At 42.4% G+C, this 72,089-nt stretch overlaps 1 protein-coding gene across 1 annotated transcript; it reads left to right on the plus strand.

The window, feature by feature from the left end:
* The first annotated feature begins 1,429 nt into the window (after nt 1-1,429).
* col12a1a (collagen, type XII, alpha 1a) lies at nt 1,430-54,011 on the plus strand. Its single transcript, XM_061082550.1, has 64 exons — nt 1,430-1,499; nt 4,878-4,994; nt 5,102-5,245; nt 5,675-5,728; nt 7,096-7,359; nt 7,663-7,827; nt 8,073-8,246; nt 8,356-8,646; nt 8,795-9,397; nt 10,118-10,396; nt 10,486-10,761; nt 10,863-11,135; nt 16,291-16,560; nt 18,033-18,299; nt 18,481-18,673; nt 18,768-18,892; nt 20,688-20,837; nt 20,919-21,038; nt 21,135-21,299; nt 21,405-21,551; nt 22,198-22,334; nt 23,054-23,183; nt 23,827-23,972; nt 24,426-24,555; nt 25,038-25,174; nt 26,291-26,420; nt 26,642-26,781; nt 26,989-27,128; nt 28,041-28,200; nt 31,491-31,620; nt 31,715-31,854; nt 31,944-32,073; nt 33,875-34,017; nt 35,201-35,330; nt 35,453-35,595; nt 35,704-35,833; nt 36,433-36,552; nt 36,650-36,796; nt 36,904-37,026; nt 37,147-37,287; nt 37,448-37,522; nt 37,616-37,755; nt 37,858-37,981; nt 38,080-38,223; nt 38,417-38,581; nt 38,776-38,814; nt 38,951-39,089; nt 39,849-39,991; nt 40,396-40,505; nt 45,169-45,327; nt 45,588-45,665; nt 46,449-46,535; nt 47,064-47,117; nt 47,561-47,656; nt 48,045-48,098; nt 49,002-49,055; nt 49,348-49,401; nt 49,600-49,671; nt 49,794-49,829; nt 49,927-49,993; nt 50,114-50,296; nt 50,455-50,532; nt 51,594-51,764; nt 53,074-54,011. The coding sequence occupies exons 1-64, from the start codon at nt 1,430-1,432 to the stop codon at nt 53,082-53,084; spliced, it is 9,207 nt and encodes a 3,068-aa protein (XP_060938533.1). The 3' UTR covers nt 53,085-54,011.
* The last annotated feature ends 18,078 nt before the right edge of the window (nt 54,012-72,089 follow it).

Consider the following 72,089-nt stretch of genomic DNA (forward strand, 5'->3'; position numbering starts at 1 on the left):
GACTAACTTTTCATTCACTGAAATCTGTTAGTTACTGTGGCATTGTATAGAAAATACATTTTATATTTTTTAATTTTTTTTAAAAACTTTTGTGACGATTTGGTGCCACAGTGCACTTGTGGGCTTTAAATGGGTAATTTGAAATCAACTAAATTACTTTTTCGTTTTCATTTCAAAGAAATGAATTTAATGAAAATCATAGAGAAGCCATTGGTTTATAAATACACTTCAGAAATAATTTAGAATCATTGTAAGTTATGTATTAGCATTTATTATTATTTATTATTAATTCTGGGTAATTGAGTCATTTTAAAAAAAAGTTAACGATTTCTTTAGGCTCTTGCATCTGCAGTTTTCTTGCCTGTGCACCAGGCGGGGCGCAAAGCCTGTGGTTAAAGGTTAGAGAAGCTGGGATCAGACTCGAGTCTACTGTGTGGGTGAACGGGTTTAATTTAAAATGTATAGCTAAAAGACCCCCTCTAATTATTACAAAAAAATATTATTAATCAACTAAGTCTGCTTATAGCGTTAGATGAGTACATGTGAAAAAAAGTAAAAAATAATTACATAGACAATAGAAATATATGTAGAGTTTAGAGTGTTTATGCTATAATGGCACACAGTTGTATGCCTTTTTACTTAAGAGGCTGCGGTGAGGGCAATACATTTTTTACATTCAGACGCATGAAAAAAAACATTAAGTGACCTCTAATATCACAGTATTTCATGCAGACCCCATCCCTGCAGGGGCGAAAGAGACTGTGAACCATAGATAACACGAAAGCGAGCTTAAGTGTGAAAATAAATTTGTGCCTAAAAAGAGTAAAAATGGATGTTAAAAAAGTATACAGGTAACAAAACGATAATAAGTTGTTAAAACAGATGGGATCAAACAGATTAAATACAGTATGTGTCAAACATTCATAAATGCTTTGCGTTCAAAGACAGCTAGAAAGCAGTGGGGCTCCGGTTAAGTCAAAGCAGATGAAAGAGTTTTTTTTCCTCCCTATTTAAGTCCTACAGCTGTTAGTACAAGCGTCTACCTTTGGGTGTGTGCGTCAGCTGGAGGCAACAAGGTGTGGCACTAGTTGTGTAAGCGAGTCTAGATGGTTCTTGCACTTCTTGTTATCATGATGGAACAAAGATGAAATAATGAGAGCCGTCAATCTGGATTAATCATTAAAAAGACATTTCAGGAGAGCGTTTATCTCCACTGTGCATTTTGCATTTGAATGCAATGGAATCTAAGTCCAAGGCAAACTGTCCGTCCTGTGTGGATCTGACCTACTGGACGCTGCGGTGCATACATGTGGTCGAGCGGCGGCCCTGGCCCCCCCCCGCTGAGGTGCGTGCGGATCTGCAGCTCGAACTCATTGTATCTCTTTGTCCTCAGAGTGATTGATGAGCTGCTGAACCTCAGAAGCCAAACATGAAGATAGGGCTGTCACTGGCCACTGCGGCCTTCCTCGCAGCCTTGTTATCCTCCATAGATGCTCAAGGTAAATGAAACCACCTGGCCTCCGCCTACATACCTATATACTACATCACCCTGTCTGTACATCTCTTCCCTCTCTTCTTTCACCTATTACCTCCACTGGTTGATTGCATTATGATTAGTTTGTTACTTTACGTTGAAACATTTGTATTAATACGCTGAATAAAGTTATTCTTTTGTCATGTGTATGGTATTTGACAATGTGACTTTTGAACTGTTTGATTGTTTGATGACTGTCATGACTTTATCCCTCATTTGTAGCGTCAGATTGATCTCATCACAGGCTTTGCTGTAAACTCCAAATCCACTTTACACGTATTCAAGCTGCAATTCAAATCGTTTAAACCAATTATCCGGCTGCAATTATCTCATTCACATTTGGCGCATATAGAAGAGACCAAGCTCACTTATGGTTGTTGCGTTTCAATTATCTGATTAAATGTATAAAGCACACTAATAGCTGAAGAAAACTTATTTCATGCTGTAATGTTTCCCTCAGAAATGTTTTAACAGGCCTGTTGAGCTTATAGTAGATTCTTGGTTTCAGCACCAAGTAAAAACTGTGTTTCAAGTCATTAAATCCCTTTAGAAATAGCACTATAATGGAATTGGAGCGCAGTGATTTAAATAATTTACTCAACAGGCTGTCAAAAAAATATTTAATTTGATGTCAGTAACAAAAGTGAAAGTCAAAGCTTCAAGTTCAGATTTGTCCCTTTCTTATAGTGTCTCATTATGGGTCCAGTGTTTTATCTATAATTCAACGTTGGATCCATAATGTAACTTTATTGGTAGAACAAATGGAAACGTCTGAGGAAAATCCATTAACTTAAAAAAGACATTTACTTGCATAACTCTGTTACTTTCCAGCTCTGATCTGTGCTCATACGTTTTAGTGGTAATTAAATACATTTCTGTGCATGTCACAGCAGCCATCAGCGCACTGTTAACAATCTGTCACTAGATTTGACAGAAAGTGACTCAAAGTAATTTCATATTCAAACATTTCAGTCCGGATAATGACAATTATGGAAATATTGCATGGAAAACTTCTGATCCCCCCCCCCCCCCCCTCCTACCCTTTGAAAGCTCCCTGGCCGGGGCGAGAGGAGCCAAACGTCAATTCTCACATATCTCCGCTAACGGAATGGAAAGATGAAATGCGAGAAGAGCAAATTAATCCTCAGACAGCCCAAAGACAAAGAGCCTTTCTCGGGCTTCTTTGCGGGCACCCACCAAAACGCTGAGTTGCAACCCATATGGAAAGTTAATCTGTAGTAATGTTTAATGTCAGCACATGTTGTGGAATTACTTTGGCGTCTGTCCTGCCTCTTTTGGGAGAGTGGGAGCTCTTTCCTCCTCCGTTCTGGTCTCTCCTCCTGGCAGGAGCTGCAGGCCAGGAGAGCTGGCTGGATGAAGACAGAGGTTACTAACAGAACAGTAGCCAGAGTCTGGCCCCTCGGAGCCAGGAGGGACCTTTATTAGGTCCTGATGGGACAGACATTCGTATAACAATAGCAACCACAAGATCCAAATAACAAACCAGAGATTTCTATATTTAAATATATATATATATTTTTTTTTTTGACAAAAAACTCCTTTGTTCCTCGAAAAATATTTGAAAACCAGAAACACATGTGGTCAAAGAAATGATAACAAATTGAAACAGAAGTGGAAGGTGCAGACATAACGTTCAAGGTGGAACCGGTCGAAACTTTTTCCACCACCCAATTTGCTGCAAGTCTATGCTGCGACCCCCCACCCCCCCCACACATACGCACACACACACACACACACACCTTACCATTTGGTGTTGAAGATGAATACTCATGGAGAGTTCAGTGGGAACACGGCCCCTCAAGTTGATATGCCAGGTTGGTGATCCTCCAAATCCCAGTGTTTTTAAATTATTCAGTGGGCTCCTGTCTGTCATCTGCCTGTGCATTCAGTGTGTCCCAAGCTGTGGCTTCATCCTCCGAAGTGTATTTTACAATGATATTCTTGCCCTCCCACTGCCCTTCTTCTTCTACTTTACACTTTGCCACTTGGCAAAGCTCTGTGCTCACACCTCACCTATCTCCTGCATGGACTGCTAATCCTGGTGCCAGATTAACCTCCTAGTGCTTAAATTAGTGCAGATAACATCAAGCTAATTTCATTCAAGGCTATAACATTCGTACTAAACTTAATTAATTTACTGCTTCCAAACAAATTTTGTCTTCAAACACCAATTTTGAAAATTAGTGTTTCTCACTACATATATGACAGATATTTGCGCTTTTAGAGTCAGCTCTGATGTGACTTTCATGCATGTAAATGTAGTGTAAATATAGTGCTAAATACTAACACACTTTCCGCTACCTAACAATAGCTCCCAGCTGCTGAAGCTGCGAGACAGAAAGAATATCATTTTAAAATATGTTTGTCATCTCTGTCTGTGTGGTCCCAACTGTACATGGAAACTACTGTCCAGTCAATCAAAGTTGTTGATCCAAGCAACTTTCTCATGTACATGATGCATGACGCTGCGATCACGTCAGCTCGGCGTGAAGCCGTGTGGTCTTGTCACACCGTTTATGTTCTTCCTGTGTTTATCGTAAGGTACACACTTCCTCTATTATTGCACATCTGGAGAAATACTGATCTCTCATGCCTTCTCATGCAGTATGCTGCCAATGAAAAAGTACACAAGAGTCTCCAGTGACAAATTGTGTATTCTTTTTAAAAGGTTTGCAATGGATGTGTGCCACTCAGTGTCTCAGCCAAATAAGCTTCGAAACTACTTATTTTGTCTCCGAAATATGTTTATATACAACGTATATATAACATATGGTGTTCAATTATGTCAAGTGTTACTTCAACAACTTCATGGCAACCTCGATTCCATTGTATAATCAGTAACTGAAGAATGAAGTCTGTTGTGTTTTTTAGCGGTTTAGTGTGTGTGGTCAGGGCATGCGTTGTAATGACTGCACTCAGCATGTGTTGGATGGTTCACTCAGTGTTTGCACTTTGGTTAGTTTGTATGGAGTTGTGCACATGTCGGCATACACACACACACAACGTGTATGCCGGTGCTTGAGTTGCTGGCCAATCTTGGTCGGGCAACTCAAACAAATGTCATTTTGCTCCAAAATGGCTTCTCACGTAGTTTTTATTTCATTTTTTGTGTTGTTACGTGTTTTCTACTTTGTCACCACGGTGCTGTGTGTCTGTCCCCAACAACGAACAAAATCCACTTCAGTCCTGAAGTGTTTGTCGTTGGGATCAATGTGAATGCTTGATTAAAAACTGTTTGATCTGATCACTACATATAGAACCATCACTATACACAACCATCACGTTTGTTGTGATATAATGCTGTTTCGTCTCTTCCTTGCAGTGGAACCTCCCTCAGACTTGAAATTTAAAATTCTAAATGAAAACACGGTGGAAATGTCATGGGTGAAACCCTCATCAACGATACAGGGCTTCAGAATACAAGTTGTGTCAGATGCAGGTCAGTATGGAGTTAATGTACACTGTATAAATATACACATATATGCATATAGATAATACACATGCTGCTACCCCAGAGCTGATGTACCACTTGATTTCTTCCCCCAGATGAACCATCAAGAGATTTAACCCTCGATGCCTATTCAACTAAAACCTCAATCACTGACCTGACCCCTGATCTGGACTACTCTGTGTCCATTAACTCATTCTATGGGTCAGAGGAGAGTATTCCCATATTTGGGCAACTGACCAGTAAGTATCCCACATTTCCCCATCTGCATGCCGAAGTGTCCTTGGCAAGATACTGAACCCCTAAATGGCCCCTCATAAATGCTGAGTGTACTAAAAATGTAAGTCGCTTTGGACAAAAGCGTCAGCTAAAATGAAATGTAATGTAATGTAAATGTAAGTACAAACTTTGCACTAGGTCCGTGAAAAATATAACAATATGCAATTGTAAGTTATTTTCTTTGGGAGGAAAGAGTCTGTTTACTGACTTTTCAATTGCTCACTGTTGAAAGCTAATGCAGCATAAAGATGTGTGTTGTTGTGTGCATGTGGTTTTGATCCCTTTTATGAAGTGTTAATTTTCTCTCCCCTTTTTTTCCGCTGTGAAAAAGCACACAGTGAGCGTCAATGTGCTGCAATGTGCAAACTCACAAAGTGTTTCCTGTGTTTCAGTCCAGTCCAGTAACACCAGCACACGAGTCAGGAAGCCACCGTCCGATGCCCTCAGTGAGTATGGTTACTGTGGTCTCAACCCTAATCTGAACAGAGATGGCTTTCCTATTTTTTTAAAAATATGTTTCTTTCCCCTCATCCATCATCATAGTATTTCTTTCCCTATGGAACAATTTGTTTCAGGCGGATATTTTACCTTCTGTCAGGGTTGTCACAGGGTGAGCAGGCAGGGTTGTGACAGTGACTGGGAGGTCACACATCAGGCTCTTTTAATCGAAACCACCCGGCAATTGAACCCCTGTCTCCATTTAAAAAAAATGGAGACAGGGGTTCTGTTATGTGTCACAGAGAGGAGGGGAAGATGAGGAGGGGGTTGTCAGGCAATGACGTCTTCATTGTGCCACCTTTAGTTGCAAGTTCTGTCTCTTAAACCAGAGGTTCTCAATTTGTATCTGAGCCAATAACTCCCGACAAGAGATAAAACATTCCTGGGACCCCCTCATGTATGTCCCTTGGGATACTTTGGCATAGCCTACTGCCTTTAAACGTCTACTTAGTTACAACATGAGACTTAGAAAGACATGAGACTGAAGATGCAGATTACTTTTATCCTGATAGTTTTAATAGATCAATTTTCTCTAGGACCCCCTGGCAGTGCGCCATGGACCCCTGGGGGTCCATGGACCTTAATCTGTCAAAAGTTCATAATCAGACGTCTCCTTTTCAAACTGTCTTCAGCTCATATCATGAGACTTATCTGTGGTCATTGACAGGAGGACATGGTCACTCATAGGACCCTGGAACCTCCCTTCCTCTGCATTGAGGCCATTATTTTCAACATTAGACCAGGGAACTTTAAGAAAGAAAGACTCCTTTTCAAGGCTAAGATGTTAATAATTGACACCTACTGGAAAGAGGATTTGAGTACCTCTGCATAGGCCCAGCCAATTTATTTCAGCAAAGTTAGAATCTTTAATGTTTTAATGAATTCCATCTGTGATTTAAAGCTCTATAGGATTTGAAAGTATAACAACTTTGAACTTTACGGGTCTATAAAGCCACATTTTTGACTGCTGGAATGGGTTTACAGCCCGATTTCTTTGGCACTGGTTGATATTATCTTTGATGTCAGAATGGAATGCATATCAAACTATCTGTCAAGGTTCTAATTTCATTCACACAGACAGGAGAAGATATGGACCAGTTTGAAAATATTGTTCCAAGATCGAGCTATTGCTGCTATACCTTAACTGGCACATTTTTGGCTTGAAAGTCCATCTAACTTGATGTGCACGTTAGGAAAAAACCCAAACTGTTCCCAATCCAAATCAGTCAGAATGCGTTGCATAACTTCCAAATGCTTCTGTTGGCTTCTTCTGACTGACTGTCTAATTTCTCCAATATCAATATCTGTTTTGCAGGGTGTTCGGTCAGCGCAATAGCAGATTTGGTTTTTCTGGTGGACGGCTCATGGAGCGTTGGCAGGGAAAACTTTAAGCACATCCGCAGCTTCATCAGCGCCCTGGCCGGGGCCTTCGAAATTGGCGAGGACAAGACACGGGTGGCTGTGGTTCAGTACAGCACAGACACCCGCACAGAGTTCTCCCTCACCCGTTACACCAGGAGAGGGGACCTGCTGCAAGCCATCAGCTCCCTGCCCTACAAGGGAGGAAATACAATGACAGGTAAGGTGCTTGCACATTCTGATATTACCTTAAAGTTGTTTAAATATAAATATGTATAAATGTCATGACATCCTAAATAGTTGACTCTAAATGGTTGACGTCTTGAACCTTGGCTTGAAAAAACAACGTGGCGTGGTAAGCCATGTTAAACCCATAAATGTAGTTTTTTAATCATTTGGTAATAAATGATATATTAAAACCAACATTGATGTATTTTATCAGAAAACAGCCAATTTATTTTACAACTCAAAAAAATACATTTAAGTGTGCATTATCTCTTCAAATACACATTTCTGTCTTTAGGGGATGCCATAGATTTCCTGCTGAGGAACATCTTCACGGAGGCAGCTGGATCCAGAAAAGCTTTTCCGAAGGTAGCCATGATTATCACTGATGGAAAATCCCAGGACCCAGTGGAGGAGCATGCTAAAAGACTTAGGAACATCGGAGTGGAAATATTTGTCCTAGGTATGGTTTATTATTCAGGGTTTTCTTGAACTGTGTGAAAGTCAGACTGTCCTTGGCAACCATTTGATTTTCCACTGATTGTTCTTTGTTAGATATTTAAAAGTGAGGAACTTTTGTTTTATCTATCATACACAATGCTCTAAAACTGTCCGTCAATGGTCCTCCACATCTGTAATGCAGACGGTGAGATGAGAGTTGAATAAAAAGTGAGTTGACATTGTTGTACTTCACATTTTCCCACTCAGGTATCAAAGGAGCAGATGAGGATGAGCTCAGGGAAATTGCCTCCACACCTCACAACAAACACGTGTACAATGTTCCAAACTTTGACCTGATCCAAGAGGTGCAGAAAAAGATCATCACAGAGGTGTGCTCCGGCGTTGATGACCAGCTCAGTGCAGCTATCAGCGGAGAAGAAAGTGAGTCAAATGATCTTAGTTAAACGTGTGTTATAATACATGCAGTTTTTCTATTCCCTACTGTAGTTTTGACCTTATCCAACCCAACATTTTGTCATCTTCCTCTCAGTGGTCGAGCCAGCTGCGAACCTTCAAGTCACAGAAATCGCATCTAAGTCAATGAGAGTGACATGGGATCCCTCTATGGGTGACATCACAGGTTACAAGCTCACCCTGAGCCCAATGTTACCTGGACTGAAACGCCAGGAACTGTACATAGGATCGACTCAGACATCCATCAACGTCCGTGACCTTTCCGCAGACACTGAGTATGAGATCAACTTGTACGCCCTAAAAGGTCTGACTCCCAGTGAACCCATCATGGCGATGGAAAAGACCCAACCTGTCAAGGTGTCAACAGGTAAGATGAAGTGGATAGGCTTAACACATCATCATTTCTTGACGATTCTTAGGTTAGATTTACTTGAAGTACCTCACTCGTCACCTTGTTTCATTATGTAAGCTATACAAAGCCTTTAATTTACCCATGCTTTCTTCTATTTTTCAAGAGTGCTCCCTGGGAGTGGATGTGCAGGCCGATGTGGTCCTTCTTGTTGATGGTTCTTACAGTATTGGATTACAAAACTTTGCCAAAGTTCGTGGCTTCTTGGAGGTTCTGGTCAACTCCTTTGACATTGGCCCCAACAAGGTCCAGCTTAGCTTGGTCCAGTACAGTCGTGATCCACACACTGAGTTTGCCCTCAACACCCACCACCACATCAGCTCAGTTGTGAAAGCTGTGCGCGGCTTCCCCTACCGCGGAGGCTCCACTAACACTGGCAGGGCCATGAACTACGTCAGGGAGAAGATCTTTATCCCTGCCCGCGGCGCAAGGCTTAATGTTCCCCGTATCACGGTCCTGATCACAGACGGAAAGTCATCAGACTCATTTAAGGATGCGGCCACCAAACTGAGGAATATCGACGTGGAGATCTTTGCCGTCGGTGTGAAAGATGCAGTGAGGTCTGAGTTGGAAGCCATTGCTAATCCCCCATCCCAATCTCACGTCTTTGAGGTGGAGGACTTTGATGCCTTCCAGAGGATTTCCAAGGAGTTGACTCAGTCCATCTGTCTGAGGATTGAACAGGAGCTACTCAACATCAAAAAGAGAAGTAAGAATGAGGATGGAAAGTCTTTACATGCTAAGTGTGTCCAGCCACATGATATGCCAATAACTTTTTGACATGTGTTCTGGACGATTGCCATTTGCTAAATTTGTTTGTAGCTCCATGTTGGTCCATATTGTCTTTATTAGAGACTGCACCATTTGACTGTCTGTTGGTGGCGAAAAGCCAAAGCAAGAAAAAAGTAAAACACAGCATTATACAGTGTAAATTGCCTTCAGGCAAGGAACCAGCAAAATTAAATTCAACTGCCCCCACAAGTAAACATACCACAAAACCACATGCATGCTATAATGCCAAAAAAAAGCAGTGACTAGAACAACTTTTTCTTTTTACTTGACCATGCTTATGATTCAGAAGCCCCCCCTCAGCTCTGAGAGAGAATGGAGCTGTGGTTCCACACAGTGGTAACATTTCCTTACACTGCACAATTTGCTTATTGATGCTTGTAGTCTCAAAACACAGACCAATTACTGAGTGTACCATTCCATGCCCGATTAAAAATCTTTTTTTAAACTTTGCCATCTGCAACAATACTTTGCTTTTTTCCCCCCTTTAATTAAAGCTAATGCCCATGCCCAAGGCAATGGAAAGAGAGGAAAAAAAATAATAGTCAGCTACAGTAGCTGAAATATGATCATGGTAGAGTGACTTGCACAAGATTTGGGTCCATCACTGCATATTTCTCAAATAAGTTTCATTTTTCAGATTTGCTTCCACCCAGAGATTTGGGTTTCTCTGAAATCACCTCCAGAAGCTTCCGTGCTACTTGGATAGCCCCTACTACCACTGTCATGTCTTACCTGGTGCGTTTCCGTAAGGCTGAGGATGTCACTGGAGACTACATTTCCATGGCAGTGCCTGGTGACACCATCACAGCTGTTCTTCCCCACCTTTACCCTGTCACTGCCTACGAAGTCAACGTCTTCGCCCAGTATGACAAAGGAGACAGTTTTCCTTTGACTGGCGAAGAGACCACTCTTGAAGGTAAGAACAATTTACTCTGTTTGACCTGATACAGCTAAAATAATCAAAACAAGAAAATTTAGCAACCGTAATATGATTTTTCTTTTTAGAGCAAGGGACAGTACGGAATCTACGAGTTTCAGAAGAGACAACAAACAGTTTTAGGGTGTCTTGGATAAGTGCTCCGGGTTCAGTGATCAGGTATCGCCTCACCTACGTTCCCATGAGTGGTGGTGGGGAGTCTCTGCAAGCACAGACCAATGGACCAGAAACAGACATAGTCCTCCAGGAGCTTTCCCCCATCACCACCTACCGTGTGTCCGTGGCTGCTGAGTATGCTAATGTTGTAGGGGACGAGATGCAGGTCGATGGGACCACTAAGGAAGGTGAGTCAGATAAGCTTCTGGATTTTGAAATAATTTGTTTACAGCATGTGCTAAAATGTCCTGTGAAACTTGTGTCTGAATCCGTTTTGGTTTCCCCTCAGTCCGCGGCTCTCCTCGTGACCTCCGTGTTTTTAATGAGACCATATCTACAATGAGGCTGGCCTGGCAAGCTGCTCCAGGAAATGTCCTCCAGTACCGCATCGCCTTTAAACCTGCTGAGGGGGGCGAGAGGAAAGAGATATCTGTCAAAGGAGATACTACCCAGGCTCTGCTGAAGAACCTCCAACCGGCCACTGAATATGAGCTGTTCGTCAGCGCTCGCTATTCCTCTGGTTTGGGCGATCCTCTCCTGGGCACAGGAACCACCTTAGAAGGTAAGGGGGAAAGTCACAGTTCTAATGTCTAACTTGGAACCTTTGAAGCATGATGTGTGACAAAAGTGTAAAGCATGCTTTATGGCTGTGGACTCAGTAAGTTGAACTTCTGAAAAGACAAATGTATTATTGTGTTCAGCTTCTTTTCGAGCGCCAAGAAACCTCAGCGATTCAGGCATGCATGTTTAGGATAACTTTGTCCTTGATTAGTATTTATGAGTTTAAGTGCTGCATAGTGTAAAACTGCTGAAATTAGGTAATTTGTCTGCCACTAAGTCCGTTGAAGAATGTAGTATCTGGTATTTCTCACAGGCGACTCCATCAGAATTACTTTGCGAGCTTGGTCGAGTATATGGGATGTTGTTAGAAGGGAAAGACAGGAATGAGGCACTTAATGTGATGTTTTTTGGCAGAGACTGTAGATTAGGGTGGTTCTACTGCCCATGAAGGCAGTGAGGTGGAAATGGGTGGGGGATGCTTGTAAACCTAGAAAACTTATGGAATGGCTTGGAACAGATGTCTATATGCCTGCCTAGTAATAGCTTCACATATTGGCCTGCTTGGCACATATGGTTTGTAGTTTTACAGTGCTTTTTAAGAAATGTGGGTTACTGATTATTAATGTAATTAATTGTGAACTCCACTAAATTTTGTGTGAGATAAAAAGAGTTAATTTATGTGACCCAATACTATCCGCCCGCCTCTGCCTCTGAATCAGACTTCCCATTAAAATGGGGTCATTTGCTTGGTTTAAAGATAATAATTGTTGTCAGATAAGTCTTAAGAGGTAGAAACTCCAGTACATAAAACAACTTTATTGTTGGTCACACACTTTGGCATGTGGCCTCACCAGGGTCATCATGGTCAAATGTTTTTGGCTTGTGGCCCTTGTTATGGTCCAGGTGACCCTGAAGACAACCACAAGCCGAAACACGTCAGTCTAACAAGTGGTTCTATTTACTGAAAGTGTCGCTGAAGTTTTGACCTCTGCAGACTTTTTTCTTCTTCTCAGTGCACCTTGGAAGGAGGTGAAGTTGAGCCCGAAACCTCTACTCACATTCTATTATCAATTCAACTCTTCAAACTCTCAATCAATCTCAATTCATAAGCTTATATTTAACCAGGCTAGTCCCATCTGTCCTGGCAAAGAATAGCAGGAACACAGTTTCAACAGTGAAATAAAATAACAGACAAACATATAGATTAATAACATTAACATTAGTTCCACTCTACTAGGTTTTGAAGCTGAAAATCAGTCTGCATTAGGTGCCTAAAAGCAAAAAGCTTTCTTCCTCAATTCAGTCCCGAAGATGGGAACAACAAATCGCAAAATGTCCACAGAACGGAGTTTATGACATCTGTAATATCATTTTTAAAGAGAAGATAAACTGGAATTAAGGAATTTATATTCTTGGTTCTGTGGACATTTTGTGATTTGTTGTTCCCCAAATCTGTCCAGTCCACTTGCCAGTGAATCCAAAAGCAACAAGGACAGCTTAAGCTTGGAGGTTATTAGTTATGACTGCTCTATTGCCTTGTCTTCGAAATCAGTCAGTTCCTGTGTTTTATTCCTCTTTTTGTGCGCCAAGATAAAAACGGCCCAGTTACGCCTTGAATTGGACTCCCTTCTGAAAGCAGTTTGAAGCCACAGACCCATCCAAAGATTCTCTATTCATCATAATGTGTGTTGAGTAGAATGAGTAGAGACAGTGTGTTCCTATTCAACAAAGATATTTTGCAGACCACATGGACCTGTGCTCTAGGTTGCATAATAACACATATTGGCTCGTACTGTGTACTCTAGAATTGACTAAATTTCTACTCACAACCAGTACAATGGATCTTTGTTTACATTTTGATGAGTGTAAGAGTCCGAAAGAAAGGGATTTTCTTTTCCCACATTGACCAAATTGCTTTGGTTTGATTATACAGTTAATTTCCGCTGGTCATTTCTGTGCTGTCATCGGCAACACACCCCCGCAGGAAAAAAGCAGCTCCATGACAAAGCACTTGGTTTAGCCAGCTCTGTCAATCTGTCATTACATCAGCAGGCGTCAACACTGATCTCATTGTTTTGAGTGCCAATCATGTTGAGTGCCCTCCCCCCCCACCCCCCTGTGAAGTTCACGTAGGCGAGAACCAGGAGACAGGGGCTCACACAAAGCCATTCGTTGTGGCTATGACGCTGAATGGTCGCCAGTCCAGAAGCGCTGAGTGGGACAGAATTAAAACATCCTGAAATGACTCAAAAGGAGGAGGACAGAGAAGGTGTTTTGGGGAATGCTTGGATGAACGTCCCAATATTATACACAAACATGGCCAAAGTTATTTACTTAGGAAGAAGCCGTTTTATCCGACATGTGGAAGATGTTACCTACGAGGACCTTGAAAAGACGTGTGAGCTGTCTGTCTGGTCTCGGGGGAGAGCCGTCTGGTTGTCTTCCTCCAGGGTGGGGCAGAGGACAGGCAGAGGCAGAGAGAGGGTGAGGACGAATAGAAAAAAAAGGCTTTTTAGAAATGTCAACCAGGTTGCCTCAGGGCTTCACGAGTGAAGCGCAGCCCATAAATCGAGAGGTCACATGTTCAAACCCCCGAAGGAGTCATTGTACCCATCTCTCTAATAACTAATTACTTAAATTGCACTGCAAATGTTTTCCCATGTGCCTATGGCATAACATCATAACTCGCTGAGCAGCACGACACAACACCAGGTGAAAATGTAGCATCTTGCTTTGATTTCCTCTCAAAGTGATGCCCTTGCAAACTTTTAAGCTGTGCCAGGTTCCCTCAGTACTACTGCCGACTCCCTTTTTCTCCTTTGCTCTGAAGGTCTTTTGAGGTAAAAAGCCAGAGATGGGCAACCTTGGCACAGAGACACTGAAGGCTTCATGTTTGTGGCTCAGATGTACAGTATTAGAACCAAGAGCAATACAGTATGGGAAAACTGAAGTGGGATGCCAGTGCTGAGATGGCAGTTTTAGGGAACAGTGCATTTTCCGCAGTGATTTGGGGGTTTACATAATAAAGCCTGAATAATAAGCCAGGGTAAACCTCAGTTTTTAAATTCAGCTTTTTCATACTGAGATCCAAATAACTCCTGAGTCTTTTTTAAAAAATGTGGATATTGCTGAGAGGCTACCTTAACTGTGCAGTTTCTTCTGTCTGCTCACACTGATGTTACTTAACATGATCAGTCATTTCTACTTTGAAGCTTTAGGCGTCTTCGGCTGTAGATCCGTAGGTTATGTCAGCACATGCTCAGCACTAAATCTCCTTGATGATTTTCAGTCGTGTCATATGTGGTTTTCTAGAGACATGGGCGAGGCTTTCGTGTGAATTTGTGATGAGGCCTCGTCCAAGGTCTTAATTTGAGAGTGGCCTTCTCCTTGAAGGGCGGGATGCAGTTAGGAAGGCCTTGAGGAATAAACTTAGACAAGGAGATTCAGCATTTTTATTTTTGTAACTACAATATGGACCAACTACATGGGGGCAGCACGGTGGTTAAGTGGTTAACACTGTTGCCTCAAAGCAAGAAGGCTCCAGGTGCAGCCGGGGTCCCTCTGTGTGGACTTTGTTTGTTCTCCCTGTGGAGTTTCCGGCTTCCTCCCACAATCCAAAGCAATGCAGCTGTGGGGGTTAGGTTAATTTTAGACTCTATATTGAATGAGGGTGTGAATGTGAGTGTGAAAGTTGTTTGCACTGTGATACGCTGGCGGCCTGTCCAGGGTGTACACCGCCACTTCAAGGTCTGCTAGGATTGGGTCCAGTTCCCTCCACGACCCTTAAAGGATAAGAGGCTTAGATAATGGTAGAAGTATACTACATGCAAGAGTTTGTCTGCAGGTATCGATGAAAAGAGAGCCAAGAACCTTTTAGACAGAATGATCTGGGTATTTATTAGTGGTCTTCACTGTTTTCATGGTGCTCCAATATCTGGAACTCTTCATCAGTCTGATTTCGTGGCCATCACTCTTCCTATCTGGCCTTTGCTCTGAAGGATCAGTATGCTCTGCTTGGCCGGCTGCTGCTCTGGTTTCTGTTCAGATCCGTCTCCAGTTCCTCTGTGCTGGACCGATGCTGATGCGGACTCACATGGTGACAGATGGACACAGTGGCTGCCTTTTGTGCTCAGAGCTCTCTTAAATTTTCCAAATGACCATCTGTGGGACTTGTGGAAGATTTGTGATGCATCTCATTTTCTGCATTTGGCTTTCAAAAAAAAAATTAATTCTTCCTTATATCTGTCAAACCTCAGTCTGATGAATGGGGCTTGACAGAGACCACCCAGCGGCGCAGCTTCGCTCAGCCTGTGATTATTTTATCATTAGGTGCTGGCATGTAGGGCCTGAGGGCCTTGAGCGAGGATCACAATCTCAGTGGTTGTGTAGGAGGACACGTGCGGCGCAGCCCGTCCTCTATATGGAAGCCAGACGGTTGTGAGTCCATCTCAACATGGGCATCCCTCTCAGCCAAGCATGTGCTGGCTGCTCCATACGAAACACCACCGCAAACCCCCCCTCCACCCTATTTTTATGCCTGTCTCCTTTCATGACGATCTCTCAGGAAAAGTGAGGGAAGGAGGGAAAGGAGAGAGGGAGCACACCATCTGCATTTTTTAGCAACCCATTTTATTTCCGTGGCTCTGGTTTCCTCTGTTTCGATGGAAAAATAAAGTGCTACTGGGAGAGGCGCTGGGGTGGATATGGGATTTGTGATTGGTTTTGCAGATATTTTTCCAGCGGTCTCTGATTAAGAGAGGAGAGAATCAGGTTGTTCAAACAGATCCTGAGAGGTTACGGATGAGTAGCTGTTGGTGGCTTATCGCTGGGGTTCGTTCCATTGCCCTCGTTTATGTCACGCACCCTTCCTCCAACCTACAATATTTCTATATCTGCATTATAAATCACCACCACCTGGATAAAGCCCTAACTGAGCTGGAGAAGGGTTGGGGTATTTTTGTAGTTCGGCACTAACACCACCATCTTAGTTCAATTATTATTCATTGCAGTAAATCAAAACAAAGAAAATCCTGAGAAATTTGTTTGGGGAAACTAGATAAAAACCTGCAACACTACCAACTTTCCGTATCCAGTTTGCAAAGGCGTATTTAATACCTGTACCTCTGCTAATGTTTTTCCGTTTCATTTATCCACAGAGCTCGGTTCACCCAGAGACTTGGTGACCAAAGACGTCACAGAAACCAGTTTTGCCGCGTCTTGGGTGGCGGCTCCCGGCAACGTTCGTCATTACCGGATCAGGTGGAAGTCTCTGTTCAGCGAGGAGGCCGGGGAGAAGACAATAGCAGGGGACACCACCGCCACAGTTCTGGACGGCCTCACCCCGGAGACACGCTATCAGGTGTCCGTGTTTGCTGGCTATGGCCACGGAGAGGGCCAGCCCCTGGACGGAGAAGAAACCACGGATGGTAAGTCACTAAAGCTGCTGGAGTTCCTGCACCACAAACTGACTCCTTCACTTAATCGTCCCATTTTCATCTTTTCCCACTGCCTACATCTGCCTCGTGTCTCTTTATCAGTCTCTTCCTGAAGCGCCGCCTTCCTTGTTTCACCTTTCTCAAAGTCTCATTATGAAACTGTGAAGTTGGGTTCATGCGATTTCACTCTGTGACCCTGTGCCAATAAAGACCTCAATGACCACAAAGGGACAGCTAAACAGTTTTTCATGTGTAACTGTCGCAGTAATCGTTTTACAAGCCAAGAGTCCAGGTCTAGACTTTCTTGTCATTAACACGTCTTGTACCTTAAAGTTTTATTTGTCCGTTCCAGTCACAGATGGACTTTAGAGGGTCATCACCGAGGAATCTGGGGGACTGATGCAAATTAAAAAGCTCTTCATGAAATTCAATTTAGCTGTAGGAGACTTTTCTGGCTTTTATGTAGATCCGTCAGAGACACATATTCTGTTAACGCCTTGGCTGAGTCATCAAGACTTTTTGTGCACATCTTTAAAACAGTGCATGTGTATGTACAGAGGTGATGTAATGGCCAGCGCACCTGCACCCTGTTTTCCTGGGATATTCAGGACAGATAGACCCCGGCCTCTCCCCCTTGTTAGACTGAACTAGTGCTTGGATGAGAAAAGCACATTGAGCGGAAACTCTCAACATTTGGCTTGGGATATTGTCCACCACTTAGTGAGATGGAATGTGGTCAAGGGAAAAAAAATGATTTCCAACCATCGTTAGTGTTTATTGACTCTGGCAAACCAGAAAGGTGGCAAACACACCACACACAACCCCGAGGCGGCTTTGTAGGCTTAAATGTTCACTCGGCTCATTCCTTCCGTCACTCTGCGCCCGCTATCTGTTGCTCTCTCTTTTCATGTGCTCTTCACAGATCACAGGTCTCTGGGGACCCAGCCACACACGGCAAACTTGGATGCGCTGCTTTTTTCCGTTAATAAAAATGAGCGCTCAGAATATTTTCCTTTGCTCGTTTTGAATCCTTTGACGATACACACTTGCCCTCCCTGCTCCAAAAATAAAATTGAAAAAACACTGTAGACACACAATGGAAAAAAGGAAAACTATGGGGTTTGCTTAAAATTCACAGGGCATCTACGTCTGGCTCCCAAAAGCCACCAACTAAACACAATCAATCATGTAAATTTGGGCCTGTTTAATGTATCCCTCTGAAAATCTGAAATATTTGTGTTCACACGCATGTGGAAACTGAGCAGATATCCAGATGAAAGACTGCGAGGTAGCCAAGCGTGTCACTGTTTAGTTTACTTACCAGCAGGAAAGCCATGCTGCTTATATTTCCAAAGGTATATTGGAAATACATTCAGCACAGATTCCCATTTGAACGAGGCCCAAAGTCCACATTTTCCCTTTCCGCTTTAACCTTCATTCCCCCCCTCCTCTCTTCTATGCAGTATCCGCTGCCGGCAGAGTGATTGTAGTCTCGGAGGAGACGGAGAAGAGCATGAAGGTGACGTGGCAGGCGGCACCTGGAAATGTGCTCAACTACCGTGTTACCTACAAACCCCTGGTCGGAGGGCGCCAGCTTGCAGCTAAGGTGCAAGGTGGCACTACCACCACCGTGCTGCGACGCCTTACTGCCCTCACCACATACGACATCACTGTTCTGCCCGTCTACCGATTCGGAGAGGGCCGAGCGAGGCAAGGAGAGGGAACAACACGTACGTCTATCAATCATCAACACAATGTTGCTCTGTCTATTGCCTCAATCCTGTTCTTAACCCAATTATAACCATCTCACACTAAAAGACAATATTAAAGTGCATATTAGTATTTAGTTTATTTTTGAATATCCGTTGCTGCTCATGTAGTCATTCAACTAAGCTATCCTCTTCTCTCTAGTGTCACCATACAAAGGTCCTAGAAACCTCCAAACGTCTGAGCCTGCCAAGACCAGCTTCCGTGTCACCTGGGATCACGCTCCAGGAGACGTTAAGGGCTACAAGGTCATTTTCCACCCTTCAGGGGAGAACATCGACCTGGGAGAACTCCAGGTCGGCCCCTACGACAATACCGTGGTGCTGGAAGAGCTCAGGTGCGTACTCATTTCCATTCTCTTCGTATTATAAGCTTCAAAGAATGTTTTCTGGTATATCAAGTAAAACTTATTTGGTTTGTTTGGTCTGCAGAGCTGGTACCAAATACACAGTGAATGTGTTTGGTATGTTTGATGGAGGAGAGAGCATGCCGTTGGCTGGAGAGGAGAAAACCACTCTCAGTGACGCACCCGACCCTCCACCTTATGTGGCAACAGGTGAAGTTATCCATTGTTCATCAAAACCTACATTCCTATGATAAACAGAAAACAATGTTTTATCCTCAAACATGAACAAGTGTAATTTCTCCAGTCCTTGTTCTGCTGTTAGTTATTCAACTGCCATGCCTGTCGTTACCATTAAGGTAGTGTCTTCCGTCTGAATCACGTTGTAAAATATTGCTTTGGAAAACCTTGCTCTCTATAGACATGCCCCATAAAAGCTGAGGAGTTTCCCTGAATGCCTTTCCTCCAAGCTTTTTGTCTCACGAAAAAACAGATGTAATGGCAATTCCATCTGTCTGCCCCTCTGGCCCGTCCGCGCTGTGTCACTTTGGGCTTCCGCTTTTTATTTCCAGTCCGAGAGCAGCCAGTGTAGAATCGAGCCATACGCGTATAATCTGTTTGCAGTAATAAAAGGTTTTACTACCTAGTGAGTCGGTGGAGTCAGTGCAAGAGGAGGAAATTTGGTTGTGATTGCATGGGAGGAACTGGAAAAGGTCAGCTCGACCACTGCAGCTGCAGGCCTAGTCTTTATAGGGAGGCAGATGCATATTCAGTAACGTGCAAACAATTTAAAGGGTGAGAAAATCCCAGTCTTCTTCCTGTTCTGTCTATTGGCTACAGGTCTTTTCTCAGACAGTTAAGTAACGTTTAGTTCTTTGTTCTAATTTATAGATTCTAAATTTCACTAATCAAGTTTCCGTTCCAAACCATCTGAGCAAGTAAAGACTCAGTCTTCTGACCCCGAAGCTACGTCACTGCAGCTGGACAAATAGCTGTTCACCTCTTTGTTCAAGCTGTTGTCATGATCGACAAAGTCTCTAACGTTGCTACAGAGCGCTGGTGGCGTGTTTATTCAAAGTAAATTAATATTGAACATGTCACGTGTCCAGATCGCACAATATTTGACACTGCTCTTCCTTGGGTCCTTAACACCACACGTACAAAGTGTGAAGCTGATAAGATGAAAAACTTCTAGGGATATGAGAGGAACATTCAGACAGAGAGATATCTGGAATTAATAGATTGATAAGAAAACCCTCTTTTTACGACATTGCAACTTTGTGTAATTTGTCCCTTTTTTTATCATTTTAATCCAATCCAATGTATCTGTGCATGCTCTCTCTGTCTCTGTACGCTTGACAGCTCTTACACAGAGAATTGTCCTTGGATTTTCTGTGTGAGCAAACCAATGTGTAAATCATATAAATAACCTGTTTTCAGTTGCAGACAGTGGCAGTTAGTGCAACATCTGCCTATCCATGTTGCACATCTGCAGCTGTCTTTTAGGTGCCGAGGATCAGATGACTTCCATGTCGCCACCCAGCTGTGCGTTGGAATATTACCCTGCAGCTCTGGAGAACACACTCATCCACTCTCCAGTGGAGGCCCCTTTGATATGTCATGGGCGTATTATTCCTAAATCTGCCCTAAGGGATGAACTAATGGATCCAAGATAAAGAAATACCTTCTCCACATGCCACAAGACAAGAAGATAATAATCAAGACACCTGGAGAAAAGTTATCTGATATGAATTCCTCTGTGAAGGAGAATATTAGTTTCTAATGATTTACTGCTTATACCTGGAGATGTGTGTTTAGGATTGTAGACATTTTTCTGATGTTCTTGACCTTTTTGATGTAATGAACTTTTCTTTCACTCTGCTCTTATACTCTCACATTTCTTTGAACACCTTCCACACCACTGTAATGCAGAACACTAATGATAGTTGAACTGCCGTACATCTTTCCCGTCCGTCACATGATGACACATTCCCTTCTGCCCGCTCAGATGTGAGGTGTAAGACCAATGCACAGGCCGACATTGTGCTTCTGGTGGATGGTTCATGGAGTATTGGACGTCTCAACTTCAAGACCATTCGTGCCTTCATCGCCCGTATGGTGGGAGTCTTTGACATCAGCCCCGATAGGGTCCAAATTGGTGGGTGTATCGGTCAACCGCTTACCACCAATAATATGAAATGGTCTTTTTGAGTTGGTCTAACAGGCGTTGTGTCTTCAGGTCTCGCTCAGTACAGTGGAGACCCCAAGACTGAATGGCACTTGGATGCTCACAGAACTCGGGACTCCCTCCTGGAAGCTGTGGCTAACCTGCCCTACAAAGGCGGAAACACCTTAACTGGTACTTCAATCTATTAAGTTCTAAAAGAGGCGGCACCATAGCTTATCTCTCTCACTTTGAAATCAGCCTGATGAGCGCATGTTGTCTCCATTGCAGGTATGGCTTTGAACTACATCCTCCAGAACAATTTCAAAGAGAACGTCGGGATGCGACCCAACGCTCGAAAGATCGGCGTGTTGATCACTGATGGCAAATCCCAGGACGACGTCATCCTCAACTCTCAGAACTTGCGTGATGACAACATTGAGCTGTATGCAGTCGGTAATGAAAATTCACACCCCTTTTTTTCGCATATTCATTAAATGACCTAAGATTTCCATGTGTGTCAAGCTACTAATCGCTATCGACTTAATCACTGCGGACTAGGTGTGAAGAATGCTGACGAGAACGAGTTGAGGTCCATTGCCACTGATCCGGATGAAATTCACATGTACAACGTGGCTGACTTCTCCTTCCTGTTGGACATCGTGGACAATCTTACAGACAACCTCTGTAACAGTGTCAAGGGACCAGGTATGGATGGGATTAAATAGTGAATAATATCAATAATTTCACACTGGAATCGTCAACGCCAACTGCTCTGATCCCAGACAGTTTGGTATGCGGTGTAAACGTATATCATCCCAAACGCACAGACAGTTTAATGTCTGGCCCACCATGGTAGGCAACTCTAAAAGCTAAAAAGCAGCTGAGCTCTTAAAAATTATTGCAGATCTGTTATTTTCTTCTTCCACTGATATTCCTGCCTCTGTGGAATAGGAATTTGTCTGCTCCTTAATCAAATCAAATGATTAGTACTGGGGAACCTCTTGGAGGATGCGACTTTAGTCTCATTCCATAATGTCACTTTCCTCGGTCTGTCCATTGCTGCAGTTCATCCCCTCAGCCTCTGTGATGTCACATGATATCACAATGATGTGTAACTATTGGCTGGACTATTGAAGAGGTGTTTCTGATGCTTCAGGGACAGTGTTTTCTCTGGGGGAGAAGAGATCCTTTCCTTTAACATTTGTATAAAAGAAAGGAAACTGTAGTTTATGGGTATAAAGATGACTTTTGCATTAAAAGGAAGAAAGATCCAATATAACAAATGTATAATGATCACTCTGATGGCCCATACTTCAATTTCTCTCTTTCTGTACCAACACCTGAATAGGAGGAGCACCGGCTTCTCCTACTGATCTTGTGACGTCCGAGGTGACACACCAGTCCTTCAGAGCCTCCTGGACCGCTCCTGATGGCCCAGTGGAGAGTTACCGAGTGGAGTACATGACTGTGTCAGGACAGCCACTGCAGGTAAATCTTATTCCATAACGTGCTACAACTCCCAAACAACGTCTTCCATTCCATTTACAGAAAGATGAGCAGTATGCGTAGCTCATCTTCCTGTGTGGGTATTTATGGGAATCTCCATTGGGACGTCTATCCAGCCTCCTGTTTGTGTTGGCGTCTTGCTGCGTTGGTGTCTAATTACATTACGATCTGACTTGGGCCAAGGAAACAAAAACACACAGCTCTCAGTTGAGAAGATTAGAAAGCAAATAATGACATCATGAGTGATAGCGTTGTTGGCCAGCAGGGTCTTGGCTCCACAATGTGTGGCGAGATACGTTTTTGGTGTCTTAATTTCATTACAGTTGTTTGTTTTTGTCCAGCTCCCAGGGTTTTAAAAGTGAACACAGTTGATGAAGTTTTATTATTGTTTATGCATCTGGGATTGAAGCACATGTTGAGATTTAGCTCAGTAGAAATTGGTCAAAGGGCTTTCTGGTTTTAATCGGAACGCTCGTAGTGAATCCGGTAATCAGATAGAGCTTTTGATTATTTTGCTACTAAATGAATTATCGCTCCTCCAACAAAAACATTGGCTTTTATTTTGAGACAGTATCTGCAGACATGTTAACTTCATCAAAAAGGTTTAGACTCTTGATAGTTCTGTGCAGAAACACATCGCAGAGGAAAACTACAGCTCGCTACTGCAGCTACATTCATCTAACTCCTCCTTTTGTCAATAGGTGGTCGTGGACGGCACTGAGACCACGGTGGTCCTCCGCCAACTCAACCCTCTGACCCAGTACCTGGTCAATGTCTACGCCGTCTTCGGAGAGTATAGCAGCGAGCCTCTTAAAGGAACTGAGACCACATGTAAGTCTTCTCTTTTTGACTTACTTCTCAGCCATCGTTAATGGAATATAAACCGCCTAAAATAATGTCTTTAAAAATTACAATATCACATCCGCCAATGCCAAACTGTCCCCTTGAATTCAATCAAACAAGATTTTTTTCAACATCCCTGATTTTTACCAGGGAATTTCGTGAAAATCAAAAGATAATAAAAAAAAAAAAAAAAAAAAAAAACACGCCCTATTCACACAATGTTAAGAAAAAAAGTAGTTAAAATTCACGGATGCGCCCATCTATACCAATCTGTACCGAAATATCATGGGTTCTTTCTGGGCCCATGTCCCCTCCATACATCAAGTTTCGTGGAATGTGTTCCATGGTTTTGCGTAATGCTGCTGAAGTAAACAAGCTAACAAACCAACCCACCAAAAAACAAGAGCTGTTTCACCTTTGCTCTCTCAAATAACAGATACATAATAGTGTTACATAACAGCTATAAAATCACCAATAAAACAGCATTGATTTTAGAGTGTGATTGACAAAAATAAGCCTGAGAAACTGTCTGAAGTACAAGAAAACAAGGAAAAAGAAATCTGAACATCTACAGTTTGTATTCCTGTGAGCACATATGTGTGTGTTTAACATAATTGCCTGGTTTTTTCAGTGCCCCTGAGTGCCGTGAGGAGGATGGACATTTACAATGAACAGGTCACCACCATGCAGGTGAGGTGGGAGCGGGCAGCCGGCGCCACGGGCTACATGCTGCTCTACAGCGCCATCAACGCCACAGAGCCCACCCTCGAGCAGGAGGTAAGAGAGAGGCATGCAGCCAATCACCTGTGAATATGATGTGTTTACACGTGGAGGAAAAAGCACACGCATTCGTAAACACGCTGCTACATGGGACCAAACGCAACTTGCTGTCAGCGTTTTTTGGACAAAACGCAGATGTCACACACTGAAATACCACATTACAAAGCGGCCAGTGTATGCCTCACCATTCAGCAGACAAGGCAGGAGGGACAACACAGAGGAACACTGTTAGTCACAAAGTTGTAGGCGAGCCATGAGCTCACTCTGCAAAGGGAACATCATCATTTGTTCATGAGGTGTCAAACCCAGTGGGTCCCGACCGGATTCAGCAACAGATCGTTTGTCTCAATTTTCTTGTCCAAATGTTTCTCTCCATGACAGTGAGCGGTCCCTGTTGTCCGCCTCCCCTCTGACCTCATGTTGTCTGTTTGGTCTGCTTTCCCCTTGCAGATCCGAGTGGGAGGAGATACGACTGATGTCCAGCTGGTGAAGTTGCTCCCCAACACGGCCTACACGCTGTCCCTCTTCGCCATGCACGGAGAATCAGCCAGCGAACCACTGACCAAGCAGGGAGTCACGCGTATGTGCTCACTCAATCACAAGTTGATTTCATTGAATACAAGTTTTCAGAGGGGCTTTACGTGAGAATAGGAATGTCTTTTTTACTGACTCCTGCCAGTGAGTCTGGTAAGATGTACAGAAAATGTCCAGATCAGGCCATGTGAGGGTGCAGGAGGAAAATGATGATGAAAAAGAGGAGCTATACAGCTAGAACGTTTGATGCCTGTGTTCATATGCTTTAGACAAAAACATGTGATTTCCACGACAGAACTTATACATCATGTTCTGTATGGTCCACCCGGGCACCCCCCCTTGCCTGAAGTGGCAATATGTGAAAAGCAAACTTTTCGGAAAATGTGTCTGAAAGCAGCTTATATGTTTATCGGTGATGCCTGATGTGTCGGGGCCACTCTGACCTCAGGACTGTCTTCATTCATTCATTCGTTGATATAAATATCAACCTGTCCAGAGACTAACACTGACCTTCTGCTCCTCCTTCAGTGCCCCTACCACCTGCAGGCGAACTCAGGGTTCGTGATGTCACCCACAGCACCTTGTGGCTTTTCTGGGATGCTGCTCCTGGTCTTGTTCGCAAGTACATCATTACGTACAAGGCTGAGGACGGAGATCCTAAAGAGGTTAGTTCAGTTCCACTATTGTTGCTTTCCATTCCTCACGTCCCTAAACCCATTAAAACATATGTAACAGGCTGTTAGCAGCCAATGTTTTACCAATCCATTTCCTACATAATTACGACAATGAGACTGTTCTAATGTGTGTTTGAGCCATTTGGTTTGATAGCAATGAACTTCTATAGATATTCTTTTGATTATTCCTTCAAAGTTTTGGCCTGGACCACATAATGCAGACTGCAGCTGTCAGGGGGGGGCGGGGGCATCAGGGAATATTCTCGAGTCCAGAATAGATCATGAAACTATCAGAACTTGGTCCCTCATGGTGAGGGATTAAAGAGCGGTTTTGGTGGTTGTAGAGATTGAGGATTGGGCTACGGCAGCAAACTCTTAACATCTGTCGTTTGCCATTTCCTTAGCCATAAATCAGATTGAGGCGATCCTCAAAATTATTTTGGTGGAAACACACATGTGAAAGTGACTCATGTGCTGAGGATGTGATTGTCAGAAGTTGCCCATAGTTGTAGAACATCACGTCTGACCTTTATATTAAGTGATAGAGCCCAATAACTGACAGTATTACCCCCCAAAGCACAGGCTGAAGCCCTATGCATGCTTTTATGGTTCTGAGAGACAAATTAAGGGTCTGTTTATAATGAAAATAAGAGTGCAAACAATCACACAGGCATACAGCAGGTGGTATTGGTATTGAAAAAGATTCCCTCAAGTTTTATTTCTCGAGGATCAGCTAATAAAACCTAATGGAATCTAGAGCAGTAAAAGCAGTGTGGTATTTCCTGGTATTCAGTCAAGTTCTGCAGCTTGTTATTGTTTGTTGAGTATTTTATTTGTTTCCCAATTTCCTCTGGATCAAGCACATTTAATACCTTCTGGTCAAGTTTCCAACCAAGTCTTATTTGGTGAATATTATCGCCGTCGCCAAAGCTCCTGGAAACGCACACTGAGAACGGAATTAGAGTTTCACAAGACCTGGCAAACATCGGTCTGAGGAGGAAAACATATGGAGTCTTTTCTACTTTTAAATAGCATAAAGAACTCTGTGTATTTTTATATTGATTTGATAAAAAATGTATATAAAAAAACGTGTTGAATTGCTCACAGCTGGAAGTCGGAGGAGATGTGACCACCAGACAACTGGACAACCTGATGTCACAGACCGAGTATGGTTTGACTGTTACTCCGATCTATGACGAGGGCGCTGGACAGCCAATGCTGGGAGACGCAGTCACAGGTAAGAGCGAAAACTATTATAACTAGGGCAGTGTCCGTTCTGAACCTGCCTGTTTGGAATGGGCTGTTTGCTTAGGCTGTGTTAATGCTAGTTGCAGTTCTCTAGATATGTTAGCCACATACAGACAGACAGACAAAGATTTTTAGTGTTATACTACGATGGCAAAGTGGATGTGGAATCGCAGTGATCATAACTAACTCTCTCCCCCTCCTTCTCTGCAGATGTGGTTCCTGCCCCGAAGAATCTACGATTGTCAGAGGTTACCATGACAAGCTTCAGGGCCACCTGGGACCATGGAGCCCCCGATGTCGCTCTGTATCGCATCGGCTGGACCAAGAAGGGAGACCCCAACTTCCAATATGTAAGAGAAAAGCAGCTGTGCCCCAGATGTTTACATTTGCAATAAATCTAACATATAATAACAATAATTACAATAACAAAGAGTTTTATGATGAGTCCCACAGAAAAAACCCAGACTGCTGCACCAATCGAATTATGTTTTGTTTGCTTTGGATAAAGTTGTAGCCAAGCACCTTCCCACGTACTCTGTCTATGTTTTCTTCATCAGTCCATTCTCAACAACGACGAGACGACCCACGTCCTGGAGAACCTGGAGCCAGACACGCCCTATGATGTGACGGTCACCGCCATCTACCCAGACGAATCAGAGAGCGAGGATCTGATGGGCACTGAGAGAACATGTAAGATCTAGCAGCTCTGTGACGACTCTTATCCTGTTTTTGTCAGCTCTTTGACAGAATCAGTGTTGACTCCTGACCCAAGGCAATAACATGATTTAACTTTTGATTTTACCTTCTGTAAAAATGCTGAGTGACATGTTTAGTGAAGGGTACGACCATTATGCCTTTCTATTTCTGCCTCTTTAGTGCGCAGACGAGTTGGTCCCCCAAGTAAGTATGTTTGTGGTAAAGCAAGAAGATGCTTTTCCTTTCAAGCAAAGAAAGCATGTTTAATCGTGTTATGTATCATCCATGTGGTCATAAGCTATGCTGTTCATTGGACAAGCATCATTTCATCATCAACCCATCCACTGCTCCAATGGTTTTACAGCTGATACATCTGTTTCATCGTGTGTTTGTCTGTCCTCATCCGTTTGTCCCAATGTTCAACCCACGGCTGTTCATTACTGTGTTCTTACTCAGAACACTGGATTTCAATTGTGCATGCCTTGCAAAACAGAGATTTGAATCCCTGTTCTTGCAGCCCATTCCATCATCCATCATCTGTTCCACCATCCATCCATCAATCCATTCATTGCCTTCATTCATGCATTAATCAGTCCATTCATCCATCCATCAATCCATGGCTGTTCAACAGAATTCATCCCTTCAGAAAAGACAAAACCCCAGAGGTGGATTGTCTTTTCTTCTCTTAAAGCAACAGTCCTTGATACAAATGAGACAGACCTGCTGTGTTATAGGATGAGAAGTAAATGAAGTTATATTTCAATGAAGTGAATCATTCAAGACTAAGAATACACAGCTGAACACAGACTGACCAAAATATCAAGGACAGCGTCTTTAAGAGAATTTTTTATGGAAATCCATGGAGTGAGTGCGCTTATGACAGATTAACATGGTTGTAATTGCGATATGTGTGTGTGTGCGTGCATTTTCCAGCCCCCAATGCACCTCCCACCGACCTTGTTGTGTTCAACGAAACCACCACCAGTATGAACGCCAGGTGGAGTCCAGTTCCAGGTCGCGTCCAGAACTACAAGATCACGTATGTCCCCACAGCTGGAGGCAGGACCCAGACAGTAAGTCTCACAACAGACCAACAGAGAGACACCAGTACACAGCACATTGGTACTGCTTTGTGTAGAATTTTGAATAAATATCGTTCCCGCGTATGCATGTCATTGGACTGTGGGAGGAAGCCAGAGTACCACCTGGAGAGCATGCAAACTCCACATGACTTTTCATGCCGTTGATATAATCTGACTGTTTTTCAGTAAAGAGTGCAAATTAGCCACCTTGTGTTACTTTTCAAGTGGGGATCTTGAAAGCACTAGCAACAAAATCTCAATTGTATTATCTATCAAGAGAACTCCAGTTGGTTGGAAATACAGAATACCAGCTGAAGGAAGAGGATTAATGTCAATAAATGTCAAAGTATGGTATTGTAAACCTACTTTAATTCAAAAGGTCAGTAAATCTGATCGGGTAAATGCTGAAACATTTGCACATCTCGATTAAATATTTCCTTCATTAGCAACGCCAGTAAGCTTTAAGGCTACTTACTCCTGTGTCTTACTCCTTGTCCTCTTACCTGGACTTCACTCTCGCATTACTTGGCCAAACAAACGATGCTAACTCAGTCAGTGGATTTGTTCTTTCCTCCAGAGCAGCTTTGCCTCAGAGAAATATACACTTAGCTAAACATCTGCTACTGGTATTGCATTATTTTAGTTTATTCTAAGTCAAATCTCTTAATCTGTTGTTTGGAAATAGGGGCATTAATGTGGACAAAACCCCTTCCTAGTTTTTTCTCAGTATTTCCCGACGCTGCAGAAAGTCTCCTGCTGGTCATACATTTTTGGCTGGTCATACAAAAGTCTTTTTTGGAAAAGACAGCTGAATGTTTGGTTTCAATTTGCTGTCAGACATTTCTGATCGCTTCCACGCGCAAGACTTAAAAGCTGGACTCTAGAGAGTGCTGGAAGGCATTTTTGCACAAGCTCTTAAACAAGGTTGCGGCCTGATAGTCACACTGACCCCTTAAATCAATGTTGAATGTTCCATCCAACTTTAGCGGCTATATTTCACCCTCAATGTGAGGAGATGAGATAAAATGTTAGCGTCTGATAATTTGACAGCTTAGTTGGGAGACTGTGAACAGATACTTATGAGATCAAACCTTTCTCTGCACTGGGCTGTAATGGTCCACATGCAGCGTGTGCTATTTGATCAGCTGTGGAAAGCTGTGACATGGAATGCGTGTGCCAAGTCAGGTCAGTGTATTTTAATGAGGATTGTGTTTAGAGTGCTGCACAAAGCCACTGTGCTCACAAACCTCTTTCTTCAATGCTTATTTTTTAATAAAGCCCAGATGGCAGGTAACATATGTAATAGTGGAGAAGGCAGGTACAATTTATAGCACAGTAGGATACTTAGGGATCTATTAAAAAAGAACAGAGCCATGTAGTAACCAACAACATTCATGGATTCTAGATTGACTAATGAATCACCAACCTTGCAGGTAGAGAGAAAAAGAGGTGATACACATTGTGCGAAGTGTATCTGCTCTCCATTCATATGCAGATAGCTGGTAATAGAGATTAGCCAAACTGTTGTCTGGACCTAAAACAACAACAAAAAGCATCACTGCTTGTATTTTGTGTGGCGAAACCTTTGACTCCTGTGATAAAGAAGCTAGTCGGACTGGGTATGGCAAAGGGAGGAAGCTGTCTTCGCCCAGATATCCACAATCTACACAGGAAGCCCCAAAATATCGTCTGTTGCCCCCAGAGGCTAATTTGTCCTCAGACGTAAGTCGATGGGCTCAGAGATTGAGAACAGACAAACCAAACAGTGGCTCCAGCAAGGGCCATTACCAGATGGCCACCATAGGTTAGGGGAGGGCTACTCAGTTGGTTTGATTCATGCCAGAAAGTCGTACACACTGGCCCTTGGAGCTAATTTGATGTACTTATTCACTCAGTCGTTTTGTGCAATATTCAGCTTTAGTTCAGCTGGTGTTACGCGGCTCATTTGTTGGCCATTAGTTTCTCTTTTACCACAAGATGGAATTTTTTCCACTTCAGCTCTTGATGACATGTAAATGTGTTGATTGTAAGGCTGATATCAGAGTGAAAGGTTGATGGAAAACTGGAGGATAGCCAGCTAATACTAGCCAGATCTTTTTGCTTTACTGTCAGGATTCCAACAAGGGCAGCTAGCCCAGGCTGTTTTGCATTACTTTGTCTGTTTTGGGGAATTTCTGACGCACATGTTGCACATGTTTTGAACAAGAAGACTATCGGGCCAAAGGATCAAACGTCTGTCTTTGGGTTTTTTTTTAATTTCATTGTCGATAAAAATAATCAATCAGTTGATTGAGAAAGCTTAAGAGAACTGACTCATGCAAACGCACTCCCAAATCTCTTTTTTAATTCTATCTGCAGTCCTTATGGCTCAAGCCAAAAGCAATATTGTAAATTCATCACCAGTCATGGCTCCTAATGACAAGACATCCTGCTGTTTTAGCTATCAGCGTACACATTTACCTTGGCCAGTGTGCTGGCGACTCACCCTGTCCAAAAACAGTCAAAGCATTCCTCCTCTGATATGTTGACAGTCCGGTAGCTCTCCGGTAGAATTCTTTCCATCAAGTTAGTGTCATCAATTCAAGGAACACATGGAGAGTGGTTTAACTTTTTATCCCAGTCAAAACAAATCAAATATCTTTTCCTTGATAGCTGCAGATGGTTTGATGATGGAGGTATTGTACAGTCGATGATGGAAATGTAAAAAAGCTTGAGAAAGAAAAATTAACTGACTAACTAAACTAGTCAACTATTGTTTAAGTATCTAAATCCATTATGTATCCAAATTATCACCAAGTGTAAACATACACTTTACAGCATCGTTAACATTACCTCAACATAACTCAACAGTCCCCTTAGGAAACCACATTTAAATTCCCTATAGATCCAGATTTATATTTGGATCCTACACACATTAATAAATATCAGTTCCCTAAACATGTCTGATCATTTCTCAGACCATTTAGATCCATATATTACTCTGGGGGATTTCAATGAAAATGTAAAAAAAAAAAAAAAAGATTGAGTTGAGGAAAGTGATCAAACCTTCCTGGATCTGCTCCTTTGTCCAGATCCAATCCAAAATGTAATTACTTCTTCCTTGGCTGGTACCCGACCTTTCCATAAAGCTTTGTGAAAAATTGGTTCAATATTTTTTTGCCTTTATCCAGGTAAAAGTCAAATAAACAAACAAACAGCAATGAAAACACAACTTCCTTGGCATAGGTAATAATAGAGTTATGCAGCCAGTGAGGCTAACTTGTCCTCTCTTCACTAACTAGACCCAGGTTGGAGGAAAGAAGACCACTCTCCTGCTTCCCAAGCTGACCCCTGACACCGAATACGACATCACTGTGGTGGCTGTCTACGCCGGAGGAGTCAGCGAAGGGCTCAATGGTGTCGGAAAGACCAGTAAGTTCTCTTTCACCAAAGATCATCAAGTCATAAAAGCTTTGGTATCTTATGTCCCCAATGTTAAGTGTATCATACCTTTATCTTACCTCAGAACCTCTGGGTGGCGTTCGGAACCTGCAGGTCACTGACCCCACCACCAGCACATTGAATGTCAAGTGGGAGGCTGCTGAGGGCAACGTTCGTCAGTACCGGATCTTCTATGTTCCTGCAGCTGGGGGAGAGGAGGAGATGGTGAGCCGGAGAGGAGCTTTACACCAGGCATAGAGCGTCCCCTCTTCTCAAACACAAACTGATGCTCTCCTTGTTGTTACTCTATCCAGGTGCAGGTATCAGGCAGCACTTACAGCAATGTGCTGAAGAACCTGCAGTCCGATACTGTCTACACTGTCACTGTGGTTCCTGTCTACCCCGCTGGCGAGGGGAAACGCATGTCGGAGAACGGCAAAACATGTAAGCACTGCATGCATATGGTCAATGGATGAGTGGATGAGAAGTTAGTCAAGAGATCTATCCTGGGACGTTTAGATGCAGTGGAGACGACCTTAGAAGACAGATTTGAGGGGTTTAGGAGAGCGCACGCAGACTTTGAAGAGATTGACAGCAGCAATTTTTTCATTCATGTCTGTCCAGAATGAACCCACTGGCTTCAGCTGCTGGCTTTGCCGATTCCTCAGACACCTAAAAACAAAAGGCAGCCGGTCGTTTCTAATTTATTTCATTACATCATTCCAGGCGTTTTTGATTCTTTGACCAAACGCCGTCCATGCACACTCAATCAACACCTTGCATGTAAAACATAACTTAGAACATAATAACGACAGCGCTCAGCTCCGTCAGCTGCAGTGAGTTTAAAGAGCAGCAATTTTATTTGTCATTTTTCTCCCACCGATTCAAACCGCCAACCTCTGCCGGGAATGAGTCAGCATTTTGCGGGGGTGATTGCGCAGGAAGGAATTCCTCCGGGTTGGCCGAGCTATAATGGTGTCTCCTCTCTCTTTACCGAAATGTTCTCCATTTATAGGTTGGAGAGGAGGGTCGTGGTTGAGATAATGGGGGGAATCGGGGAGGGGGGGGACCCATTGAGTAATTGGCTCCCCTTTGGGAAAAAGAAACAAGGGGTGGGGGTGGGGGTTAGAAATGAATGAAGAGCATTATATGTTTTATGGCTCTCAACTTGCTTGGCTGGGGTCATGCTCCATGGCTGCTACTGTTACCCCCACTTTCCCTTCCGTGGCAATGATGCCTCATGTTAATCGGCCTTTTCCTGGACGCATTACCCAACAACTCTTGTACAGTATGTACAGTACATCAGAGCACACTGACCTCGTAGCATTGTTTCCTCGGTTGAAATTACATTTATCCTCATTTTACCCTCTTTGACGAAGGATCACACTCCCACCACTTGAGCTCTACCATCGAAAAGTCACCGATAGTTAATTGTTCCTCCAAGTTCAAAGCAGCTCCCTGGGCAACAGTGAAACTTTAACAGTACGGATGCTCGCTAACTGCGTTTGGCCCACTGCGTTTTTCTCCCCCTTTGCATTTATAGGTTTATAATGGGGAGCAGCACAAAGCCTCTAAACATCTGCTTTGGCTTTTTTAGAAGGCAAGCTTCACACGGGGCCACACAGATCCCTTGTGTATCCGTTTCATTAACCTGTAGGGCGTTGACAGGAAGTTTCCTGTTAATAGCTGTTGTGTTAAATAAAGCCTTTAACTGCTACGAGTATTGTTCGAGTGTTTTTATTGAAACATTCTCATGTATTCATTGGGCTACTGGCTGTCTGCACAACTAGACCATGTTTTTTCAGTTGAGACAAAGAACGGCAGCACTACTATTCAGGAGTTTCACAACAGTTACATGCAGAGTCTTGTAAGTGCTGAGAAGCTCCACAGGATAAAAAAGCCTCTATAATAGAGCGAAACTAAGAATACGTGTATTTGTATAGTGGTATTATGAGTGTTTTAGAGAACCTAACTGAAAAATCTCTCTCTGTTTCTGTCTCCTGTCTCTGATCTCATCCTTCCTCTCCATCTATCTGTCCAATCTGCACCAACCACTCATGTCCTCGACCTTTCACCTCACCTTGTCATCAACCTTTCCTCTCTGTCCACACTCCCTGTCATCACTCTTCTCACCACTTTGCACCCTTTATTTTTTACCTGTCACCCTACCTTGACCCTCACCCGGACCTTTCGCCTCCTCACCATTACTTCTGCCTCTAACCATCCGACATTCCTGGCTCGGCAGTGGAGCGAAGCCCCGTCAGAAACATCCAGGTTTTCAACCCCACCACCAACACTCTGAACGTTCGCTGGGAGGCTGCCACTGGCCCAGTCCTGCAGTACCGGGTGGTCTACGCACCTCTGACCGGCGCCAAACCCTCTGAGTCGGTGAGTTTCCATCGCTGCGTGGGCAGAAGTGTAGTTTAGCATATGTTGTATGCATGTAAAGAAAACACATTAAAAGCATACAATATGAAAACACAGACACTGAGGGATCCACGAGGAAAGAGGGTGGAGGTGTGAGCACATGTGGCACAAAGAGGAACCCACTTGGGCAGCTTTTACAGTTCACCATGTGTCATTAAGAATTAAAGAGCCTCATCCTGAACTATTAAAAGCAAATCATCAGTCTGTTCGCCAAATGGTGCATGTGTGCAGCGGAATTCTTTTCATTAACAGACGGATGAAGTTCCGAACGAAAGCATTAAACCATTAATTAGAGCGGATTCCTTAATTACAACTACTGTTCTCGACACGGTATGTGGCATCTGGCACCAGTGTGCCCACATCTTCACGTGTGAAGGACTTCTGGCTCGACAACTTTTGAAGTTTTGCCAGTGAGCCTGCACCGTTAGGAACAGTTTCTACATTGGGACCCTAATAACATGCTCTTTGAAGAGTGAGGCATTCTCCAGTTTATTGATAGAGACATGCTCTCTGCCTCTATCCCTATTGGTTCACACATTTATGGCAGACTCAAACCTTTTCCCTGCCAAGAGCCACCGATATGCATAATTGGCAATGTGGCATTTGTCAGTGGGCACCATCACATGTAACACCATATGGAGATCAGCAGCATGAATTACCCACTTAGTTTTATACTGAGACTCTCATGCACATCAGTATGTTTTTAATCAGGAAAGATGGCAGCAGATATAAAGTTACTCTATCAAAAGAGAACAGAAATAGACGGCCAGACATTGATCCATTTACATGAAAACATGGTGAACAGATTCATCCAACAGTCTGAAGGTCTGACACACATATGGCGCTACTCCTCACACGTAACCCCAATGCACAGGTTCTCCCTTTCTGTCGAAACCCCCAGCAGCAGCAGCACAAATCCAAACATCAAAAGAATTTCTGGCTCTTCCTTTCACTTTCTGCTGACAGCAAGAGGCTGCAGGGAAACAGGCAGCTGTTAGAGGGAGTGTGCAACACAAGCAGCTTTCAGAGGAAAAGGAATGGGGGATGTACCCACATTATCTTTGTCTAATTTGACTGATCTGAACGTGGTTTACATATACACACAGCTGTGTTAGTTCCTGACACGTTTAGTGCCTCTGTGCAGGTTTTGGTGCCAGGAACCACCACCACTGCCTTGCTGCAGCAGCTGATCCCAGACACAGACTACAATGTCGGGGTGGTCGCCCTGTACAGCGATGGCGAAGGACCCACCATCAGCGACAGTGGAAAGACAAGTAAGAACCTGGGATAGTACCATCTAAATGCCCTATGCATCATGCTTCCTATAGAGTATAAATCCAGAATAAATGTTTGGAATTCATCGAAAACGAACCTTTGTTCTTGCTCCCACACTCAGCGCCCCGCAGTGGCCCAAGGAACATGCTCGTGTTCGACCCCACCACCACGACCCTCTCTGTGAGCTGGGAACATGCCGATGGCCCTGTCACTCAATACCGCATCACCTACGCCCAGACCACAGGAGACCCCATCGAGGAATTTGTAAGCAGATGTATAATAAATGGTTTTGTGACCATAGTCCAAAGTGATGACTAACACTTACCCAGATATGCTCTGGATTCTTAACGTGGCCTGTCTTTTCTCTTTTAGACCACGGTGACAGGAAACAGAAACAACGTGGTCCTGCAGAACCTTGACCCAGACACGCCTTACAACATCAAAGTGACCGCCATCTATGCTGATGGACCAGGAGGAGAGCTGGAAGGAGATGGACGCACAGGTACAAACTGCTCCATCCTCACAACCACAAGAGTGTTGCATTTGTGCATCTTTTAAACTGATACAGATTCTAGTTAAATACATGAAATCAAGCATAAATGACTCATGCTTATTAAAGATATCACACACACACACACACACATGAACTTACAATAGTGCTGAATAAAATCTGAATAGACTGATCCACTGATTAGGATCTTAAGTCATTGCAGCTGAAATGGAATAAGTGAAATTCTTGATGTTTGCCAGAGAATCATAAAATGGCTGCATTCCACTCAGGGATAAATCATACTTGGAGTGCCGGCCAATGTCTTACTCAATTTTGCCTTTTTGAAGAAACAAAATCCTATTAAATATTGTAATGCTGCTCCCCGCCTTGAGGCGGCTTTTTTCCCCCCACCACAATATCTCTGATGTGTGTGAAGTGTTATTACCCTCTTGATCACACACTGATATATTGTACCCATAATTCAAAATCCATAAACAGGCTCTGATACAGTAATTACCCTGCTGACAGCTCAATAGCGGCAAATAAAATGAAATTAAAAAGGACCTGCAGCCATTCCAGTGAACTGAAGCTTTGTTAACTGTTTCTCACAGTCGGCATGCTCGGCCCCAGGAACCTTCGCGTGTCGGATGAGTGGTACACACGCTTCAGGGTGGCCTGGGACGCCGCCCCATCCAGGGTCACCGGATACAAGCTGATCTACCAGCCTGAGGGTACGCACTTGTTTTTAATTAATCATAATTTTTTGAGTGGGGAAGATGATTTATAAGCCGTTACATGTAATGATGACATTTTTATGCTTCTTCCCAGGCTCTGATGAGTCCATGGAGACGTTTGTTGGAGACGTGACCTCCTATCAACTGAACAGCCTGAAACCTGGAACCACCTACGACCTGAAAGTGCTGGCACAGTACAGCACAGGCCTCAGTGGACCTTTGATTGGTCAAGGCACCACTTGTAAGTTGATGATGCTAGGATCTATTCTCGTGTACATAAAGGTGTTTAATTGGCCAAAGGAGAAATACGTGTCTGTGCTAATGGCCACAATGCATGCTTCCTTTCAGTGTACCTGAACGTCACAGACCTGACCACTTACAACGTTGGCTACGACAATTTCTGCATCCGCTGGGCCCCCCACAGAGCAGCGACCTCCTACAGGCTCAAAGTCAATCCTTATGACGGTAAGCGTGGAACTCAATGACATCTTGAAGAGGCCGTGTCGAATCAGACGGTAAATATTTTGAAATACTCCAAGCTGGAGCTGTCTGACGTGGATTTTTTTTCCTCTCCTCCAGCCTCCAAGAAAGGAGCTCAGGAAATCACAGTACGAGGCTCTGAGAGCAGCTACTGCTTCGAAGGCTTGTCCCCCGACACCCTCTACAATGCCACGGTGTACACCCAAACCCCCAACCTGGAGGGACCCGGAGTGAGCGTCAAGGAGAGGACATGTAAGATCACATTTTCCAGTAACACTAATGTATGAGAGAATGGTAAAAAGTCCTGGAACTTAGGTTTTTTTTGGGGGGCACTATATGAATATCTCCTCACCTGTTACAGTATAATACATCCTAGTAAGTCTTTTGCATTTGTCTGTATTTTATTTTGCAGTGGTCAAACCCACAGAGGTGCCGACAGAGCCTCCCACTCCCCCTGCACCAGGAACGGTCCCCCCTGCGCTCGACGGTTAGTAGAACTTTGACATTTTGACAAAATAATAACTCGTACTTCTAAGTTGACATCATTTTTCATATTAACACCCTTGTATCTGTGCCACAGTGTGCAAAGGTGCCAAGGCAGACCTGGTCTTCCTCATCGACGGCTCCTGGAGTATTGGAGACGATAGCTTCAACAAGGTCATCCAGTTTGTCATGAGCATGACCGGAGCGTTTGACGTCATCAGCTCTTCTGGCATGCAGGTCAGCAGGAATCTCGTCTTTTTCTTTCCAGTGACATTTGTCTCTCCATAGATGTTTAAAAAGAAATAAAATGAATTCACCTATTGTTTGTCTTTTGAACAGGTCTCATTCGTGCAGTTCAGCGATGACGCCAAGACAGAGTTCAAACTGAATACCTACCAGGACAAGGGCGTGGCGCTCTCAGCTCTGCAGTCTGTCCGCTACCGAGGAGGAAACACCAAGACAGGTACGCCCTGAAGAGTTGGCACCTCTAACTCCACGTTTCCATCTCGATTGGTCTGTTCCCTGATGTCTCGCTCTCTCTGTTCCCTTTTCTTCACGCAGGCGTGGCTCTGAAGCATGTTTATGAGAAGGTGTTCACCTCGGACAGCGGCATGAGGAGGAACGTCCCCAAGGTGCTGGTGGTGGTCACAGACGGACGCTCCCAGGATGAGGTCAAGAAGAGCGCAGAGAAACTGCAGCATTCAGGTCTGTGTGGAGCTGTTTATCATTATCTTTATATGTGTTTATACATTACATATGTACAATATCACACATATGTCATGTTTCCTATAAGTTGTGGCAGATTTATTAAACTCTTGTTAAAAACAGCCAACGGTTATTGGAAGTAGTACAACGATATTAATTTTTTTCTGTGTGTGTGTGTGTGGTTCCCCCACAGGCTACAGTGTGTTTGTTGTGGGAGTTGCCGATGTCGACATCTCAGAGTTGAGACTTATCGGCAGCAAGCCCAGCGAGAGACATGTGTTTGTGGTGGACGATTACGACGCCTTTGCCAAGATCCAGGACAACCTGATCACCTTCATCTGTGAAACGGCCACTTCCAGTAAGACAGAGATCCATCTATTAAAACAACTCTGTGGTTTTCGTATATGTCTGCATGAGTGCGTCTGCAGATGTTACAAGAAGCTCAATAATTGATCCATTGCCAGAGAAAATGCCAAAAGTGAAATCAATCAAATTCCCTAAACTGTAATCGGTTCCAACTCCAAATAACATCTCTACATCTACCTGTTTCAGCTTGCCCTCTTATCTACATCAATGGATTCACCACACCTGGTAAGCATAAAACCTCTCCATGAAACATACACATTAACTTGTCCTGCACAGAGTCTGCTGGCATTACCAAACTATAATTATAATATTCTCTTCAGGGTCAACATGACTAATGTGTCTTTTTTTCGATCCCCTCCAGGCTTCAGGATGCTGGAGGCTTTCAACATCACAGACCGGTCGTTCGCCGGCATGAACGGCGTGTCCATGGAGCCGGGCTCCTTCAACAGCTACATCGCCTACAGGCTGCACAAGGATTCCTTCTTGAACCAGCCCACCAAGTAAGAGCTGGAGGCTGAATAATATATGTGTTTGGGTGTTTTTGTGTCTCTGTGTGTGTGTGTGTGTGTACAACAGAGGGAGTGTGAGTCTCACTCTACACATATCCCCAGCCTATTGGCCTCATCTCCTGTGCGCAATAATGGTGCTTGACCCACAGTAATTATTCATAATCATGTTCATTCGCCTCTGTAGTCAGAGGGGTTTCCCTTCTCCCCTTTGGCACTGAGCCGACAGCTATTTGTTGTTGCAGCATGTGGAATATGGGGTGCAAGCATTTAAAAGTCTCCTGGACCGGGTCGCTCGTCCCTCCGATTGGAGCCGACATAGCAGCCCTGGGTGAGGTGCTCTGTCTCTTTGTTAGATCACCATTTACGTGGTGTTAGGCAGAGTATCCAAAGCTCTTCAGCATACTTGGTTAATATGTTTATAATGATGCGTATTTTGCGTGCGTGGGAACAGCTGTTGACTAATGTGCACAAACGGAAACACTTGGAACTGCAGCAAAAAAAGGAGAGGGGACAGAAAATGCTTTCAATATGTGGTCAATTTTTGCAAGGCCACAGGGAAAACTGGCAACCAGTTCCAGCTTCTGCAGCCAGCGTGACACACTGGCTGCTGAATCACTGCGCCCGAGATTTCATGCTTGTGCTATTAATTTCTAACAGGTGATGTTTTCCGACTGCAAGTGTAATGAGGGCACAGCTCTGTCTCATGACACCTCATGATGTATGTTTGTTTGTTTTTTCTAACTCTAACAGGGAGATCCATCCGGAGGGTCTTCCCCCATCGTACACCATCATCCTGCTCTTCCGCCTGCTGCCTGACACAGGCTCTGAGCCTTTTGATATCTGGCAGATTGCAGGCAAAAACAACAACCCCGAGGTCGGGGTCACCGTCAACCGTAAGCCACCCATCATGGATCAGTGCTCAGCTGGAGGGGGGGAAGTTGCTTTAGCTGACCCAACGTAAACACAGCAACGTGCACAGTTTATTTACCAACTTGTGCTCCAGTCTTTTTTCTATTTAACTTATTAACAGAACATTGCAGTGTATTGACCTGGGCCAGATTTGGTAGGCCGGACATAGAAAGCCTGCATTTTCAACTTTTTCTTGTCATACATTTCTAGCACACATGGTAAATGCATGCACTTAATCACAGCCATGGACCTAATCCCTCCAGGCCTCCTCTTCCTCCCTCTCCTCCCTCCACAACCATGTGTTCTCTGCTGTTCCATCCCTACTTTGCGTGCCACCGCGTCGTAACGCACTGTCAGGAATTCATCAAGGACTCCTTTCTCTTTTCAGCTTCCAGCAAAACAATCACGTTCTACAACAAGGACACCCGAGGAGAGATCCAGAAAGCCACGTTTAATGAGGAGAAAGTGAAGCAGGTTTTCCATGGGAGCTTCCACAAGGTAAACACAGAGCATGATTTCCTAAAGAGAAAGGGTGCTGTGTGCACCACATAGTGATATCATTAAAGTTTGGCTTAGACAGGAAAGACTGATCTGATTGTCCTTTATTGATCCTTTTGTACACATTGTGTTGTTTTGACTCTTTTTACTTCCTTCACAATTATTGCTTTTAAATATGTCTGTGAGTGACTTCTATATCTTATATGATTCCGCTTATTTACCCTTTAATGGGGGATTTTCTTATCTCTATTCAAGACCGTGGTCTTTCAGTTTGAGAACAGGTCCTGCTGATTTCAAGTTCAGATTTTGAAACGCCTTCACTCAAAATTCTGCGCTTGCACTCAAATAGTCCCTGCTTGTGCTTAGATTTGCCCTGCTTTCACTCAGATATTTAGTTGCTTGCTCTTAGATTTCCTGCGCTCCAGCTTCAGCTCTTCTCCTCATGCTCAGGCTGCTTCTGTATCCATGTGAAACGTCTGCTATTGGATTTGATATTTAATGCGCTTGGATTGTTTTATGCAATAAGTCTGTCAAAGTTCCCCAACTAATGCTAGGTGTAGTGTTGACCAAGGAAAGTTTCCCACCCTCGTTGTGGCTGTGTTTGCTTTACTTCTTTGAGAGTCCCGTACAGGTGGTTCCTTTACTCGGCCTCCGGGAGCACAGGAAATCCGTCTAAGCATAAAAATATCTGAGTGCAAACACAGTTTGAGCACAAGCAGAGATAATCTATGCACAAGCAGGGGCTATTTAAGTGCAAGCAAAGGATTTTGAGTGACCTTACAAAATCTGAATTCAATTAATAAGTCCTGCTCTAAAAATGAAAGACCATGCTCTGAGTTACGAAAATACCTCAGTACTTTTAATGCCAATGCCATGTTGCTGCAGCGTGTTACTTGTCACAGGTTTTCTGCGCTCCGACTCAGACTGCAGTCAAACTGGGCCTTGCACCTTTTTTACGATATGACATTAAGCTTTGTTATTTTTAAGACCGCAGGCAGTTCCTCTGATAAATGGGCTGTGGAGCCTATAAATTATTTTAAGGTGACATTGGAGGGAAATGCTGATACCTCAGCCACCCAGCGTAATGTGAAGACTGTTACAGTTACCTACGGAGGTCTGACTGCATCAGGACAAGTCTGCTCCGAACTGGATTGCATTTGTATGTGGCTTCGGCTTGAGTTGGGTTCAAGAATGTCCTGAAGCATTCTTGAACTCAACAAGTCGAAACAAGTCGCCTTATTTTTCATGAAATAAGCAGATTTTATTCGATCTTCTTTACTCTCATGGTATTTCTGCCTCTCGTGCAAGAAAGTTAGATTGAACTATCTCAGGGGAGAGCCGACTTAAAGATTAATTATCAGCTGCTCTCAAAACCTCTGATCTAATTTAAAAGAACCACCGACAATGGTGTTATTGTTTTGCAAGCTCTTTGTTTCTCCCGAGTGGCTTAACCACCAAATCAGGCCCACATTGCCAAGCTGGAAACTGTGATAAACAGCATTTGTATGGTATGGATTCTCCTGGGGCCGCAGTGAGAGGTAAAAAGAGGCATCCAATGCCTTCAAGTCCAACTCAAAGCAGCTGAGAATATAAAACATCCTCTGTTGTGTTCCACCACAGCAGGGTGTAGCGAGCAGAACAATGAGGGACAGTATATTTTCATACGGAGCTGGATCAACTTAAGATGCTGTATTCATCACTGGGGGAGAAATGGCTGGTTCCAATGTACTCTAAGTTACGTAGCATTGGATGCAGTTTGTTCCCAAGGACAGTATGCTCCTTATGTACTACACAGGTTCATTTCCCCCCTAATTCTAGTGTAATCCGAATGAATGACCCTATTCAATGCAGCAGGGTCTTATCCGGCATCAAAGTGCCCCCACTTCCTGACATTACAAATTGCAGATTTCTTTGGGACTGATGAGAGCAATAGATTGGCTCGTAGATCAGAGTGTTCTGTAAATGGATTTTTTGTTTGAGCATTTAGCATCCACACAAATAATTGTAGGGTAACTTCACAGATGAATGAGACCGTGGAAAATGTTGGGTCAGGTCTGGATGTACTGTAAATGACATCACTGCTGGTGCAGTTGGATAGCAGCTTGATCTGTGTGTGTGTGTGTTTGTGTTCGGTCAGACTGTGGCCATAGTGGAGACTGCAGTCTGAATATACACTGGGTGGCTAGTTTGTGGTGCGGTAGTTGGTGTTTCATGAGCTGGCAGATCCACAGCGGTCTACCTAGCTGCTCATTTGCTGGTCGGCTGAGTGAGTGCCACTGCAGTGGTGGTGTGTGTTTACATGTTGTCAAAGGTTTCCCGACACTTTGTCCATGGCTATTACAGAGTGACCGCAGTGTGTGTGTGTGTGTGTGTGTGTAGTATGTGTTTGTGCAGCTAGTCACTAACGAAAGTTGGGCTCACTGTCCATGTGTGAAGATAAAAACACATGTTGACCTTTAACCTTTAGGTGAACCAAGTGGAGCCTCAACTTAGGATCTTTTATCACTAAAATATCTATTGACATCTTTAGATGTATTGTTTTGAGTGAACAAAAGTCCCAAACCTAACAATATGCAATATATTAACAGAAATAAAATGTAGAAATAAAAGTTTTATTTGAATATAAAATAAAATAAAGAAGTCACTTCTGAGAAGTTGGAACAAATTTATTGCATGAATAAATTGTTGTCAACATGTTTTGTCACTGTCCTCGTTTCAGATTTAGTTTTTCACATAAACATCGATTTAGAAATTTGTCTGATGCTTGATAGAAGTTAATTTGTAATTTTAAGATTCAGTAACTATTTGTAATGCACTGCTAAACACTAATGCGTCAGCTTCAAGATTTAGCTTCTCTACAGAGTAACTGCAGAGGTCGAGGTCTGCTCCTGACGAACATGTGGGAAAGCTCTCAGCGATGACTTGAGCAGATGCTGTAGCTCACTACCCCACTGGGGAATCCCACCCCACACTGGACGGGTGGGAGTCTGTGGCAGAAACCTTCCTGTTAACCCAAGTGAAGAAGACATTTTCCATAAGCCACAGTGACTAGTCATGTGTTTGAGTTGTTGTCAAGTCACGGCTTCAATTTCCGTGCTGAAAAATGGACAACCCTGACTGTTCCTCGAGAAGTCTTGAACTCGGTCGTTCAAACTTTCCTTTCAGAGGCTCAGCAGGGAGGCCTGTGCCAGTATATGCACACACTAATTAAGACTGAGGGGGCGGGGGTGGGTGAATGAGGTTCTCCACAAAGCCAAAGCTCTCCTTGATGCTGGCCTAAAGCATGGTTTGCCAAAATGTCCAGTGACTGCTCTCTTTGTTCATCTGACATGCTGAAGTCTTTTCTCTGTGTCCTGGACAAGTGGACTTAGCTACCCAAACTAAAAGCCCACTGGAAATACAGGAAATTATGAATTAACTTAATAAACAGAGAGTGTCTGCTCACTCAATCTGTTTTAAAGAGAGGACTGACACCTGTGTATTAGTTTGTGCAAGAAATTAAGACTGTTGGGCCGTCAAGGTTGAGGATTACGAAAGGGCCAAGAAAAATAAAATCGAATCTGATAGAAATCATTGAAATGTGACAAGTGCATTAGAGCCAAGAGCCTGAAATCATATGTAGTGTTGACACAGGGAAGAACTGCTCTGTGTTAAGAATTGGATTAAATTGAATGGAAATTGTTGATCTGTGAGCACATCGCTGCAGAGCGACCAGATCATTCAACAGCACATATCATCATCTGAAGAAGCAGTAGACACCCAAGAGATCCTGATGTCTTATTTTCCAGTGACTGAAGTGTTTTTTATTGCGTTTACTTATTGGTCAGTGAGGTAATATACATATATGCTTATTATTTGCCCCCCCAGAAGATCCTCCAATGTTTTTCCGGTAAGCCCTAAAGAGCATCATGGTGTAATATATCCATGTCAAACCCCTGGGATAAAAGACACCCCTCTCCTCTTTGCGGTTCACCAGATAGTTTGTTCTGTTGCCAAGGAAGTCAAATGTGATTTTGTGATTGGTTGCCAAGAACTACGGCCGAGTCTGCGGTTGGTACGGGCTTTGTAGAGAGGAATGGTAGCTTCCTGACATAAAGAAAGCTTGTCTGACTGATGAGCAGGGGGGAAGTTTGCCACTGTGAAGGGGGAAAGTATGGAAAGTGTAGGACTTGTGTGATGGCACGCCGCAAAATGATATTGTTTCAAGATGTGGAGCCGGGTCCTCTGGACAGGAAACCTCACAATCTGGCACTTTGTCATCCCCTGTTGTTATACAATCACTGAAATGCCAACTCTTGTATATTTACCCTTTTTTAATAGTCCATTCATCTACAGAGGGTTCAAACGGCAACTGTTTGCCAAATCAGTAACCGCTCTGGGTAATATCAGAGCCTATAATTAACATGGGTCTGCAAAGACTAAACAAAACTGAAATCCTGCAATTATATGGAATAAATGATCAGCACCTTTTCTCAGACAACATGGTTTCAAAAGGCTCAGTTTCCAAAAGCTTGTTTTCAATTATGCCCCTTCCCGAATAGAGACAAACAACAAACCTTTTCCAAAGCTCCTGATCTCTTACAAGTCTTTGCCAAGTCATTGTGGTGTGTTTCATAAACGGAGCTCTCTCTCTCTCCACCCTCTACCTCTCTTCCTCCCGCAGATCCACATCAGCATCTCTCCGGAGAAAGTCAAGCTCAACGTGGACTGCCAGGAGGTGGCAGAGAAGCCGATCAAGGAGGCCAACAACATCACACTCGACGGCTATGAAGTGCTTGGCAAGATGGTCAAGTCTGGAGGCGGGAAGAGGCAGTCTGCACCAGTAAGTAAAAAAAATAAAAACATTTGGAAAACCACATTTGGAAAACCATTTCGCAACTTTCCAAATAGCGAATGTCGACAACTCTCTTGTGCGTAGATGCAAATTTTGGTTTTAACTGCTCCCAGTGACTGCTGGAAGGACAAGTCCCTCCATCATCCTGTCTCACTGAGGGCGGCGTTGTTGTCTGCTCTCATCATTGACTTTCATTTGTGAATGGGAGCCATTTGTAACACCTCTCCATGTTTTCTTCTGTTGTGCAGTTCCAGCTCCAGATGTTCGATATTATCTGCAGCTCCAGCTGGATCAGCCGAGACAAATGCTGCGACCTGCCCTCCACAGTAAGTGTCACTGTGACGTCACTTAATACTGAAGTCAAGAGGTCATTTGCAGGTGCAAGACTGGAGAATTTACCAGTTCTTAAATAAACAGGATAATTAATTTAGATCTTAGCTTAAACAATTAGTAAGAAGAGAGCCATTCCGATTATATATACTGTATACATGCGCAACATCTCAGAGCTTCGCCGTCTATGTTATCTTTAAAATGGAATGTGGCCATTGAGTGAAACGAACAAGATTACTTCTTGCGTCAGCTAAACTCAATAGAACCTTTTATCCTGTGTATTTGTGCTGATCGCACTGTTGCCTGCACGACCTCCCGAAAACACATACAAACAAGCGCTCCTTTAGATCCCAGAGCAGACAGTGTATTATATTTATTTGGATACACCATGTTAAATAGCGGATGCAGGCACATTTATCCAATTAGAGGTAATTCGTCTGTGATTTGCATCAGATATTAATACACCATATCAATGATCGCCGTGTTATATAATTTGCACAATGCCAGAGACTCGTTTTTTGCAGCTGTCACTGAGTATTTAGTCTCAAGGACTGACTTCCAGTCACATGTCAGTGTGAGCCACTGTTCCACCGTGACCTTTTGCCGGGTTTCCGATCTGTCTCCTCTTCTTAAATGACTAAGCAGTTCGCCATGATACTGTCACAAAATTACATCAGGAATTTCGGGGGTTTGTTTTACTCTTCAGAGTAAGATGTGGTCTCTGTTATTAATGGGTATGAAAATGGACTAATTTCTGTCTCCTCTGTCTTCCTTGCCAGAGAGATGAGGCCAAGTGCCCATCCCTACCCCACTCGTGCACATGCACACAGGACAGCATCGGCCCTCAGGGGCCCCCTGGACCTTTGGTAAAGACACTTTCCAAACACATCCAATCACTGTACCTTCATGTCTTTATCTACCTCCTCTTCCTCTGTCTGTCTTCACCTGATAATGTGTTCCTTTCAGTCCACGTGTTTCCATGATAATGATAAAGCGTCTTCCCTGTGCTGATCCACACAGAAAGTCTTAACGTTATAATGACCATCTCAGCTATAAGTACCTTCTTGACATTGGCCTGCTTTACAGTCTGAACTTCAGTAGACCGAGGTGGTCCCTCGAATCAGGGGTGGTATTTTCTTTTCCTCTGGAAAGAGCAGTAGAGGATGAGACCAGTGGCATGCACAGAAATAAGGGTTTAGGGAGAAGTGTCAAAAGATAAATGCCTGTTGGAAAAACAACAGTGAAAACGTCTCGGGGAGAAGTCTGGAATATGTATGCTTGGTTACCTCACTAAGCCCCAGCAAGGATTTCATAGGGCTTGTTTTTTGGGGGGCTTTGGGATCTGCTCCTGTTGTTACACTCACTCAGCCTTTTTTGGATCTTTGCTTTTCCAGGGCAGCCCAGGCTCTAAAGGAACACGAGGAGACAGAGGAGAGCGCGGCAATGCTGTGAGTTTAACTTTACGTCACTAGCATGCAAAGTACTATCTGTGTTTTTTTAATTTTACAGGCTGTGATTTATTTTACAATTGAGTTAAGTGCTAAACAAATAATCAGATGCTGTTAATAGCCAATGAAGCTCGCTGACATTATCAATAATAGTAAATCTACACATAATAAACCTCAACTTCTCATTGCCATGGAATTTCACAAGCTATTATTACTCTGCGAGGAAATTGCAAACATCTGAATTCAGTTATCAAACGCTGCTGTATATTTTTGCTCAACTTGATTTAAAGGGAACCCCTTGAAGGGAGAATTTTGCCAACACTACTAACTTTTCATTTTCTGTATCGGTGGAATTAAAATGCTCATTTAAGTTTGTCTTGGGGTTGTTTTCCAAGTGAGTGGCTTTGTAACGGCCTTTATGTTGTGACTGGATAATTCTGCAGGGTGCAATGGGTCCACGCGGTGAGCAAGGCCTCCCAGGATCAATGGGACCACCGGGTCCACAAGGCCCTAATGGACTGTCTCTGCCTGGACAACCTGTGAGTTTACCTCCACTACGAAGCATTCATATATATATATATATATATTAGGAATACAAAACAAAGATGATTTAGGATAGACAGATTTGAATGTATATGACAGACACTGTCATGTATGATTAGTGTTTGTATGTGCTGATATGAAGGAGCAGTTTGTGTGAAAGTAGTTCAAATATACTGCAGATCCACCAGCGAGATGGATTTACAGCAACAGCCAAAACACATTAGATTCACGTCTACAGGCAGCTAGACTGCTTCTTTATTTTCTTACCAGCAGATGTTCTTGTCAAAACATGAAATCAATCACAACCGAAGCCTGTAAAAAGGTATAAAACAAAGATTCAAGCATCTCGCAAACCTCTCTTTTTTGTCTCTCCTCCGACTACAGGGTCGCCAGGGACCAAAGGGAGATGGTGGAGACCCGGGCATGACTGGTCTGCAAGTGAGTACTCCCCTTGCCTCTTGTGGTTTATGAACAGGAAACAGGAGACTATCCATACAGAGCGGCGCTGCTGCTACTGGAGCCTGGATTCAGTCCATACAGCAAGATTGAAAGCACACTCTGAGTGGGAGGTTCACCATGCCATCCTCCAGGGGGGAGACCCACACGCTCAGATCAGCCTGTTGATTGACAGACAGTAGAGGCTCCAGTGATGCAGTTAAACTATTATGAAGTGTGGACTCGTGTTACCAGAGGGGAATTGGGGAATGAAACATGTTCTTCTGCATTGTAACTGAAGACTAAAGTGATGTTTGAGCGTCTTTGACTCACAGTAGTTTTCATTTGGGGGAAACTCCTTGGATGAAAGTTCAAAGTAGAGACGATTTAACCCCCGAGCTTCTTCAGATTATCGATCCCACTTCTCAAGTCAGAGAACAGAATTCAATTTGACATCACATGAGAACTTGTGAAGGTGCATTTTTGAGTGGGCTGGCATTACGTGGCCAACTCTTGGCCAAGCAAGCTTTTATTCATCCTACTGAGGTCATCCGAGAAAACTCCCACCATTCAACTGGAGAGAACATCAGCACTGGGTATTCTGGCCTCTGAATAAACAAAGTCAGACATGGGAGAAAGTCCCATTCTGAGATATTCAGAGCCTATTGGCAGCATTGTGTTGGCTACTTCACTCAATAAAGCTTATTATAACAGCTCAGTTCAAGGCGATGTAAGAGAGAGATTCTTTCAGTTTAGAGTAATAGGGTGATAAATTATCTTTGGCCTAATAACTGGGAAACTTTTTTTTTTCTGTAAATTCTGGTTAAACAGAGGCATAAGGGAGCTATGTAAATATGTTGTTCCTGATCATTAGTAATTGATTATGTGTGTCTGTTTCTTTCCCAGGGTCCTCCTGGGCAACGTGGTCCTCTGGGCCCTGTCGGACCGGGCGGAGTGCGGGTATGTTCTAACCCTAGGCCTGCTCAGTGTACACTATGCATACAAATGGATCCAACACTCACTTTACACACACTTTGCATTTGATCACCAGCTCAGCTCAGCATATATACAGAAGTCCGGCCATTATGCTGCATGTTCTCATTTTCGTCAGCCAAAACAATATCTGAGAATGTAATTTCAAACGACAGACTCGAGGCGGAAGCCAATGTAAAGTCATGACACTGATGTATTACATGAACAGGGTCCCTGGAGTGTTGTAACAGACGTGTGATTGTGTGTTGTTTCTACACAGGGGCCACCAGGAAAGGAGGGACCATCTGGACCAAGAGGCCCAACAGGGCCAATGGTGAGTGTGTTTGTGTTTGTACCTTTGTCTTGTGCAGAAAAGAGCAAAATGATTATTCCTCAAGTGTGTTTTACCTCCTGGTACGTCTACAAATATTACTGCTCTGGCTCCATTGCACTCTGCTGGAGGAGTATGTTAACTGTCGTGTCTCGGCCCTGTTGCTGTTACGAGGATGCTCTTTTCCTCTTTTTCTCTCAGGGAACCCCGGGAAATCCAGGTGTACCAGGAATCACTGGGAAAAACGGGAAACAAGGAGATACAGGAAATGCAGTATGTATTGAAATAACAAGGCTCAAAGTGATGGTTACATGAAAACGTTCAGGGAAGGAGTTTAAGTTTAAGTTTAAGGACATTGTCACTGCTCAGTCTAACTTTGCTCCCATCTTTGTCAGGGACCTGTTGGTATTAAAGGAGAAAAAGGAGAGAGGGTATGTATAGTTTTTTATTGACTGAATCATACAAATGTTCTATCCAGCAACAATAGGGATACAGCCTAATCCTTAATGAATTTTTTTTTTTTTCCAGGGTGACTTTGCATCCCAGGGCATGATGCGTTCCATTGCCAGACAAGTTTGTGAACAGCTTGTGAACAGTGAGCAAAACTTTTCTTGTTCCGGAGGGTTATTCTAATGATGCCAAGGGGATAACTTTGATAGTCCTCAAAATATTTATATCTTATCCAGGGCCAACTTACTTTTTCCTCTTTTCAAAGGTCAAATGAGCAGAATCGACATGATGCTGAACCAGATTCCTTCTGGATATAGTAGCAACACTCCGGGGCCAACCGGTCCTCCTGGACCCCCTGGCAACCAGGGATCCCGCGGAGAGCCTGGGCAGTCAGGTCGAACTGGTTTCCCTGGAGGCCCAGGTACACCTGGAAATCAAGGAGAGAGAGGTACTTTATTTTTCCACTTTTTCCAAAAATATACCTAAATACTGAAATATTTAATTTCCCCTGTGTTTCATACATGCTTTTTAGATAAACGCAAATTAAAAAAAAAATGCTTTATTGATGTAAAATATGATTTGTGGTCTTCTCCATGTTTTTTGTAGGCTTGGCAGGAGAGAAGGGAGAGAGAGGATCTCCAGGAACTGGTATCAGAGGACAAAGAGGCCCAAGTGGTCCACCAGGTAACACAGGTTACCTTTTCTTTAGCCTGTTTTAGTTGAATCTGGCTTCACAGTGAGGCAGGAACCGTTGAATGATCCCTCCAGAAACAGTTTGCTGGTGTCCCACTGTTCTCTTACTACAGATTCACTGTGACAGCAGAGTATTCCCGTATTCCAATTAAAATGACACATTGCTAACAGAGGCCAAAGTTGTGCGACAATATATATGATTCAGGCACTGACGTTTGAGCAGCTGCACCACATGACTCCTTTGGAAAAACACCAAACACAATCCCAGTTCTTTCCTCTCTTGAGGATTTACAGTATGTCTTGTGTAGACTGAGCTTCTCCAAACAATCTGCACATGTGAAATATTTAAACAGTAAATGGAAGGTATTAACATCCAACATTAAGGAGATACTTTGTGTCTAGAGTTAAGACAGTGAAGGTCATGATGTGTTCTTAGAAACATTTACTAGCAAATGTTATTATAGACTTATTTATCAGATAATAAAAATATCATGGCTGTTTCTCGGTTGTAGTTGATCGGGAAACAGCTTCAGAAGATTTTTTGTTCTCCAGGGAAGGTATTGCAATACAACAGGAACCTTCTATTGGTGTCTACCCCACAACAACAAACACTGTTTGTGAATGAAGTGAGACACAACTGAGGATCAGAAGGAGGAAGTCCACGCTGATGACTCATTTGTGTGTGTGTGTGTGTAGTTGGATTGTTGTACAATGAGCTTTCTTTGGTGGCTTCATTGACAACACATGGGCTCACTTAAGACAGAGAAAAAGAGAAGGGGGGAAATTTCCATCCTGAGTTTTTACCGTCTAGACACATGGGGCCAGGGGGTAACTCCACACAGCTCCAGACTTTTCTCTTTTTTTCTCCTTCTGAGTCCAGCTTTTTAATTGAGCCATTGATAAATTTAAATTACAGTGCTGCAACTCCATGTTACCCCCACCTTTCCATCAGAAAATGTACAGGGGGGGGATGCCTGTGGGTTTCTTCGCTGAGCTCCAGAGATTCCCTTTTTCAAACCGCCCTCACTCCCCTTCTCTTTCCTATATTGCAGGGCCACAAGGCGAGTCTAGAACTGGACCCCCAGGTACTACTGGCTCCATGGGGCCTCGTGGCGCTACAGGTCGGCAGGGTACTCCTGGGGTGAGGGGACCACCAGGACCCCCTGGATACTGCGACTCTTCTCAGTGTGTTGGCATTCCTTACAACGGACAAGGATACACAGGTACACACAGTACTCTCTAGGTCCTGCATGGTACTGCATAAGATTAAGGACTAAGTGTATGCAGACTAATGACATTTGCAACTCAGTGCACTACTTCTTTCTTTGATAATGTATGGAGGTATGGATGTTCCACAGTGATGATATTAAACAGAAAGCGTTTTTTAATGCAATTCCATACGAATTTTGTTCACTAAACTCCGCCCCCTTAGTAACAGTTACCCTGCCTGTCAGGATTTTTTTTTCGCTAAACAGTGGGTTAAGCAGATTTAGTAGATTTCTTATATTTAGCTGAACGACAGTTGATTTTGGATAAAATGACAACTGTTACTGGCAGATTTATTTTTGCCGTAAATAGCTAGTGAATGAAGCAAATGTTAGCTTCATGGATTGTTCTAACACTGCTTGAAAGCTTCTTTTTTTTAATACCCGTTTCAAAATAAGAATGCTTTAGAATAGTCTTCAATATGCATTTTAGGGCTACATACATTCTATTATTTCTAAAGATCTAAGAAGATAGCTAGCATATCAAATAGTTTAATATAGAAAACAGAATAAAGCCAGGGTATCTTAGACACAGCACTTTTGTTCAAAACTACTTAAATTTATAAATTATATCGTATGATAAGAAAGAAAAAAATCCAATATTAGACTGTTATTTGTTGTTAAATCATGAAATGTGTATTTGTGATTCGAACAATTTAAACTGCGACTGTCAGTCAATTCACTTCTCACACGAGATTGTACCCACCCCCAAAGTTACACAGAGTAAGAGCAGACATCCGGGGTGAGGAGACTGAATGAATTCTCCTATTTTCAAGTCAGGGTACAATCAATTTAAATTTGAAGCTGCTAGGTAAAAATGCATGGTGCTGCTTTGAGTTGAAAGTAGAGAAACGGAAAAAAACAAGTCATGTTTCAACAATTCAACTTTTACAAAAACAAAAAAGTTTTATAATTTAACAAGCAATGGAGCTCTGATTGGTCAAGTGAGCATGTTGCTGCTTTCCTTGACATAATGAATTAAGTCAGATTGAATTCACAGAGCCACTGGCATAACATTCACTGACAAATTAGAATTTAAAGATTTGTCCGACTGATATGTCAAAATGTGTGAAAGACGCTGTTTGGAGGCAGGGGTTTAGTGAACAATCAGCATCCAATACCTCCATACATTTGATGTGTGATATTAAAACTGGCATGTTTATTGCATTCTAGCTAATGGTGTATGATGACTTGCATTGAATCGAGTAATATGCTAATAACTTTGTTCCACAGAGAAAACTCACACCCTCTTTTAAACTATTTTCAGGTACGGCATAATAAACGCTCTGTCAGCTGTGCCGCTTACACTTTGAAGCCAAGTTTCTGAGAGGTTTGCCCACTTGCTATGGGGCATTTAAGGATAATCAACATGGACATAATTATTGAACACTTAAACAAAACATTACAAAAGCCAAAAAAGATTCGCAAAACGGAGCGGCACTAACATCAACTCACAGCTACAAGCTACAGCGATGGCAACCTGCTGGCCTGTTTGCATCTTGAACCACAAACCGTTGGGAAGTTTAAAAAAAACAGAGACTGAGCATTTCTACGAAGGAAGGAGCATGTTCAAAACACCATCCAAAACAACTACTAACCAAAAGGATTTCATAGCTGAAAGCAATGTTGATGTAGCGTTGACATGTGTAAATAAATCTAATGTTTTTTTGTTTTTTTTTTGTAAATGATTGTTTGAACCAGGACATTTCACTAAAAATTAAGTTAACATCTGTTTGGAGCTTGTGCCTCATAACCCTCTGCTTACTTACCACCAGCATAACCTTTGTTTATGACGCCTTAAGTGCCTTAAACAGCTCTGGTACAGAATTAAGCATGTTCCATTTGTACTTTTAATCATCATGCTCATTGTGTACATTCAGTGCCATTTCCATGTGTCATTTGTAGTTTCAACTGCTTATTTTACTGCGTCTTATTATCCAATAGCTTGATGGATTTTATTGTAAATGTCACGACAACAGTCATATTTAGCTTTTTTTGGTACTTTAAGAAGCAATAGTTTGACACGCAAGGCATTTTCTGAAAGTCCATTGTGCAATATAACTTAAATTTTGCATGTGAAAAGTTGTAAGAGGGGAAAAAAACTTTAATTTGAATGGCCGTCCTGAATACTTTTCTAGCCGACCGCTACCCGCCCGAAGCTGAGGTAGAGTCTCTACCTGTGGAGCCAGCTGGAGAGTTTGACACAATACAATCACCCGGTTACTCACGGAACCAACGTGGAAAGAGATCACTAACAAGAGACAATACAGACACGTCATAGCTTCAAAAAAGAGTTCTCAGAAAGAGTAAGATTGAAATGACTTCCACGATCACTTAATGTGAGGATCATGTGATATTCAGAACAAAACTAGTACTTATATGGGTTTGATACCCCTGGTTATATTGAACATATATATTTTTATTGACATGAGAAAGTTTAGCAAGAGAACTACAAACCTACATGTTCATTCATTACAAACCTGTGTGCTTGCTAAGTGATACCCTTTTAAGTGTCTGCTTGTAAAGTAACTATAAGTGTTTATCAGAGTCCATTGTGTAAAGCAATAATCATGTGAAATCCAGCGTAAAGTGCGGCGAAGAAAGACAATCGGTGCTCTTTTTGTCTATTTTCAAATGTGTAAAGCTGTTTCAGATTCGCCAACAATTAATTTGGAAGATTAACTTGATTCCCAAAGATTTGTTCATTGTGATGTTTTATATGACTTGTAAGCCAAATGATAATCTGACTTATTGTAACAAACCAAACTTTTTTTCTGTTACCAAAGGTGGAATTGCATGTTTGTGTTGTATATTTACTGAGGGTTTCTAAGTCAGAATATAGTTGTTTTCTATCAATGCAGTTTGGATTTGCTTGCAAGACTATGGACATAGAATTGCCTTTCTCATGTTTTAACTGCACATTTTGTGAATTCCACACAGCCTTATTTTCTTATTTATTTCTGAAACAGAAGAGGCATTTTTCAATAAAACTACTGAAAATGTAGCATTTGTCTTGGCCTCCCATCTGTATCGAACATTTTGTATATAAAATATATCGAAGGTCAGCTCAACAGCTGTTAATCAAAACTTACCATCTTCCCTTTTCTACTAAAATCCTCTAAATGAAAGTGAAGTCTTCTGATCCGGAGTGACAAAACCTGTTCATCCCAACATTAGGCCTTGAGGAGTTGAAGGTCTAGCCTTTATTATATTTACAACCAAATGGGATCAGGCCCGTCCAGAATGTCAGTTTGTGTCAGATCAACAAGAAGAGGAAGGACGGAGTGTGAGCAAGCAAGCAGTCCTGAATACCTAACTTTTCCCGCTTCTTTTAAATGCACCCAGTTTGGCTTTAGTCCTATCAGGTTGTAATGATTATACTGACACAAGGAAACAATAGAAATGTGACTGGGCAGATACCGGACCTGGAAAGACTCAGATTTCCACCCATTAAACATATCTAACGATGAAACAAGAGATGCATGAAGTAAGGAACAACTTACGGCATTTCCCTTTATGGTGATGAAATGAAAGCAGGTCTGAGGAGGCGCTCATAACAAATGCCAGAGATCAGTGAGTTGGGCGGGTGTGGGGAGTTGTGGGTGATCAAGGTCAACATCACCACCACACAAGAGGCAAGAAATCCTGTGTGGAAACCCTTAGATTTCTTACCCTGATTTCCTGAGTAAGCAGCCTTGGGGCACATTTGGAGTATCTCAAATTGGACATTTATATTTAATGAGAGCTGGAAATTCTCGCAGGTAACACACTGTATGTGTCTGAACAGCTGGTAAACTTAGGCCATAAAACAGGCGAAGGCAAGTCTGTGAAAGTACATATACACAAAAGAGCTGACATGAGAACACATGTAAACGAAAAAGGACGGGCCGCCTCGTAAACCTCCATTTAGCAGTGTATGGTAGAACATGAAACCCACAGCAATGGTCCCAGTGCACAGTTTATTTCTGACTCCTCAATAAACCTCCTCTTCAATTACAATTCGTACCTCTGAGTTACACCAGAGGTAAGAATTGTAGATGAAATATGTTCTCACCTCTTTACCCTTTGTCTCAACATCAGGCTCTGATTTTTTTTGTGATGACACCCTTTGACATGTCCAACGCAACACCGAAGCCTTCAAAGACCCTCCCTCCTTTTTTGGTTCAAACACAACCAATCGAACCATGCTTCCCTCCAAACTCACAAAAAGTTATGCCTGTTTACCATCCTTGTCGTAACCCAGTCTGCGATCTGTCCTCTGATTTCTTTGACTTTGTTGACAATCCAGCGTCCAGCTGTGTTCACTTTGTGGCAAAGTAAGATCGCTGCTCCAGTTTGTGGTTGTTACAGATTTTAACTATCTCCTGTTATATCTCCAGTTGCCCTGTTATATTAACTCCTGAGGAGTTATTGGAATATGTGAGTAGGCATATTGTATATCAAGCAGTCGTGTTGTCCGCGATCAACAATCTACGATCACAATTCATCACCACAATCCATGATCAGGTTCAACCATGATGACGATTCACCACCACCATCCGGCATCATGATCTCTAATTCACCATCATGATAACAATCTACATTCGCTTTCTTGACGAGAGACAAATGGCTGATCTCTGTCAGAACTGTGTGTAAAAGGGGCTGGTTGGTGGATTTTATCAACTTTGATCAGATGTTTCTCTCTGTTTCCAGTCTTTGTGCTAAGCTGAGTTAAGCTAACTGACTGGAGGGTCGTCTTTGATGTGGTACAAAGGTTGCTTATACTACAATCAAAAATATATTTTTAAAATGAAAGAAATTGGGATTTGCGTCAAGAAGCCAAAACAAGAACAATCCCAAACCCCTACTGTCCAGTCAATAAATAAAATAATTGTACGCGCTAAGACAACAATCTTGTTTTGATTAATTTCTTTAAAGATGTCTCACATTGTTGCAGATTCATATCAGCTGTGGGACATAATGTCACAATAACGCAGACTGAGGTTTGAAGAAAGCATAACTCACCACAACACGTCATCAGGTTTTGATATACTGAAGAGCCGACTACATTAAAGTTTAACGAACTGAATGGCTTTGTTCGTGATTTACAATTCATCTAATGCCATCTAAACCAAACAGGCTGAATTCTTGAGTTGTTTTAAACATTGAACGCTATGAGAGTGAATTTGTGCATGAACGCTGGGCAGCACATGAATGAGCCTGGCATTGAAACGTTAAGTAACTGAAAAATAAAATGATTTGGTCTTTGAGGAGTGCCATGGAAGCATGAGAGTTGGGGTAAGAGATTAAACAATGGTTTTCACATGCACTGGGACGTTGGAACATGTGGAGATTTTGACTATTTTAATTAGAACACGTAGCTCTGCTCATAATATAACATGACTGTACAGTACATTCATCATTACAATGCAAGCCATACAAAGAGATAGAGAACAGACATGAAACATCCTCCCGGCAACGGACAGCAAATATAAATACATGCTTCTTTAATGTATCTACATAGAAACATTAATCATTTACAATGTGGACAGTCGCATTCAACACGCCTCATTAGGGGAATAGTTGAAGGTTGCTGGAAAATCTTAGATAGAGACTTTAGTGTGGTATCAATCTTAACATCTTAATCTCCGCAAGAAAACAAACCATATTAGTGCAAGGAAACCGAAGTATTACTCAAGGTCACTTCATCACATTGGAAACTTGAACTTCACAGCGTTTGAAGGATGGGATTTCTGAGAGAAACTAGCATATGGCATGAAGGAGCCAAGATTTCAAGCCCTAGAGACACTGACCAATATGGGTTTTAGACGACCAATAACAACAAAGATTTTTATTAGATGGCCTTAGCAAGAAGCCAGTTTTCTGTTCTGATTTTAGTTTTTTTTAAGTTTCAAAAATGTCCCCTCTGAGTTCTACCTTTGGCAGCGTGGATGAGCCTCTGAACCAACATCTCGACTCGCAACACTCCAGCAAAATCTGTACAATTTATTATCAAAAATACTTTTGTGGCATTCCATCAAAAATATAATAAAATCCATTTACTTGAAGTTACAACCTTCCTCCCAACGGTACTAGCACATTTTAATGTATGTAATCTCATCTTGGCTTTAACATCGCAATCAGGGGAATCCCTGGTCAAAGGCAACCAGACACAAATGTATATTAATTGCTTTACTTGAAGCAGCTTGATTCTTGAATTGCCAATCAAAACTTAGAGAAGGAATGAAGTAGACCTTTTGAACATGAAGGAGGATTGACTCCTCCAAGGGCAAATATTCAGTCAGCCTGCAGACACTAGGTTTCCACAGACATGAGATGCCAAGAGCAACAGCGGAGCAGCACTCCCACTTTGGATATAGGAAGAGGGGAGAGTCAGCAGCTCGCCAGCTGTCCTTGTAAAAAAGGAGCTTTGGTTGTGATTTATTCCTCTTAAAACAACCATGTCCTGGTTTGCCCCATTCCCTGTCACCAAATGCATCCCAAACGGGAAACAAAACAAGCAACTATGCAGTGTGTTTTATACATAAAGTCCCTCTTGATTCTACCGGACTCAGCCTATAGTATCGTATAACTTAAAATACTAATAAGAGACACATGTAAAATGTTTTGAGGCCAAACATGGAGGAGCCTGTTGATATGTCAGTCTTGGTTAATTTGGAAGCACCCAAGGTGAGTGGAGACATCGGCATGCGAGGTTCAACACTTACTAAGCAGCTACTTTGTCAGGAATAGAAAACACGTATGTGTTTACAGCGCAGAAAAACAAACTCATGTTGTTTCAATAAAGAAGAAAGCCAAGAATAATTCTTCCTGCCAACTGATGTTATTATGCTCAGTCACTAGATTTTTTCCAGGCCACAGCAGGCAAAGGTAAGGAGCTTCAAGTCTCCCTTTCAAAACCTAAACACGACTCGCTGATGGATCAAGAACTCTGTTGTCTGAGACTCTGATTTTGATTTGGGAGAGTAAACAATAAACAATGCAGCTGATTTCCATTGAATAAAATTGATAACATTAATGCTGTTGTGTTCCATGAATGCCTCGTCAGTAGTTATCTGAATCCAGCGTAGCACTGGCAGCCTTTGCAAAATACAATAAGTATCACTATATGCAGACAAAATTACAGATTGTAAATATATTGAGTGGTTGTTGCTGAATTAAGATATAATAGTTGTCTACAGGTTAATAAGGTTTTTAATTTGGGGATTTATTTGTATAGGTTACATGCTGCTCTTCCCCCATTGTCTGTTATGATCAGTGTTGACCCAAAACATCTCAACAGAAGTAGCTATTGGCTTTCTGAAATGTAGCTAAAAGAAGCTAGATTGCGTAAAGACGATATATGTTACGTAGATACGTCTAATTTGCATACGCTGAGCTGCCAACCGGCAGAACTTTTGTAAACACTAAATAGCTACATGTCACACTAATGGGAAGAAAAGACCATGAAAACCATAATACAGGCACTTAGATCCACACGATCTAAAGGATTATAACTTAGAATTTTGGGATCCCTTCTTTATTCCACCCAGCTCAGTGAATGCTAGACGCTGTGCACGAGGAGCACAGCTGTGGAGATCACAGATGATTAAAGCCAGAAAGTGTTTTGATTCCCTGGACTATCCCACCAACGCTTGCACTGATGTTTATGAACTGTCTGACCTTCCAGAATGAGCTGTGATGGTGTATTTATTTAGAGATGACGGGTGGTCTCAGATGCTTTGTAGGTCTGAGGGATTTACTCATCCATGGATCTCTGTGAACAGAAGATAGTGGTCGATTGTTGCTGTTAGGAAGTGTTAACATTCTATGATACTGTATATTCAATTCATGTAAGAGTGTAGGAATGGATGGAACAGTCATTAACCTGAGTACTTCAACATCAATCTGCTTCTATTAGCACTCATTAATTTCAGAAGTTGGGCTTTCTAACCAATCAGACATCTTAATTGGAATAGTCGTCCCTTTGTCTTGTATTGATTTAGTTACACTCATTTGTAAATATAGAAAAACCTGATTTTATGGACGAACTGAGAAAAAGATTAAGTAGTTTCATGAAGTTTGTGCCACAGGAAGTGTCTCCTCTGAAGTGGTCTGGAACAGGAGACGCCATGAGCTCAGTTGTTGAATGTAAGATAAAAAATATGATGCAAATATGTACACGCTTTGGAGCATGGAGTATGTTCTGAGGACAAGATGTTCAGAGTGTTTGTGGGGACAGAACACTAAACAAGCACTTAATGATGAACAGATCTCAGGGGCTGTTCCACAGGGATTTACCAAATTTGGGAGGAGAATTCATTCCAACAGATCCTGGTGAGATCGAGCTTTAATGCTCAATAACTGGCACATTTATATCACGTGGAAATCTATGTTTCGTCATTTAGACCATGTTTTTGGTCAAAAAGTCCGCTCATATCTACCTATGAGGTGCCGTGACGTGCTAACGTCCGCTAGCTTAGCCACATCCGGTGGATTTTTAGGCCTAAAACATGTTGTAAATTACATAATTTCATTATGAGTGTCGGAGCTTGCGTTCTGTTGTTTTATTACGTCTGAAGTATTAGTCACCATTGACTTCAATTGTATTGGATTCTGCTCTTACACTGTTTACGCCTGAGACTTCAGAAGAGTTTTAAGGACCCAAACACTTAATTTTTCAGTGAACTATCCCTTTATTGCTTTTATATTCTGATGAGCCCTCTTGGCAACTTGGTTGGTCCCCTCCTGAGGTTGGACACCACAAAATGGTAGGTGACCTAGTGGAAACCATAAAATAAGTGCTAGCTAGTTACATTTCACAATAGCCACAACAGAGCCCCCCATTGTGACACTGAGTTTGCTTAGATATTTGTGTGGGTGTAGTAGTGTGGGGGGCCTGTCTGTGTAGGCTCGGACAGTCAGTGCCTAACCCCCCCAGGGGACTGTGAGAATAAAAACTCTTGCTGAGGGTCAGCGTAGTGCTGTCTCATTCTTTCCTCACAGAGAAAGTTTGAGAAAATCCTCTTCAATTTCCCCTCCAGGCTGTAGCAGCAGCTGGCAGAGCAGCCAGTCATTTTGACCCCTGAATCCCCCAAAGGAGAAAGAATCTCTGTGACTCAGCTCCCAGAGGTGTCTGTGAATGTCAGTGAGAGGAGGAAAATATCCTGCTGTTCTGGGAAAGACTGACAAAAATATGTGTAATTATGGATAATGTCTTCAAAAATTCCTTTTTTGGCTGAGAGGATATTTGCAAAAAAAATACATTAGTGTTTTGATACGTAATGGTCAAAAGTTGCTTGTAAGAGAATAGAGCTGGTAAAATGTTCTCATAGCATATATAGCTGTGAATTATTTTATATTAGGATTCCCACGTTTTAATTTAGCCTGAAAACTATTGGTTTACTAACTTGAAGTCATTCATGGATCAAAAAAAGGATGACCCACCTAAAATTTCATTACACATTTCCGTGACACATTTTTTATTTGGGTCAGCTGTTGATAGTTCAATTTAGATTACATCACTTCAGTTAATCGTTTTAATGGAGAAGATATCTCATACAGACATCTCGTGAAACAGGTATTCTTTGTTTAAGTACTAGGAACCGACCAGAACGGGGTCAATGAAAACATGAGTGTTCATCCTCTGGGAACATCAGACACCCTCTTTGACCCCAGCATCTCAGGGTTTACCCAGAACACACCACAGAGGTTACTAGTGCTAGGAATGCATTGGGACCTCCATGCGAGAGCAGGATGTAACAGCAGGAGATGAGGTGGGTGCCATAGAGGCCGCCATGCTTAGCTGTCTGTCCATAAATCAATGGATGTGTGGCTGTTGTGAAAAAAAAGGTTATGTGGACAACAATAGAAAGATTCTCCCTCAGGGATTTACACAACCTACAGAAGATTTCAGGATATTAATTTGGTCATGTGCCAAATTAGTCAAGGGGAAACACCTCTGTTTCTGTCTCTAAATCAGTAGAATTTATTTTGTAGGAATTAATAATAGATATTTTCATGGTTAACTGATTTTGGACTTTGGATGGTAAGTGTTAGATAGAACATGTTACCTACCAAGATTATAGGCTTCACCAAAAGTCTACATGTAAATGTCAATGTCAATTTTATTTAAATAGCTAATTTAAAACAACTTGGTTGACCAAAGTGCTTTACAGGTGTAATGGTACAACGAGAGGACAATGCAACGTAATGCAAGCAATACAAATGAAATACAAAAATGAATGAAAAATGATTACATTAAACATATTTACATGGGTAAATATCAAAGAGGTTCTTTTACTTTCAGACTGTACAAGTCTTTCAGTTTGAATCAGATATTTGATCCTAATCCATACATAACGTCTATCTTCAACAGCAGCCATAATAGTCATAATCCAATTGTCACTTCAACGTCTCATCAAGTGAAGTTCTGACATGACAGATTGTACAATTGGTTTGTTTTGACTCTACAGTCTATAGGAAGCAGCAGTTCCCGTCAAAATTCTTTGTAAGAAAACAGGCCTAATTCCATCCATACTGCTGCAGCTAACAGAATAAAACTACATTACATCTGTCCCTCACTGGTCATTTGGAGGCTTTTTACAACTTCACACGACAGTCACTGTTGAACCTCTCGGTGGAACATGTTATGTTACAGAAAATTCAGGACCAGTATGTACTCCGGGAGTCATATCATAAATCAAACATCTACAATTAAACGTGATTTACTTTGTTTCCTCTTTGTTCCCTCTCCCCACAGGAGGACAGGAATTTCTTTTTCAGACTTTGGATGGGGGGGGGGGCTGCTGTGAGGCCTGATGGTCTTCATCCGTGTGGGAGGGACATTCCAAGTGGATGATAGGGATTTTTTTTAATAATCCCACTCCTATCGGTGATGGATTTCACAGACGATCACTGCCTGCTTCTCTGCCGTGCGGTTACAGACGAATCTGGAGGGGGTTGATTCCCCCCCCCACCAAATAATGTGTAATGGCAGCAATAGGTCCTGTTTTTGATTTAAAGCACTGTTTCGGCACATTCGTTTTAATGCAAAACACACATGCTATGATTATATTGAAGAGGTGAAGCACAACCATATATATATATATATATATATATATATATATATATATAAGCTGTTATAAACTGTTGCTAGCTGTGAGTATCTCACCCCTTTACAATTTTAAAGTTTCCAGCTGACTCATTTTAAAAGGAAACAGTCGAACAGTTGCTGTAACTTAAACCATCAGACAATTACTAATGCTCATTATGTTGGGTCATCACTGACAGCTGTATACATGTGTGGGACTGTGGGACTCTGAGCTGTAGGCTGTAGTGTACATGCCACAGACTTTTTCACTCTATTATGGAAATTCAGGGCATTAAAAAGTGAACATGTTTAAACCGTTAAACTTGAAATAGTCTGCATATTATTTTTTCACTATTTTTGCTCTTCTTTTTTTGAAAATACCATAGATTGCATCTAAAGATGGGCGACATGACAACTTCCCACAAATGGAGCCAAAACCTCTTGATCGCCTCCTGGTGGCTGGTAGCACTATAGGTCATAAAACCCACCTCATCCATGTTGGTGGAAGGGACATAGGCCAAACTTAGAAGTCAAAATAGATATTGAATAAAGTTTTCAGATAGTTACTCTCATTTTAGGAATGGCTATCACACAGATTTTCAAGGTCAAAAGTTTCCAGTATGGTTATTATGACAAATTTGATGCCATAAAATCAGAGTAAAATGTTATGATATGCAGCGGAGACCTCTGGCCCCATGTGCAAATGCACATTTGTATCCAGGATATTTGCCTGCCTTTCTGGATAGTGGGAAATGGTTCAAAACCTTTTTAATTACAGACTATGGAAAGGACACTACCATTCAAAATCAACTGCCAAGTCTCATTCTTGTTAAAGCCCCAGATGTTTCTTCAACATGTGGAGAAATCCCTGACAGGCCTGCCATGCCTCGTTACATTTGCTAAGCTATGACTGGACAATCACTATTCAGGGGATGTGTTAACAAATGGTCAATTACCAAATGTACGTTCCAATGAAGTAAGATGTATGAATGATGATCCAATAATATTGTGTTTGACCCCAAAACGAGTCTGATTCGTGCTGTTCTTTACTTGTTTTGGTATGAGGTGAATAGTAAAACCAAAACACAGCATAATATCCCTGCAATTAAGTCTAACTACTGCAATTAGGGCCAGGTCTTTCTGAAACAAGATTCATCGTTAATCTTTACTAGTCTAATAAATCTTCCTCTCATCAACAAGGGTCTTTTCTTCTCATGCTATTACAGTTTGGAAAGACGACCTCAGATCTGGATCTGAGGGATCAACACACAGCTGCAGTTCAATTAAAATGATCTGCAGTTACGTAAATAACAAACTACAGGTTAATCTGATGCAGTCTGATGAATAACATCCTGCTGTAGTCTCATATAGCTAACATGTGTCTTTTTATTAAACATTAAAGCTACTTATTTGAAGTCCAGCCTGATGTTTCTCTTCACTTTGTCTCTCAACTTAATGCACGTTGCTTAATTTTTTTGAAGTGAATAACATGCTGACATTTTCTGCATTATTCTAGGAAATGCCTAGTCATCTCGTGGAAACTCGATCGCGGGCTTTAAACTAATTATGTCTGAGAGCCTTGTGTCACTTTCACTGGCTGTTTGACCATTTTCACAGGGTTAATCGCATTTTCTGTTTGCGCTGACGGTGAATAAAATAGTCAAATCATTGTGTGATCTCATGATGCTTTGAGAGTGAATCATGGATTGAAGGTTTAGATGTGCGATGAAGTTTGTAATTTGTGTCTCAGCCTTAACGCTACATGTCAGCTGACTGGTGATTAAGAGGCTGTGTGGCAGTTCTGGTTTTGCCCTCAAATGTGTTCATATGGCACCACTCAGGAAAACATCATACTGTAAAATGAATGTTTTTGACCGCTTTCAGAATTGGAAATTCTGCATCCACATGACCATCAATACTGTGCTTATACTAGGTTTTTATGCTTATACAGTAATTTACATTTTTAAATAATGACCCAAAACGTCCAATAATGTGTCAATATTCTACCTTTATTTATTTTTCAGAGATCCCATCAAAAGACCAAAACTAACAATGAATTATCCCAAAAAAATGATTGGCTGTGTAGCTAGAACCTGTTATAGGTTATTGCTCGATGCCAAAGAGAATGAGTCACCCCTTAGAATTTTCTTCATTACCATGAACTTCAGAATTGTAGTTTATTTTGACTCTGTCCCAAATTCATCCTTCAGCTGAGCTGAAAACAAAGTTAGTATTATACTACAGATGAAAATAGCCTCTATCAAATAAGCCTTTCTTTTCTATTTGGGTAATGTTTTCTAATCCTAATTTTAAACACTACTGACCCTTAATTTATAAAGACAAATTAAACTATTTATTTATATTACATTTTTAATGATTTCTGTTTTCGGTACAAATAAATGGGCTAGCTCAAAAGATCATACAAGGATAAGTCAGAAAGTTCTTTTGAGGGGACATTTCCACATTGACAGCATATTTCCAGTGTGTAGGTGGCTATGATGTCACATAAGCTGCTCTCAGACATGAACTCTGGAAAATGTCCCTGAATGAAAACTGTGACATTTTCTGAAATTTTCCCTGGGACATTTTCTGAAATTTTCCCTAGGGACTGTATGTGAAAAAACCGAGGGAGTGGGCATGTCATCACTTTTCAATACAAGTAACAAAGTGCTTGACAACAAACAATATGAAATTCACCAACATCAGCTTAAAAATGCCAATTATAATAAAGATACAGATAATAAAAGTTATAGACAGTGTCATAAGGAGAGAGATAAATCAGGTTAACTATGCCCCTTGTCTGATCTTTTCTGGCAGTTTGTTCCAGAGTGAAGGGGGCCTCACCGCAAATGCTCTATCTCCTTTGGTCTTCAGCCTAGATTTTGGAATGGCTAGCAATGCCTTACAAGAAGATCTCAGACTGGTTTCAAAGAGAGATAAAACGTCTGTAATATAGGGAGGGGCCATTCCAGTCTGGCTTTAAAAGTGATTTAAAAGAATTGTAAAATAAACATGCAGACAGTGCAAGGATGGTTACATTTTTTGGGATTGTGCTAAAAGCCGAGCGTCAGCATTCCGGACTAACTGTAGACGGTGGATAGATTTCTGAGTAAGACAGCTATATAGGGAGTTACAGTAAGCAGGGCGAGAGGGAATGAGGGCGTGAAATTGAGTTTTTCCAGGTCTGTATTTGAGATGTTGTTTCTAACACGTTATGTGCAAAACTCTTAAAAATAAAAAATAAATGGAAGCATCTCCGGATGAAGAAGAGGTGTCATACATTGAAGATGCAGAAAAAGATGTCAACTTGGAAATAAAAACAGATTCGACAGCTTTTGTTGATAAGGGCAACAGTGTCACAGTGCTGTAAACTAAATGTGTACTTTTCGCAGTAGAATTTACGCGTTATTTCCTGCCTCCTCCATGCTCTACCCTGGCGCCACCTCTCACCTTTATGTTCCAGACATGTTCCTTTGAACGCATGTGACGTAGACATCTCATGCTGCTTTCTTCATTTGAGATAAAACTCTGGAAAAAATCCTGCCAAAATTTCCCAAGCATTTTTTTTTCTTTGTCTGAAAACAGCTAGACAGACATTCACAGTCAATTCACGTAATTATCTCTTGAAGCATAATCTAGTTTAAATGAGGATAATCAGTCTTTCCAGCGCGTCTTCACTCTCTGGCACTTGAGAGGTAATATGATGTGATGGACTTCGATCTTGAAACCCTCATGGGTGCTTCGATCGTTCTGTCAACATTCATCTATTTTCTCTTTGATTTAGATTACTTTGGGCCAAACTGCACTGTAGTGTGGGGTTATTTGGGTTCATGGAGCTTATTCATTGTCTCCTGTATAGATTCTGATGCTGTCTTCATGCTTTTGGAATTCAAAAGGCCAAACTTCCCTCTGCTCCGGCAGAATTCAGTTACAGGCAGGAGACACCAGAGACTCCCAAAAGTGGAGGTGATTTTCTTGTCTGCAAACCACCTATTTTGCCTGTTTAGCTTATGGGATTTACACTTATTTCTGGGTTGTCCTTACTGAGATTATATTTCAGAGGCTTTTTTACATAACTTGCCCACTGAAACTGATCCTGACTCTTCACCTTGTCATGGTACTTTGTGGTTTAAATCAGTGCGCCATTTAAAAATATGCCTCTGTGCCAGTGTCTTTAATCCTTCTTGTTCGCAGGGTTTTTCCTTCATAGAGAAATTTCGTGCCACCTCCGCTGACCGACAGAATGGATACAAAAATGGGTACAGGGGATAACGCATATTGTGATCATGTTTGTTCTGGGCCAAATTCCTCACTATAAGTGGTTGAATACAATAAAATAATTGCTTGAGGAAAGGTAAGGGCACGTTCACCCAAAGCTGCTATATTTAAAACAGCAATTAGATTAAACAAAGGTGAATATAGGAATATTTCTGCTTCGGCTCACATGACTCAGATTTGGGCTTTGCTTTGTTTCCATTGTCAACTAAAACAATAAAGATTGCGCCTTAAGCTAGGGCTTCATGTACTGAATCCTTCATCATGTTTGCTTTCCTTATCAACAAAATAACACGCTCCCTTCCCCACGAGAATGGGGAGAACCCAGCGTTTCTAGTTGTAGTATTCCAGTGTTGTGACTGAAGGTCCGGGCCAGATTTCAGCAGATGTCTTCGGTTTCATTCCCCCCCACACCTCCCACCTCTAGAGGGTTTACTGTGCACAACAGCTCGGATTAGATCGGAAAATTGTGCTGTTGGGGTGTTCAGCGTTTCCCTCTCCTGTCTGGCTTCATTTTGGCCCGTGTGCAGTCAGATAATAATCGCGCTTTCCCAGAGACTGATGAGGGATGTCTACAATAACTCTTGCGTGATTGGAAGGTGGTTCCGGGCTTATCTTGAGGATTCCTCTGAGGTAACCCCCTCATTTTATTTCACAAGAGCACCTGCATACAGGATCTGCTTCAGGACAAGATGATTTAATTTTCCTGTCTGCATATTAAAAAGCTATCATGATAAAACTGTTCCCACAATTATATAGCAATTTCCTTATCGTCATAGAAAAAAACACCACTGTTCTGTTGTCAGGTTTTCTAGGCTGGAGAGATGACCATGTGCTTCTTGTTTGAATATTGGGAGTCTTACTTTTGCAGACTAGTGGCAGCATCTATAAAACAAATCCCTTTTAAGCAATGACTTGATGCATGTGTGATGTGCTCAACACTTTTCATAAATGTGGTTACTTTTTGGCAGACAGTGATCCACAGACTGATGTCTTCCTCCAATTTGAACCAGATCTCATCCAAGTTTCATTTTTCTATGTATATAACATCCTTGCTTGAAGTTCATAAAAACATTTCTCACAGTAATCCAAATAATATCCTGATAATGACACTGAGGTTATTATTAATCCTTGATGGAGAGTTAATTGATAACAAATGTTTGAATTTTATTGTACTACCAAGGTTTTTTGGCAGCTATGTTGTACTAATTTCCCATCACATTATGGATCATTTTATCCTAAAAATAATGTTAGTAGCAGTGATTGATGTTAAAACCATAACACTAATGAAAGTCCATTCAGAATGTGTCATTGTGATCTCTCTGTGCGTAAGTTTGAAAGGATTAAAAGTGTGGCCCTTGGATGCATTACATCATCCAGGACATGTGTGACCCCTGAGAGGAGTTGTGTAGTTTGGAGGCAGAGAGATCCATTGGTGGGTTAGTCTCAGAGCCAAACCTGTCAGTTAGCTACAGTGTCGTACTGCTGTAAGTCAGCAGGCGGACATCCACCATAGTGTGAGGTCCTCTGACGGCGAACCACTAAGGCCAAGTTTATGCTGACCACTGAGACGCTGCTTGTTAGAGGAACATTGCTGCCTCCAAGCGACTGGGAAGGTCCAGTCATCCAGTGTGAGTGTGTGTGGGTCCGTGTGTGGGTCCGTGTGTGCGTGTGTGTGTGTGTGTGTGTGTGTGTGTGTTTGTGTGTGTGTGTGTGTAGGGGCATAGACAGACATGGAAATTCGTAACACATAAGGTGTGTTGCCTCTCATCCAGACTGTCAGCTCTCTTTAACATCACTGCAAATCTTTCATGTAAATGTCTATGCAAAACACTGAAAGGAAAATGACATATGACTTTCAACTAAATCACAAAGTAATACCATGGAACAAATAAGTAATTTCAAACCTAGAATGATCTGTGGGTAAAATGCGAAGAATTGGCTACAGTGTTTACCCAGAGTTTTTCTTTCACACATGTACAACCCAGCGGGGGGTTTTCTGCAAAGAGGCGTTCACAACAGCAACAAATCCTCTGCGTTATTCAGAGAGGTGGAGCAGCCAGGTGCAGCAGACAGAGGAAGGAGGTGACGTATAAACTCCGCTGCGGAGATCACGTGATTTAACACCGTCGTCAGCTCTTATCACCACAAACTCTTTTGAGATCTTTGTCAGTGTCACCGCTTTTAGTACGAGAGATATTTCATTTTTTTTTTTCATTTTTGGGCCTGTCAACGGGTTAGGTTTGTTCACACATGGACCTCTCCTGGATTTCTACGGATTTAATAACAGGAGGCCATGAGCGTCCCCTCCGGACATTAGCGTTCACACATGCACCTCCTCCAGAGAAAAGAGGAGGACCTGCAGTGTTCAGTGTCTGAAAGCAGCTTTACAGAGTCATGGGGCAAATATTAAAGACCTAAACCTCATCTACATGTCTTTGGACTGTGGGAGGAAGCCGGAGTAACCTGAGAAAACCCACGCAGACACAAGGACAACATGCAAGCTCCACAGGGAAAGACCCCAGCCGAACCGGTATTGGAACCTGTCCTCTTTTTACTAAGTACCACAACACTGTGCCGCCCTTTCTTCATAACGTCAACCCAAATCAGGCTTATTATGTTTCATAGTCACAATACATAAGCAAATATAGTCTACGAATCACACAGTAATGAATCATTACACCGTTGAGAAGACTTTACAAGGTTTACACTGTGATGAAAATGATGGAAAGACATAATGATAAAAAAAAACAGTTTACTGAGAGAAATGAAAGGCCACGCTTGGAAAAACAAACCTGGCTATGAGGTAATGAAGGGAAGATTTGTGAAGAGACACAAGAGGCATGTATTCTCACTACCCACAATCCAGTGGGTTTGTGGGTTTGCCAGATAATGACCCGCCAGGCCACATAAAGAGCAGAGATGTTCTCACAGGGACCTTCTTCTTGTCTGCTTTCTGTTGAACGAGGCGGCCGTGAAGAGTCTGCCCTGGCCCTCTGCGGTGGTTTTACACCTTAAGGTTGTTACTGATTTATTTATTCATGGCCTGAGAGTCGGCCGTGCCTGCTGTGAAGTATGTACAGAAAAATGGGATCCTTGTCTGTGCAGTCGGGGAATGTCTGCTTCAATTAGAAATGTTCAGACCATAGCCGGAACTTTTTCCACTGTTTGCTCTTCATCCACTCACATTTTCCATCTGCTGTGAGAGTTTAAGCTCCAGCGTTCGGGAACACGGAGTTCTTTCGTTTTTTTTGCTTTATTTACTTTATTTAAGGATGAAACGGGAAAAAAGGGACAGGGAATCTTTGAGGGGACATAATGGTATTTTATTCACTTTCACATATCGGCCTTAATGTCATAACAATCTGCCGAGAAGGTGTGGTGTTCAATTATTTGTAAAAAAGCTTGTGAAAAGTTGGGAGCATGTTCTGATTCTTGGCCCAAACTGGAATTTATGAATAGGGTACAGCTGCATGGCTCACTTTTTACAGCATCTGCCCCGTCTTTACATTCCCAACATCTTCTAACTGGCCCTCTATAGCTGCTTTGTAATTACCATCTATCGCATTATGCATCAGAGAAAAATCACGATTCACTGGAAACCCTTTAAGACCCTCTCTACAGCAATTTTCCTCAATCATTCAATTAAAAAGCTCTTTTTTGGGAAACCAGAAATAGCAGAGGAGTGACTGTGTCTTTGGCATCTATCTAACATCGTGATGTCGGGGTGCTTGGTACCAAATTAAGGGTTGGGTGAACAGCGTCCATTCATTCTGCTCCCTTTGGTGTCTTTAACTTTCGCTCTCATGTGGAAATCTCATACACAACAGAGAAGCTTTTGTTTATTCCCGGCATGGTTTGGTTGCAGATTTGGCAAATTTGTGCTTTAAAATTGCACAATTTCTCTCAGACACTCTTAGGTCAAAATGCCCGGAACTATTTGCTGCATAAATGGTTATATGGACTTTTGGTAGAAGTGATGTGCACGCACTTTAAGGTAACATTTACACTGTTATACATTGGTAAATCCTCCCACGTACTCTTTGACCTGTGTAGGCGATGATTAATGATGTACTCAATCGTCTGGGAAAATGGCAATGATGCACAATAGGAGAGAGAGGGACTTCCAATTCCCTGTATGTAATTACATGCTAACCAATTCCTGTTTAACCCGATGACCCCTGACATTTGTGGAAAAATTCTTTAAAAATTACAAGGTGCATCCCAGCGTAACACCATAAACGACGGGGATCCAGTACCCACACTCCCAAAATCACTGCCAGGAGACGGGGTAAGGTTTTCTTTTTGTTTTAAGCCACAATGCTCTCGCTATTCTCCTTCCAAAATTGGCCGAGGCAACATTGAACAGAGGGTGAACGATCGCCCTCTGCCAAGCCAATACCATTCAGTGGCTGCACACAGGAGCAAGAGACGACCAGAATTTTTTCCTAATTACTTGAAACCTCTTTTTGAAGGATGACGCAGGCGGGGGATTGAGGTTTCCCTCTGACAAGATCTGGCGCTGCTGAAAGCTTTTTAGGAGAGGACATGGAAAGTAGGACCACCTTCTGACAAGATAGTAATCGTTTTTTCCTCAGATCTGAGGTTTAACGCTGGGCTTGCATGTCTCTGCTCCCTCAATAAAAGAGACAGCACCTGTATTAAAAACGTCCTAACACATAATTTGAGGCTCGTTAAACTGTTATTCACCCAGCGTGAGGACCGGGGGTTATCTGAGTTTATGACAAACTTAATTCATGAGAGCAGAATCCATGAAACTGTCTCCATGACGTACATTTTGGATGTAGGCTAATAAAAAGTTAGACACACAGCTTAATTACCACAAACCTGTAAATGTCTCTGAAGCTAAATGTTTTAAGCAACGGATCAAATGAATGTGTAACATGTGAAAGCTCATACGGGGAAACCACAGACGA

The sequence above is a fragment of the Limanda limanda genome, chromosome 12 (genome assembly GCF_963576545.1).
Source record: "Limanda limanda chromosome 12, fLimLim1.1, whole genome shotgun sequence".
NCBI lineage: Eukaryota > Metazoa > Chordata > Actinopteri > Pleuronectiformes > Pleuronectidae > Limanda > Limanda limanda.

Bases quoted from the DNA above. Each gene is read 5' to 3' on its own strand.
- col12a1a (XM_061082550.1), top strand. From the start codon at position 1,430: ATGAAGATAGGGCTGTCACTGGCCACTGCGGCCTTCCTCGCAGCCTTG. The intron at 27,129-28,040 runs CTAGCAGCTCTG...GCGATATGTGTG, and splicing joins ACTGAGAGAACATGTAAGAT to TGTGTGCGTGCATTTTCCAG. The intron at 49,830-49,926 runs GTATGTATAGTT...TTTTTTTTCCAG, and splicing joins AAGGAGAAAAAGGAGAGAGG to GGTGACTTTGCATCCCAGGG.